This window comes from Pongo pygmaeus, chromosome 16, assembly GCF_028885625.2.
Source record: "Pongo pygmaeus isolate AG05252 chromosome 16, NHGRI_mPonPyg2-v2.0_pri, whole genome shotgun sequence".
NCBI classification, from domain to species: Eukaryota; Metazoa; Chordata; class Mammalia; order Primates; family Hominidae; genus Pongo; species Pongo pygmaeus.
This window is the reverse complement of record NC_072389.2, coordinates 50,217,367-50,278,314: the sequence shown is the minus strand read 5'-3', so window position 1 is coordinate 50,278,314 and position 60,948 is coordinate 50,217,367. Positions and strand designations below refer to the sequence as shown.

The following is a 60,948-nucleotide window of genomic DNA, read 5'->3' as shown; positions in this document are numbered from 1 at the left end:
TTTTACTAATAAGGAAACTGGGGCCTGGAAAATGGCAATCTGTCCAAGTTTATGGGTCTAGGCCCCTGCTTTCCCAAGGGTGGCCTGAAGCCAGAGAGCCAATGGCTTCATGGCCTCATCCTCAGCAGCCCCTGTGAGCTACCTAAGACCCCAGAGTCCTCCCACATCACACAAGGCCTGGGGCAACCCCAGAGATTTCCTTAGACAGTCTGAATGTCAATACTGTGTTTTCTTGTCTAACCAGGTCACCTTAAAAATGTGTGTACCCTTAACCCCAGCTATTTTCATTCTAAAATATAATTTCAAGAAATAACATATTAATAACTTCAGGAAATAATGAGTCAGGAGCACAAAAGTATGCAACAAGGGTAGTCTTTGCAATTTTATTATTAGAACAAAACTCTGTAAATTATCCAAACACTCAAAATACTGCAATTTGCTTTATAAATGATAGTCTATCCATACAATGGGATGTGGTGATTTAAAATAATGATGTGTATAATTACTGACATAGAAAGAAATTTAGCCATTTATTAAATGAAAACAAGTATGTTTGTAAAACAGTATCCAGAAGACAAAGGACCCAGTTTCTTCAACATGACAGTGGCATGTAAACCAAAATGTAGGGGGAACTATAATAAAGAGGCTTAAGAATGAAGAAAAAATAAAAAATAAAACAGGCTTAATATATCAACCACATGCAATATGTTTAGGTCCTGATTCCAGTAAAGCAAGTGTAAAAAAGTAAAGTTTTGGCTGGGCATGGTGGCTCATGCCTGTAATCTCAGTGTTTTGGGAAACTGAGGCAGGAAGATTGCTTGAGGCCAGGAATTCAAGAACACCCTGGGCCACATAGTGAGACCTTTTTAAATTTTTTTCTCTACAAACAGTAGCCAGGCATGGTGGTGCATGCCTATAATCCCAGCTACTCCAGAGGCTGAGACAGGAGGATCACTTGAACCCAGGAGTTTGATATTGCAGTGAGCTCTGATCAAGACCCTGTCTTTGGGGAGAAAAAAAAGTAATTTTTTTCTGTTTTTTAGATGAGGGAAAATATGGCATGGATTGACTGGGTATTAGCTATTATGAAATTATTATTAGTTTTGTCAGGTATAGTAATGGGAATTATTTAATAATTGTGATTTTTTTAAAGTCCTCATCTGTTAACGAGTAAAATGAAAAAAGTAAAGTACACTCCCATTAATGTTTACAAATGCATGCACATGTTTGATATGTATAGATTCATGGAAAGGGGCTGCAGGAAGCCCAGGATTTCATTCCTACCACCACAACCAAGTGCTCAATCAATATTGATTGACTCAGTGAATCAGTCCCGGAACCAAGAATGTGAATTCCCCACAAGCTCCCCGACCTTGGGAGGCCCAGCAGCCTCTGTGTGCTCTGTCACCAGCGCCTGGCACTTGATTCATGCTTTCAGTCAACACTGAGGACCCCACCCAGTCAGCACCACGAGTGCTAGGGAGTGAAGAGGTGTCAGGGCGGAGAGCTGGGAAGGACCCTACAGGCAACCTGGAAGGCAGAAAGCAGTGGACTGCTCCACGGACACTAAAGGAGAAAGAGGACATGTTGGCTCCTCTAATTCCCTCTTGCAGCCCACCTCTGGCTATAGCAGATGCTGGTGTGAAGTCACCTCTGCACTCAGTCACTGGTTCTCTGACATCTTCCCCACCCAGTCTCCCTTGTGCAGCACGGTGCTGCCTCCTCCCTCCTGCCTGCTATTGTGTGTGCGGGAGGCCTGGTGGGGAGTTGGTGGAGCCAGAGGTTAGAAGGGAGGCAAATAGGATTTATGGGATATTTGCCTTTCCTAAGAACTGTCCTCTACTCATGATGTCAACCTAGGTTCAAGGTACGGAGGCCAAATAACAGGGAAGCAATGCTCGAAAACTAGCAGCCAGCTGGGACAGAGGCTGGGTCTGGCTACAGGCGGTGGGGCCTGGTCAGGGTCATCTCCTCCACACACAGTGGTGGCCTCCTCCACACACTGACTTCTACCTAGGGCTCAAGGAGGAGGACGATGAAGGGGCAGCAGTGAAATGGCTTCGCAAGGAGTGCGTAGGCTGCAGGAAGTGCCTCCAAAACACCAGCAGACATTCTCTGGTAGAGCCTCTGCCCCTCACTCCCAGCTTCCTTCTCCTCTTAAAGCCCTGGCTGAAGCAGACACTGAGCTCCTTCTCTGGGCACCTGAAAGTGGGCACAGGGCGTGAGGATGATGTTTCCACCAAGACTGCTTAGTGCATCTTCTCATCAGTAGGAGCTGCTTGGTGGGGGTGGTGGCATGGGGAGCATTATTTGTCCTCTAGGACTGGACCCCTCAGTCCTATGAGAGGCAGCATGTTGTAAAGGACTTGATGCCAAGATTCCTGGGTTCTGTCTAATCCTGGGCCATTGACTAACCCACTGTGTGATTTGCCAAGTCACTTCCCCAATCTGTGCCTCAATTTCGTCTCTTGTTAACTGAAGGGTTGTGTTAAGACAATCTTAAGGTCTCCTCTGGCATTTATATCTTCTTCATCTATAAAATGATTTTGTATGTGGCTTGTTGTGAGGATTAGAGATAATTCATGTCAATGAAATTATATTTGGTAAAGAAAATATGTCACCTTCAAAAATCCTGGGATCCTTTCCTCTGGGAAATGGGTAACCTAAGTCCATTCCCTGCTAAACATGACCATAAATAGCAGCATGAGTCAGATACCACCAACAATATTTATTACCCAAAGCAATCTGAAAGATTCGGGCACAAGGTCATGGCTTTCCCAAGTTACAAGAAAATCAGAACCTCTTCAAACTCACCCTCCACCCATAGCCAAAGTAAGGGATTAAAGGCTATAGCTCAAGCTATGTCATGGCTACAATATCCTCATTCTTGATGAATAATCTCAAAGTCACAAGTGGGCATGATGCGATTTGGATCCAAATCTTACCAGAAAAAAAACCCACCATTAAAATAAGACAAGTTCATAGAAATCATTCCAACAGAAAGATACCAAGAGCCTTTACTGGTAATGAGAAGAGGAAAGATTTTCTGTTTATAATAACCAGAAAGAAATGGAATTGTCTAATAACCATCAATTGAGTATGAGCCTAGTTGAGTTGAGTATGAGCCTAGTACGGGATGCGAATCTTCTGGGGTGGGGAAGTCTTGTGAGCTAACCAAACCCTCCTGGTCTCTGGTGAGGTCCACAGGTGGCAGTTTCCCGGTGGCCTAGTGACAAGGGACCATGCTTAGGGGTGGGGTGGGGCATGTTGGGGAGGGGGTCCTTCACTTGGCAAGTGAAATAACACAATTCTCAGGAGCTGAAGAAGAGGCAATCTTCAAACAGTGCTGAGAAGTCCTCTTACTTTTTCCACATTAGGGGAATGCAAGCTGGTTTAACCTCACATGACATTTCCTTTTTTGTTTGTTTGTTTTTTTCATTTGATTGGTTTTAAAATTATCCTGGATCCAGGAAAGTGATACCTTTTCTTATTCTCCTTTTATCATCAAACCAAACAGCCAATATGTCTCTAGAAACATTGAGTTCTAAACTGAAAGTGCTGACAAGCCTTCATCCCAGACCCTGAGTGGCAGATTTTCATGAAAATCAGCTTCTGGGCCAGTTAAGTCTTCATGAAGTTATCTTTTCATAACTCAGCCATCATTCCCCTCCAGGTCAGTAGCAGTGGAACCAGGAAACCCAAGGGCCAGATTTCCTTCCTCAATGAAGGCACTCCAGGAAGAAGGGGAGTTCCTGGCACCTGCCTGCCAGACTCTGCTCTACTTGCTGAACTTTGCTTAGCATGAACAGACCATTCTGGCTACAAGTTCCCCCAGACTATCCCAGATTATATCTTTAAGGCACACCAGTTCCTCTGCTTAAGGACTTCTGTTCACAATAAATTATATTAATTATTCTTAACATTCAAAAGAGAAAGTTCTGCACCCCTGTCCAGCCATTGTGCCCTGAGATCCCGAGACTGTGGGGATGAGGGCAGAGCCAATTAACATCAGGGATTCTGGTCATTGGGGTCACACTTGAGCATGATTTTCAACCCCAATCCCTTTTTAAATGTTTCAAAGGCCTCCAGAGCTTTCTCCAGAGGAAACCTATGTGTGATGAGAGGTTTTACGTTCACAGACTTGGATGCAAGCATCGAAATCGCCACTGGCCACCTGTAAAAGAACAGGAGCATTATATTCAACCTTCAAGAGGAAAGAGCCAGGTGCCCCAAACTACCAAGCACTAGATCAGCTTGGCCGTATTTATTGATAGCACTGTGGTTCTGCAAAGCCAATTTTACAGGCCAACAACCCAGGAAAGGACCTTATGGCTTATGCTTCAGGGGTACAGAGCCTATTTCCAATTGCCCCCACCCCTCACCCACCCGCTCACTCTGCCATGTCTGCATGGAGCCTAGAATTCCTGTGGCATGAAGGTACAAGGCACATGGTGGAGGCCACTGGGAAAAGGCAGAGAAGCCGTGGGGAGGCAGCCCAGGACAAACCAGTCACATCCACTAACAGCTCAGCTTACTGGAAAACTGGCGCCCTCATGAGGGCATGGAGTTACAGCCTCTAAAGCCAGGAGTAAGGGACACTGCTGGAGAGGGGGGTCCCAGCCAGAGGGCCGAAGCAGGGGAGAGGGTAGAGCTGCAGAACATGGGTGGAGCAAACTCAGACCCTTTCGCTCCCCAGCGTGGGCCCTAGGGCTCAGGAACGGAAGCCACAGGACTTGATTTCTTCCTTTTGTCCTCCTTTCTCTCCTTCTTCCCTTTAAAGGGAGAAAATGGAGATCTGGTAACTTAAGAAAATGGGGGGACAAAAGGGGCCTGGGGGGGATAAGCAGCAGGCACTCAGTAAGAGTATGCTTTAAAATCCCCTCCTTCCTTCCCTCCATCCATCCTTCTGTCCCTCCCATTCTTTAACTGGGAGTGAGTGTTCTCTCTTTGGATCCCTGTTATATCACACAGCTATCAGTGTGGCCAGGGAGTGCCCCCCATGAACAAACAGGCAGAGACTCATGGGCCCAGAGGCTGAGTGGGGCCTGCCCTGGTCTTGCTGGAGGCTGGGCATCCCAGCTTACCCACAGCGTACTCACGTGTTGCAGTATCGAAACACGCCCTTGATATCCACCTCCCGGATGGCTGCATGCAGTAGGGGTATGGTGGTCATCTCAGAGCCCAGACCCACAAGCACCAGGGTCCCTCCAGAGTGAGTGGCCTATAAAGGAGGTAAAAACAAGAAAGCTCAGAAGATAAGAAATACTGACTTCCCACTTACAGTAACATATTGTCATCACACAAGTATCTTTTGGTTGCATCAGCTGAGCATCCAAAAATTCCAGATAATGAGATTCTTGTACACTGCTAAACTGCTCAACCTGCCAACCAAACTTAAGTGGCAGAGTAAACACTGTTTTCTTTAAAGCTTCTGAAAAAATACACTTAACCCATGGAGAACCAGGCACAGTGGGAACATCTTCCAAAGCTTTACAGATTCGGGACCCAACACTGGCTTCAGCCACCTCCACAGTCTAAGCACCTGTTCCTCCCACAGAGCGCCCCTCCACAGGCAGCACTTTCATCAGAGCTGGAAGGAACCACTTGCCCTCTAAGCTCACCGGTGGTGAGAAAACTATAAACATGAGACAGATGGGCCACTTGTATTATGTGGTTTAAAAAAGGCTTTATCCGTGCGTGCAGGCTGGCAGTTAGAAATCTTTTTGTTCTGGAGATGTTTACCTCAACAGTATGAGCCATAATGGGTTTTGTCTTCCTTGAATGTTTATCTGCCTTATCAGTTCCCCACTTGGAGTGGGTCACAGGCAGCAGTGAAATTTCTCGTGAAAATTTCCCCAGAACTCCCTGTGAGTGCTATGCTTGTTCCAGAGCTTTCTGGGGATCACTGTGCTCAGTGTGGTGAGAGACAGATCAATGGACAATTCAATCATGCTGGGTGTTCATTATAGTCAGCAGCAAGCATTTATTGGGACCATTCTAGGTGCTAAACAGTGGAACTAGAGAAAGGCACACATCACAGCCTCCACTTCTGAGATGAGGGATACACCATGATCACAGCCTCTACTTCTGAGATGAAGGATACACCATGGAGAAAGGCCTGCAGTGCTGTGAGCAAGAGGTGAACTCAGGGTTTGAGTGGTGTGGGAGTGACTCCCAGTGCTGCTGCTTCAGAGCTGTGGTACCCTGGACGTGCCCTCTCAGCCCATTTTCTAGGGAAACTACTTTCTCCCAGTACTTCCTCTCTACCTGGTGATGAGGAGGAACACCAACTGACCATCCCAAGCTGCCAAGATGCCAGCAGTTTGCTGACCCCAGGTCAAGGAATGCTGGAACCACCTGGACACCATCCTGTAGGTATGGCAACTGCACCAAGGATATGACATCAATTCTACCCCAAGGCATCTGCCACGTCTCATCACAAACACTATCCAGTCATAACTTGGCAGGACAGTGATGCTCAGATTTGTCCATATTTGGTCCAGCCACCTAGCCTGCTCATTGGCGGGGTGGTCTATAGCATTCTACAGCACCTGCCATGTGTGACGTCAGGAGAGACACTGCTTCAGGCCTGGTGAGGCCCATGGGTCACATTCACCTCCATGCCTGCCTCAGGTAGTCTGGCAACCAGGCCCCCACCATCAACAGCTGGAAATGCCAACTGTTCCAAATGCTCTAAGGGCAGGGCACAAGAGGGAGGAGAGCCATGTCCTTTAAGTCCCCCAGCTTATACTGCCTCTCTGTGGGGTGGAGGTCACTGACCTGCCGACAACTTGAAGACAGTAGATGCGACTTACTCATGTCTTAGCCCTCAAAGTGCCCAGCACAAAGCCTGGCACACAGTAGGTACCCAAGACATACCATGGGTAGATCAATCACACACACACACACAGACCCATTGTTCCTCTCTGAGCTTCAGCTTCTTTTTGCCCCTTCCCACATGGCGACCACTGCCTATGACAGTGAAGCAGAGGGCTGGCCAACTCCAGCTGAAACTCAGGACAGTGCCAAGGTGGCACCTGGTCCTCCCTCTCCCCCACTGCTTCCTCAGCTCCCAAGGCCACTGGGCAACTTAGTAGGAGGAGGTCTAGGCAGCTCTGCTACTCAGCTTGGTGGGTCAGCCTTCCCTAGAATGTCTCATGTGATGCAAAGTACCCTCCTGCTGTGACTCTCAGAAGGAAGGAGGAAGCCCACGCTACCGTGGGGAAGCTGTCTGGGAGGCAGGGACGGGAGTCCCCTGTGGTGGCAGCTGCCTGCTACCCTCTCCAGCCCTGGCCCTGTCCCCTTACCCTAGCAGGGTTGTTCGTGCCCTCCTTCCCTTCTTCTCCTAAGCAGCGGGGCAACTCAGGCACTGGGGCCTGGCAGGGCTGGGCCTGGGCCTGACTTGGCTTGCCTCAAACAAACCACAAATCCCTCAGCATAAAACGGTAACTGATTTTCAGGGCTATTGTGCAGATTAGGCCTCATGTTTATAAAGTACAGCAGAGAACCTGGCATACAGTAGGGCTTGGAACCTGGAAGTTATTCTTTTCCCTTCGTTTCCTCATACTTTGATCTGTCAATGCCACTCCCTCCCACCACCTCCAACTTCCTGCCAACTTCCCATAAGTGGCTGGTGGGTCACTGAGGGGCGAGTCAGGCATTGGCAGCTTATCTGTTCCTAGGTCTGGAAGACAAAACAAGCAGTAGTCAGCTGTGACCCTGGAAAATCACCTCACCTTCATGACTAACTGAATGACTGTCACTTTATATCAATGACTAAAAGACTGCAGTTTTCCTCAATAAAATAAGACAGAGATTTCCCACATACAATTAAGGCATGGTTCCCTGTTTTTCTTCTTGATCTTTTTACCAAAACTACTGCACTTTTAACATCACAGATATGATCATGAAGCCAACCCCATCCCCAAAGTGTGTGTCCTTAACATTTTTCAAGGCCCATGTATAGCTGTTATCTTGTGTGAACCTCAGATGGCCCAATAAGGATATAAGGCAAGTTCAAGTACAGTCTCCGCACTAAAGATAAGAAAATAGAGATAGCGCCTGTAATCGAGCACTTTGAGAGGACGAGGAGGGTGGATCATGAGGTCAGGAGATGGCGACCACCCTAGCTAACACGGTGAAATCCCGTCTCTACTAAAAAAAATACAAAATTTATCCAGGCATGGTGGCGGGCACCTGTAGTCCCAGCTACTCGGGAGGCTGAGGCAGGAGAATGGCGTGTACCCAGGAGGCGGAGCTTGCAGTGAGCCAAGATCGAGCCACGGCACTCCAGCCTGGGCGACTGAGTGAGACTCTGTCTCAAAAAAAAAAAAAAAAAAAAAGAAAACAGAGATAGCAAAAGACAAATAAGTTTGGCTTGGGGCTCACACAGCAAGCTAGTAAAGAAGTTTGACTCCCTACCTCTGCCTCCTTCACTCCCCTACGCTGATTCCCCAAAGCTGCCCTCAGCCCACTCACGTAGATGCCCGCCTGGATGGAGGCCTCTGCCCCCGTGCACTCGATGGTGACTTCCGGCTTGCACCCCAGCAGACCTTCTACTTTCCTGGCGATTTCCTGAGGGCTCTCCTTGGAGATCTGGAGGACTAAATCAGCCCCAATCTCCTTGGCTTTGGACAATCGGGTAGCAGACAGATCTGAAGGTTAAAAAAAAAAAAAAAAAAATTCTTTCCAACAGAGAAATCTGATGACTCATTAGGAAGAAAAGAAAATGGAGGTGTAAGATCTGATGGCAACAAAGCTCTCGTGCAATGGGTGGTGGTGTTGAGCCCAACACACATACTCTTCACACCAAGCTTGTCCAACCTGCAGCCCACATGCAGCCCAGGATGGCTTTGAATATGGCCCAACACAAATCCATAAACTCTCTACAAATATTATGAGATTAAAAAAAATTTTTTTTTCGCTCATCAGCTATCATTAGTGTTAGTGTATTTTATGTGGGGCCCAAGACAATTCTTCCAATGTGGCCCAAGGAAGCCAAAAAATTGGACACCCCTGCTCTACACCCTCATACACCCCCATATCCACCACACAGCTACACACACACATTCTCTCTCACACAAACTCTCTCTCTCTCTCTGATAGCTTCTCCTAACACAAAACACACACTCACACTCTTCTATATCTCCACAATCCATATGACACTACACACTCACCCCCTCCACACTGTCACAGATAACCTCTCCTCACACATACACATACAGTAGGCCCAGCTGTTTCCCAGTCAAGGAGATTGAAAAAGAACAAAGTCTTACCAGTCACCACTACTTGAGCTGCTCCCATTGCCTTGGCCACGAGCAAAGTGACCATCCCAATTGGCCCTAAACAAAGCAGAAGATGGAAGATGTTTGTGAAATATTAAACATCTGCTCTCCCACTTGTCCAGGCCATGGACAGGAACCATATCTTTTGTGTGTCTCTAGCATCTATCCCAGTGCCTGGCATGATAAGACCTTAGCGGCTGTTTGTTGAATGCAGAAGTGAATGAATCCATGAAGAATTATTCTCTACATAAAATACGCTCCTAGTGCTGGGTTCTATTTAATCCTCTCAAACCTCAGAGCTAAAATTTTCCCACTTACTCCTGGACACTAATGGAGATAATCTCAAACCACAGGATTCAAGGAAACACAAACTTATGCAGAAAATAAGAAATCTCAGAAGGTCTGGACTTGTTTTCCTGTTCTTTCTTTGCTCCTACCTTCGTGAGAACCCATCACACCTCCCCCAGAGAGAGACATATTCCTTTTAGGTGCCCTCTGAGGACCACCTGGAGAGGGTTCTTAAGTGAGTTGGCTCCTTGGGTTGGCCCAGGTGCCCAGATAGCCCCAGGATACTCAGGTATCCAACGATTTGCCTGAGACACCTGCTTCCCCATAGTATCTGCATGCTATGTGACACTATGGTTTTAATATAAAAATTAGGCCCACAGAATGAAAGCAATGCAGAACATCTTTGGGGATTTACCTTTTGTACACACCCCCGAGAACAATTTTGTGAGCTCCCTCAGAAAACAAAACACTGAAAAATAATACCTGAAATGTCCAACAAAGCATGATTAAAAAACTACACGGCTATTAAAAATTACTCCATAACTCTTTATCTATTGACATGGAAAAATGTTCACAGTATTTTTTTGAGACAGAGTCTTTCTCTGTCACCCAGGCTGGAGTGCAGTGGTGCAATCAGCTCACTGCAACCTCCGCCTCCCGGGTTCAAGCAATTCTCTCACCTCAGCCTCCTAACCACGCCTGGCTAATTTTTGTATTTTTAGTAGAGACAGGATTTCACCATGTTGGCCAGGGTGGTCTCAAACTCCTGACTTCAGGTGATCCGACTGCCTCAGCCTCCCAAAGTGCTAGGATTATAGGCACGAGCCACCATGCCCAGCCTGATTTTTAAAAAAGAGTAGGTAAAGGAAGCGTATTTAGCATGGTCTCAGAAAAAAACTAACTAAAAGATTCTATACCCAAATATTAGTAGTGGTTCTCTTGGGCTAATCGGTGATGGGATTGCAGGTGAATTTCTGTGTGTGTGTGTTGGGGGCAAGGCATGCCTGTGTGTGGTGTGTGTGATTTATTTTCCTTTTCTACGGTAAAAAGGTACTGGATCCATGCAGATTTTTATAAGAATCTGTCACCTGAGTCCCACAGTCTGCTAGCCCATTGCGGCAAGTCTATTCTACATCCATCAGCCCTCTTAGGAAGCCCTGTGATCACTTATTTGGCCAGCCAAAGAAAATCACAAACAAGTATGAGGAACACCAGATCACACCCACAAGGAGTGTGAGCGTACTGTCTGGGTCACCAGAATGATTTGGTCTGAGGCTGCTAAGGCCTGTTCCAGATGGCTTGAAACAGGGGATGAGAGAAGGCAGCTAGCTACAACCCTACTGCAGGCAGACTGCTGGCTCACAGTGGTGTGGGAGCGGACCACTGCTCACTCCTCCCACTAGCCGGGAGCAGGGTCTACCCTATTCATAGATGGGACTAGGCCATCACTTTGCTGGTACAATTTGAAAGTTCCAAGGGTAGCCCTTCCCTTTACTATCAAAAATATTCCTCTAAGGTGGAGGTTGTAGTGAGCCAAGATCACGCTGCTGTACTCCAGCCTGGGCAACAGAGTAAGACTCTGTCTCAAAAGAAAAAAAAAAATTTCCCTAGTTTCCCATCAAGGGTTCAAAAATAATCACCAGATTAATTCCTTTTTTTTTTTTTGAGACAGAATCTCGCTCTGTCGCCTAGGCTGGAGTGCAGTGGCATGATCTTGGCTCACTGCAACCTCTGCTTCCCAGGTTCAAGTGATTCTCTTGTCTCAGCCTCCCAAGTAGCTGGGACTACAGGGGGCGCATCACCACGCCCAGCTAATTTTTGTATTTTTAGTAAAGATGAGGTTTCATCATGTTGGCCAGGCTGGTCTTGAACTTTTGGCCTCAAGTGATCCACCCGTCTCAGCCTTCCAAAGTGCTGGGATTATAGGCATGAGCCACCCCGCCTGGCCCAGATTCATTCTTTTTGTTTGTTTGTTTGTTTGTTTTGAGATGGGGTCTTGTTTTTTTTGAGACAGGGTCTTGTTCTGTCACCCAGACTGGAGTTCAGTGGCACAATCATGCCTCACTGCACCCTTGACCTCCCAGGCTCAAGTGATCCTCCCACCTCAGCCTTCTGAGTAGCTGAAACTACAGACACACACTACCATACCTGCTAATTCTTGTATTTTTTTGTAGAGAGGGGGTTTCACCATGTTGCCCAGACTGGTCTTGAGCTCCTGGGCTCAAGTGATCCACTGGCTTTGGTCTCCCAAAGTGCTGGGATTATAGGCAGGAGCCACCGTGCCCAGCCAATTCATTCTTTAAATGAACAAAAGGGCTATGTTGCCTAGGACATATAACCCTAGTTAATATCATGTCTGCAGATACTCATTTGTTTAGCAAAGTGCTAGTCACTGAGGGAATGCGACACTGCAATCCTCCCTTACCCAGAAGGATTCTAGAACAAATCTCAAGCCTTGGAGGGGGAATGAGATGGGCAGAGAGGTCCCCACATTCCCAGTCAATGAACCCGCAACAGGGTAGCTTCTGTTTCTTACCAGCTCCACACACAAGGACCTTGTGTCCCAGGGTAACTCCGCCTCTCCTGCAGGCATGGATCCCCACAGAAAGTGGCTCAATCATGGCGCCTTCCTCAAAGGTGACATTGTCAGGAAGCCTGAGGAGTCAATTGACACAGAGATCCTCTGAGTTAACTACAATGCTAACAATAGTATTATATATGCCCAACATCACTGTGATAACAACCATAGCTAACATTTATCGAGCATTTATTTATGTACAGAGCAATGTGCTAAGCAATTTATATACATTAACTCATGTAAATCCCTGGAATAGTTCTGTGGTAGGTACTATCATGCCCGTCTTACAGATGAGGAAACAGGCGTGGTGGGTTAAATGACTCGCCCCAACGGTCCAAAGCTAGTGAGGGGCCCAAAGCGTTCAAATTAGAAGCCAGATATGTTCTCATCACAGAACCCATGCCACAATGTCCCCATCTGAAGAAGGCAACATGGTTTTCATTGGAGAAATCAATTCAGTGAAATGAACACATTATGTTTTCTTTAACGTGCTATCCAAGCTACGGTATGTGGTTATCATTAATAAATGAAAAGTTTATTTAACAAGGAGTTAACATGGCCACGATCCAGCATCTCCTCTGCTTCTCAAACTTACAGCCTTTTTAGTTTCACTTTAGCAAACAATCCTGACTATCACCAGTTTTGCAGAATAGTGATTTAGCAATGGGCATCACTCTGATAGTCGCCTCCCATATTATACATTCCAGAAGAACCACATCTGAGGACAGCGGCTGCCCTGCTGACCCAGGACCAGTCAAGAAGGAAAAAGGACCTGTTCCACAAAGCTGATTAAATGCTGTGTCACCTTCACTCTGGGTTCTAGGTTTTCACTTCCACTGGCATCTTGACCCTATCAATAATACAGCTGATGACGACAGCAAATATTTGCATAAAGCTTTACAGATTAGGAAGCACGCTCATCCATTATCTCATTTAATCCTCATGATAACCATGTTAGGCAGGTAGGGCAGGCTTTTTTTAGAAAACCTTTAGTTTACAGAAGAGGAAACTGAAACTCACTGACATTGAGAGAATTGCCAAGGTTATGAAGCTAGGGAATGAAGGCCAGACTTAACCAAGGTGTCCTGATTCCACATCCTCTGCCTGTCCCATATCAGCTGCTTCCTGCTATGAGCAGCTGTGTAGCTAATATTAATATCCAATTTCTGCTAGTTCCTCACTGCCCAGGATTTACCCAGCACCCCAAATCTCCACACATAGGAACAGGAAAACCCTCAAGTTCCAAAAAGAAATAAATGTGGCAGCCAAACCATGTGCTCATCCCCATGATCCTTTCAACACTGTCTCCGATCTTCAACAGAATAACTCAGAGCCCTCCTGTCACTGTCCCTGATCCTTGACAGAACTACTCACCGGGCCAATGGAGGCCCAGCTGCCACCCACCACCCCCTTATCCCTTCCCCTCGGCTTCTTTCCCATCACTTCCCCTACTCCAATCCACTGTCCTGCTCTGACTGAGATCACACTCCTTCTACTCCCCCTAGAAGTATCCCTTCTATATAACAGGAAAAAGTTTAAAATGAAATAGTGAAGATTCCTAAACTCTCTCAGGGACTCCACAGGCTCCTAGACACGCCTGCCCTTCCACATCTGGGCCTCCTGAGGAACTCATAAGGGCTCTATGCAGAGGGTGGCCTGCGTGGAAACTACATGGAGGAGAGATGGGATTGGGGAAGGTGATGAGGGAAGATTGTTATCAGGAAGAATACTCTACAGATTAAGCAGATTCTGCCTCATCCGCCTGCACCCAACACAGCCAACCATGTTGGAAAGCCACCTGGTGTGGAGGCAGAAGCGTGCACAAGCAGTCCTGGAGGCCAGCCCCGCTGGCACTGACCTTGGGAAAACCACTGACTCCACCCTCCCCAATCTTGTCCAGTGGGGGTTGATGGAGAACAAGGATGAGAAGACTCCAAGTTTCTTCCCAGCCCCAAACTTTCATGACTTTATAAACACCAGAGAGTGATGAGGCAACTTGGTAGTTTTTACAATGGGGTTCAGGGAACAGTCCAAATTGGGTAACGGATGATCAAGAAGCCAAGGAGGAAGCAGGAAAATAGAAAGAAAATAGATACAAAAATAAAGAGGCTGTGGTAGTATGGGAAACCTAAAAAGACATCAGAGAGGAGGGCTTGGGTCTAGGGAAGAACTGGGGACACAGGCAGAAAGCCCCCTGGGAGGAGAAGAAAGGCAGGGGCTGTAGGACTCCCCAGAGACCTTCCTCAGCACCCCCACTGCCACTGCCACTGCCACTGCCAACCAGAGCCCCATCATTCCCTATAAACCACCAGCACAAGGCTCTCTTTCAGGCCCACTCCTGCACCTCCATCCCCAGACCACTAGGCCATGACTATGGCATAGCTTGGTACCATTTACTGAGCACTTACTATGTGCCAGACCTCATGCTGGAGACTTGATATGCTTTTCTCATTGGATCTCATCAGTAATTCTGTGAGGGAGGTACCATTACTATCTCTATTTTACAGGCAAGGATATTGAGGTTACAAAATTTAAGTGACTTGCCCAAGGTCACACAGTTGTAATTGGCAGAGACCAGTGGGCTTCACCACTATGCTCTTCTGCCTTCCATGAAACTTTTGTTTGGTGTCTTGACTTGGAAAGGGCCCCAGAAAGATGGGCTCATTCAGGAACCACTTGCTGAAAGGTGTACTCTGCACATGTAACCTGCTTACTTCTAGAGCAGGTTCAGGTGTTGACTTAAACCCATCACAAGGTCTCTGGCCTGTGACTCCTCTCAAGGCTCCCAGTGGGCCCTAGAAAAACTCAGATCTGTCATACTGCTCCTGTGACTGGCACCTGGCCTCCATCAGACAAGCCCCAGCCTGGGGCCAGGCTGTGGTGGGAGAAGAATGCATCTGGGTTGGGTCACGGGGAAAGCAGCACTTCAGCACCCTAGAGCTCCATGGCTGGGGCCATGAGGGGTCATGCAGAAAGGGAAGCACTTTGCTTCCTCCAGACTCAACTTCACAATTTCAGGGGTGAGAATTGGAGTAGGGTAAGGGAGTGGGCACAGGGCAGGAGCTTGAGACTCAGAGACCCCAGTTTGACTCTTGGTTGTGCTCTGTGGCCAAGTCAATGAGCTTCCTTCTGCCTTGGTTAACCCAATAACGGTGCCCACCTCACCATTATTCTTGTGGAGATTAAATAAATTAAAGCATGCAAACCACTTATTAGCACAAGGGCAGGCACATAGTAATAATAATTATGACTCTCCATGCATCACCTTATTTAATATTTTGGCGATTAAATGAAACTGAATCAGAGAAAAGTGAAATCATTTCTCCAAAATCACTTGCCAGGAGGGAGTAGATCCAGGATCCCAGAGCTCAAGCCCTGGCAGCACACCATGGCACCTCAGGAAATGTCAGCTGTTGCTGTCATGGTGTGGTGTTGTTATTATCGAGGTCATTGTTGTTGTTTTTCTTTTTGAGATGGAGTCTCGGTCTGTTGCCCAGGCTGGAGTGCAGTGGCGTGATCTCGGCTCACTGCAACCTCCACCTCCCAGGTTCAAGCCATTCTCCTGCCTCAGCCTCCCAAGTAGCTGGGACTACAGGTGCCCGCCACTAGGCCTGGCTAATTTTTTGTATTTTTTTAGTAGAGATGGGGTTTCACCGTGTTAGCCAGGAAGGTCTCAATCTCCTGATCTCATGATCCACCCGCCTCGGCCTCCTAAAGTGCTGGGATTACAGGCGTGAGCCACCACACCTGGCCGAGGTCATTGTTGTTATGACCTTTCTGGTGGTTGCAGTGGAAACTAATAACAGAGGATGAACCACAGGAATTCCCTCCAGGATGTCTGCAGAGGGTGAGTGATTTCAGCAATAATTTTCTATTGTTGCTCTAAGTAAGGGAAACAAACTGAAAGACTAAAACCAACCACTGTGAGTCAGTCTTATTCCTAGGGAGGCTACCCTCTCTCAATGCCACCAAGAAGAGTAGCCTGCCCAGGTGATGCCTCATGTTTGGAATTATGAGCTGAAAAGAATAAAGAAATAACTACAGGAAACAGCACCAAGCTAATGAAGGGAAAGAGGTCCCAGGAGACCCAGTGGGACTGTGGACACTAACTTGTAACAAAAGGCTGCATTGTGCTTATAGAACCGGCAGAGGTTCCCGTCATCGGGGGGTGTGGCACAGAAGAAGATGGAAGGCGACAGATTGTATCGGCCAATCTTGCAGAATTCATCATTTTCTCGGGGAGCACCAGGCTCGATGGCAACACGATCACCTGGAGAGGAAAACAAAGATGGCACCATGTCCGAGGGTGGGAGCAGAGTCTGCCCCCTCTTTGGTCTGGTTCTTTGTTTTCCAACCTTTGAAAACAGCAGAAGCAGAGATGTTATGAAGGCTTGCATGCTCACGGGCAGATGCCAGATGAGAGAATCTAGCTTAACGAGCCACCCTCCTCCCTGGGGACCCAGGGTGTCCTAGGCAAGTGAGGAAACTCGGGATGAAGCACAGACTCACTCTGGGGGAAAAGGACCAGCCCCCTCCTCCACAGCCCAGTGTGGCCTGCCCTTTTACCAACTCCTGCAACAAGCCAAGCTACCCCTCTATCTCCACAGCCACTTCCCAGCTAAGGCAAGCCAAGTATAGTTCCCATCTCACACTGCTGGAGAAGGTGTAGCTAATACATGGAGTTTGCAGGCATTTTTTCTTCATCTGTTTGGAAGATAGGGAGCAAAGCCTTTACAAAGACAAGAGCTATAATTACAACATGTTTTATGTCCAGTCTGGTCGTTTTTAGACAATTATTAGGAGTCAACTGATTCCTGGTAGTAGAACTGCAAAGGCCAATGACCTGCAGAGGCCTCGTACAGTGGAGAGTAATACTTGAGGCTTCTGAACAGCCAGCTCTATGATATTTCTACTCTGTGCCTCACAACACCTGCTTGGAAACCCAGCCTGAGAACTGCTCTCTAATTGCTTTTTTTTCCTATCTTTTTATTATGAAGAATTTCAAACACACAGCAAAATTCAAAGAACTGTATAGCGAACACCTGGACACCCTCCTCCTACATTCTTCGAGGAACATCTAGCTATATTCACTTTATCACATATCTATCCATCTACCCCTCCATCTCATCTCTGTCTCCTTCCATCAATCTATCTTCTTTTCCGATGCATTTCAAAGCAGGCTGCAGACATCAGTATACTTCACCCTTAAATGCTTCAGCCTGCATATCATTAACTAGAGTTCAGTATTTGTTTATGGTTCTTTTTTAAAGGTATCACCTAGGAATGCAAACAACTTTTAAGATACAGAACACTACCACTACCTCAGAAATCTTATTCCTCTGTATCTGTTCCCAGTCAATCCCAAGCCCCATCCCCAGAGGACACCAATGTTTTGACTGTTTTTTGTACCACAGATTAGTACTGCCTGTTCTAGCACATCACAAAAATGGGATCATACAGTAGATACTCTTTTGAATCTTGCTTCTTTCAGTTAGCATAATGTTTTTGAGACTGATCTATGTTGTTGTGGTATTAATTGTCCGGCCAGGTGTGGTGGCTCATGCCTATAATCTCATAATCCCAGCACTTTGGGAGGTCAAGGCAGGAGGATCACTTGAACCCAGGAGTTTGAGACCAACCTGGGCAACATAGGAAGACCTCATCTTTACAAAAAAATTTTTTTTAATTAGCTGAGCATCGTGGTGTGTGCCTGTGGTCCCAGCTACTTGGGAGGCTGAGGCAGGAGAATCACTTGAGCCCAAGAGGTTGAGGCTGCAGAGAGACAGGATCACACCACTGCATTCCCACCTGGGTGACAGAGCAAAACTGTCTCAAAAACAAATGACAGTTTGTTCCTTTTCATGGCTGAATAGTGTTCCAATGTAAGAGTATACCACAGTCAGTATCACCATTCTCTTATTGATGGAAAAAACCTGGTTGTTTCCAGTTTTCTCATTGTTGGTTTTTTGGGGTTTTTTTGTGTGCATGTTTCTTTGGTTTTTTTGTTTGTTTTTTGAGACAGGATCTCACTCCGTCACCCAGGCTGGAGTACAGTGATGCAATCACAGCTCACTGTAGCCTCGACCTCCCCAAGTTCAGGTGATCCTCCTGCCTCAGCCTCCCAAGTGAGGAAAGAGAAAGAAAAAAAGCAGGCAGACAGTTAGGGCAGGTCCTTGGTGAAATTCTTTCAAACAAAAGAGCAGTCTGGAAAAAATCAAGCTGCAGGCACATAAAGAGCAGCTTGGAAAAATCAAGCTACAGGCACAGATAAGGGAGTGAGGCCCAACATAAAAACGCCTTGGTTCTCTGTGTAATCAGTGCACTCCCAGGAAAAAGTTTCCTCCCCTTTTTGGGCATGTACACAGTGGGCTCCATGAGAACTTGCATGGGGTGGGGTGGGGGCTTGCCTAAAACATGCCCGTAGTTGCTCAGGCAAGAGAAGCTGCACTCTGTGCTTGCCTAATACATGCTCGCAGCTGCACAAATAAGGGAAGCTACACAGGTAGCTACAGAGAAAAGGTAAGTTACACAGCACCTAGACAGATAAGGGAAGTTTCTTATAAAAACCTTCGTATTTAACTGTAAAACAACAACCCTCTTTCAGGTCCCCTGCTCTGCTGCTGAGAGCTTTCCTCTTTGACTTATTAAACTTTCACTCCAACCTCACCCTTGGTGTCCATGCTCCTTAATTTTCTTGGTCATGAGACAAAGAACTCTGGATAACACCTCAGACAAAGAGACTGCTACACTGACCCTAGACTGCTTCACCTGTAGGGGGTCATCTGGGATATGTCAGAAGGGTGAGTAGGAGCAGCCCCCCAATACTTTACTTTCTGCAGTTTCTTATCCATAGTTTTTTTTTTTTTTTTCTCTCAAAATCAAACAAATACCAGGCCTCTGTTGGTCAGTTAAGAGTGGTTAGTGCAGCCACCAGATCTGTAAGACTCAGAGGACAGGCTTGCTGGAGGGGACTTTGTCAATCCCCCATCGCCCTTGGGTATTGGGAATGTCAGCTGTGTTCCAATCCAGTTTCCATTCATGGAAGATCTAGCCATCACATGGGGTTGGAAGGAGGTCCTGGGACAACTGAAGGTTTCTGGCTGAGGCTACACCTCAGTGTTATCTGAAGGCCCCTGAACTAACTCCAGTTCCTGACAGCCCATCATGGTGTCGGCACCAGGACTTCCAGTCTTTCCTATCACATTTTCTTCCATTCTCTCCTTTGTGACTATCATGTCTCCTATCCCTTCTTTGTATGCTATGCTGAAGGTGTTTTTACAACCTGGGAATATAATTTTGTTGGATAGAATCAGCCAGTGCCTTAGTAACCAGGAAAGTAACTCAAATAATTGCTGTTTTTGTGATTTCCTAGAAACAGGGAGAATTCAAGATTTCAGTCTAAATTTTCACCTCGTAAGGACCTTTTTGTCCCCCAATGATAGGCATTCATGGCACTGTATGGGAGGATATTTCACCCTCAGTGAATACCCTCCTCTCCATTTGGGTTTTGTGCCCAGCACTGCCCAGTGAATCTTTTTTCTTTCTTTCTTTCTTTTTGTTTTTTTGAGATGGAGTCTCGCTCTGTTGCCCAGGCTGGAGTACAGTGGCGCAATCTGGGCTCACTGCAAGCTCTGCCTCCCAGGTTCATGCCATTCTCCTGCCTCAGCCTCCCAAGTAGCTGGGACTACAGGCGCCTGCCACCACACCTGGCTAATTTTTGTATTTTTAGAAAAGACAGGGTTTCACCGTGTTAGCCAGGATGGTCTCCATCTCCTAACCTCATGATCTGCCCACCTCGGCCTCCCAAAGTGCTGGGATTACAGGCGTGAGCCACCACACCCAGCCAAATGTTTTTTTCTATTCATAAAACTTTTATTCTACTTAGATGAATTTAATACACATGTTCTTAACAATTATGCTTGGATTGTTCATGAAAATTTCATAAGACGTTAAACAAACCTAGCCTGTTGTTTCCCTGTTAACTATTTTACAGCACATGCATGTTAGTCAAGTATCAAAAAAAATTACAAAAGCAAAAAACCTAAAAATCACAAAAGCAAAAAACCTGAAAAAACGTTAAATACATGGGTTTTTGTTTTACTGCTGTGCTTGATATACATAAGTAATGAATATCAGCCAATTCGGTTTTACTGCATCTTTACTTTCACATTTGTTCCTCAGTTGTCTAAAACATTTAAATACAAATAAAATGAGTGTAGCAAAAATAATGAAAGCTAACAGCAGGTAACTTTACAAATAATGGAATGTGAACTGTTTCTGCCCTTATCCAGAGTAAAATGGGTTACGACTGTCTAAAGGAACACTTCTGCAGCTGTAGTCAAAGGTGTGCGCATTGAGATTGAGTGTTCCACAGATATACATGGTTTAACACGTGGGATCCATGGGATAACTGTTTCTACCACAGACTTGTAAGTGCTCCAAACCTTAAAGTACCCACAATTACTATACCTGTGACTGGAACCAATGATCCCTTTTACTCCCCACCAGGACAAACCAATATGTAGGTAGTTTTCTTTGCTTAAATACGGAAGTTTCTTTGCTTAGATATGGAACACTGGCCCTTGTGAAGCCACAATGTACCAAAAGTACTATGCCAAACATTTATAACTTGTATAAAAATTCCACATCCCCATATTGGCCACTTAAAATGAAAACAGGTAACTCCCTAAATGTTAACTGGCTCTACTCCCCTACTATTAAACATAAAAACCACATGGGAAATATAGAAATTCAAATAGAAGTAACACAAACCTGTCATAAATTGTAAACAAAAACTATTTGTGGGACAGCATGAATGACAAATGGTCTACTGTGTAAATTTTAGAATAAGGCAGAAAAAAGTGGGAAGGCTGGTTAATTTTCCCCTCCTTCTCCTGCTTCAGCTTTGTCTCCTCGGGTATCTGATGTCCACAATGTCAAGCTGTCTCTCAGTAATTGCATTATTCGCGTGCTGTCTTTGTATGACTCTTCACTTAATGTATCAAGTTCAGCAATGGCTCCATCAAAAGCTGTCTTTGCAAGACAGCAGGCTTTCTCTGGGTTCAGAATCTCACAAGAGAACACAGAGAAGTTAAGGGCCAGACCCAGTCTGATAGGATGTGTTGGATGTATTTCCTTTTTGCTGGTTTCAAAGGCTTCTTGGTATGCTTGTTGTGACTGATCGACAATCCCTTACTTGTCATCATCAGCGGCAACCTCAACCAAGTAACGGTAGTAATATCCTTTCATTTTCAAATAGAAGACTTTGCTCTCTGCTTGTGAAGCACTGGGGATCAAGAACTTTTCCAAAAGAGACAGTATCTCTTAGCTCTGTCTCAATTTTCTCTCTGTATTCTTGAGCCATCTGCTGTTCTTTCTCAGCACCTTCTGTCTTTTGTTCAATACTTGAGATGACCCCCCAAGATGACCTACGGGCTCCTACAACATTTTTATAAGCAACTGAGAGAAGATTCCTCTCCTCATTGGATAATTCAGCTCCTTGCTCAGTTACAGACTTCATGCAGGCTGCCACGTCATCATATCGCTCAGCCTGCTCAGCCAGTTTGGCCTTCTGAACCAGCTCATTTTTATTCATGACTGGATGTTCAGTGTCTGAAGTGGGTGGTGGCGGTGGATAGACAGGGGCTCAGCAGTCTCTGGGTGGTGGGGGCAGCAGTGGCAAGGCTGAGACTGTGTCTGCCCATTGAATTTGAACAGTTCCTCTATGCGACAATTTTCTTTTGCTAAGAGGCATACTGTGGGGGTAGACTATCAAACCCCAAACCTCTTTCTAACCTCTGCCTGGAAAAAATTTAGAGTCAGAGTTTTTACCTAACGTTTCAGTCCCTACCATGCCACCTAGTGAAATGGGATTTTTCTCTGTGGGGGGCACTATTGGCCCTTTGTCCAAGGCCTCTAGTTCCCCAATTTATCTCCCTCCTACATCCCTCTATTAGGGACGAGGCTCCATGCCCCATCTGTAAACAGCAAAATTCCACATTCAATAGTCAAGAGGAAGCCACCCTTGAGAGACAACTTTTAGCCTCAGTACTGTCCCCATCACAGGGAGAACAGCCATTCAATCCTTATGTTTGAGGCACCTGTTCTGCATCCAGCTACATTGGAGTCTCTGGCTAACAGACAATTGCTTCTTCACATATCAGGCTTTGCTGCTGGAAGGATCTACAGTCCACTTAAAAACCTGTCCCTGCCTAAACCCAGCCACTTTCCTCCCAGAGGAAATTAGAGACTACTGAAAATAGATTTACATGCAAGGTGTGTAAGGAAAGTAAAATGTGTTTTGGTAAAAGATTATAAGAAAGCATGGAAATGTAAATTTTGCCTAGAAATAAAGGATTGTTTAGAATTAGGTTAAGATAAAGCTGAAGGTTTGAGCAAGTTGTGGAAGGATTATAAAAATTAACCTTGCAAAGGAAATTCTGTGTCTGAATATATTGACTAAATTCAAAAGGGTATTCTATGTTTTTTACGTAAATTGAGCATTGAAATAAAAGCACAACAAGGCTTTCTTAAGGCACTGATCTGCTCCTTAACAAAAATGTGTAGAGAGTTATAAAAGGTTTACAAAAATCTCACCTCATGATCAAACTGGGTAAGATTTGATAGAATTATCTCTAAGGTTTCATTTAAAAAGTTGGGGTTGACATTAATAGTAGACTAACGAAAGGGTGAAATTTGACTTTCTCCTCTTGAACAGGATTTTCATGTAACATTAAAGACAGATTGTTTGGAAGCTAAGTCCTCCCTCTTAATGAGTGAAGGTTTTTGCCTTGTTTTAAAATGTTTGAGTCATGACTTTGGCTAAAATAAATAGTTTATAGTAATCTGTAATTGTACTTCATAATATCAAGTGCTTTGAACCGCTAACATATTTAACAGGCTCCCCCAAATCAAACTTCAGTTTCAAGGTTGTCTTTTCTAATCCCTAGCTTTTGGGTACTATAGTAGGCCCCTGGAGCATCCAAAAGAGAGGTAAACAATAGTATTTGACATGTTGAGTTACGTGGGATTGCCAAAGTCATGTTTAATCTTCTTTAGGTTATATTTTAGTGAATAATATTATGTTCCAAAATTGTATAGAATATCTAAAATTCTAATGTCTGAGTATTTGCTATCAATCATAATTAAGGTTATTGTGTAAATTATTGTAAACCACAGAGATAATCAAATTTCTTTGTCGATTGTGTTTTTAACTGTAGCTACCCTGGATATTTTGTCATTCACAGACAATTGCTGTCTTGTTTTAATCATCTTCAAAAGATAGTTTATAATCAGCTATAGGACTTTGATAGGTGCTCTCAAATGCAGGTTTCTGATAACCTTGGAGATTGTGACATTGGAATAGAGGAAAAATGTATAGGACTCATGAAGAACTGAAATGTTCACGAATACCAAGCAGAGCAAGTATTAATGGAATGGACTGAACTAATAGAAAACTGAAGTAATCCTTTTTAACTTTCTGCTTAAAACATTGCTAATCCTTGTTTTTCAGAGTCAAGGGAATTTTTCTTTTGAGCTATCTACAGCTTTTAACAATTCAGTAATGTATACTCCTGTGAATAAAATTTGGAGTATGTTTGTTTCTTTCGGCCAGTTTCTCTAGACTTTGGAAACTATTTGTGAGTATTCTTGATTTATGGCAATATAGTTGTTTCCATCAGTGCAATAAGAATCCATCTTCTTTTACAACAGGACACAAATGGAGAAACTAGTTGTTTTACCAAGGCTTTGACTGGAACGGTGTGCTTCCCTTTAAAAAATCAAGCTGGAGTTGCAGAGCCAATAAATGCCCCTTGGGAAAACTGGCTTCATATCTTGTCTACACAGTCCCAGTACAGGATTCCTAAGCTGCGGTGAGTAAAGAATGTCGCTTTCTAACAGGCTCCATGTTCTTTTGACCTCAAGACGAGAGGAATTTGCCCAACTCATAGGTATTTGAGTATACAAATCCATGGCTGGGCTCAGCTTTGAAAAGTAGGGCCGGGCGCAGTGGCTCACACCTGTAATCCCAGCACTTTGGGAGGCCGAGGCAGGTGGATCACAAGGTCAGGAGATCGAGACCATCCTGGCTAACACAGTGAAACCCCATCTCTACTAAAAATACAAAAAATTAGCAGGCCTGGTGGTGGGTGCCTGTAGTCCCAGATACTCAAGGAGGCTGAGGCAGGAGAATGGCATGAACCCGGGAGGCAGAGGTTGCAGTGAGCCAAGATGGCCCTACTACACTCCAGCCTGAACAACAGAATGAGACTTCATCTCAAAAAAATAAAATGTCTATATTTGTCTCTTCCTTCTATCTCCTCTGACTCCCTCTGCTTTCTCTCCTGTCCGGTGAACTTTCTGCAAATTATGCCTATGCCATTAACGATGAATCTTCCACCTAGCCTTCAAGATCCTCCATAATCAGGTGGAGTTTTCATATTATTCAGTTTTATCTTCTAATTATAATTATATTATGATAACATGACATTTCACAGTTTTACAGTGCTTTTTAAATTTTATTTTATTTTATTTTTTTGAGATAGAGTCTTGCTTTGTCACCCAAGCTGGAGTGCAGTGGTGCAATCATGGCTCACTGCAACCTCAACCTCCTGGGCTTAAGTGATCCTTCTGTCTCAGCCTCCTGAGTAGCTGGAACTGCAGGTGCACACCACCACACCCAGCTAATTTTATTTTTTGTAGAGACAGGGTCTCCCTCTGTTGCTCATGCTGGTCTCAAACTCCTGAGCTCAAGCAATTCTTCTGCCTCGGCCTCCCAAAGTGCTGAGATTACAGGTGTAAGCCACCATGCCCAGCCAAGTGCTTTTTAAAGAGGGACTTTTATAAAGATTATGCATGTTTATCATCTCCAATAACTCCCCAACACAAAACTTCTGCTCTGAGCAGCACAGACTTATCTGCACCCAGATGTGTTACTCTCACATCTATAATTTTATTGTTCGCTTCCTCTTTTTTTTTTTTTTTTTTGAGATGGAGTCTCGCTCTGCCTCTCACCAAGGCTGGAAAGCTGGCATGCAGTGGCACAATCTCAGCTCACTGCAACCTCTGCCTCCTGGGTTCAGGCAATTCTCCTGCCTCAGCCTCCCAAGTAGCTGGGATTACAGGTGCGTGCCACCATGTCTGGCTAATTTTTCTATTTTTAGACAGAGTTTCACCATATTGGCCAGGCTGGTCTCAAACCCCTGACCTCAAGTGATCTGCCCACTGTAGCTTCCCAAAGTGCTGGGATTACAGGCATGGGCAACCACACCCAGCCTGTTCACTTCCTCTTAACTAGAATATTAGCTCTGACCTCTTCAATAACTCAAATATAAAACCTTTCTCAAGTATGAAGATGCTGGGTAAGCCCAGTGGTTCTGAGCACTTGCTCTAGAGTCCAGAAGACCAGGGTGGGTATCCCAGTTCTGAGACCAACTAGTGAGTGAGCCTGGGCAATAACCAGCCTTCAATTTCTTCTTCAATTAATGAAGATAATAACGCCTACCTCATAGAGTTGTTACAAGAATGAAATAAATAGCCCAGGTGCAGTGGCTCAGGCCCATAATTACAGCACTTTGGGAGGCCAAGGTGGGCAGATCACTTGAGGTCAGGAGTTCAAGACCAGCCTGGCCAATATGGTGAAACCCAGCCTCTACCAAAAATACAAAAATTAGCTAGGCATGGTGGTGCATATCTGTAATCCCAGCTACTCGGGAGGCTGAGGCATGGGAATCACTTGAACCAGGAGGTGGAGGTTGCAGCAAGGCGAGATCGCACCACTGCACTCCAGCCTGGGTGACAGAGCAAGACTCCATCCAAAAAAAAAGAAAAAAGAAAGAAAGAAAGAATTGTACATCTAAGTGTTTAACATGGAGACTAATGTAGCAAATCAATAAATATTAGCCACCCTTTTATTAATACTACTGTTAGATGTCTAGCTCAAAGACCTATCTCCTCCATGAACTCTTTAACCACCTCTGCCCACAACAAATGCCCTTTGAACTCCTAAAGCCTATTCTTTTCCACACCTAATTGTACCCTATGGCCTTGCTGTCTAATTGCTGGTATTTATGAAGGGCCTGACATCTAGTGTTTCCATATAGATCTAAGCATCCAGGGATCATATCTGCTCATTTTTCTGTATCCCTCAAGGCTCATGGCATAAGACTGAGTTCATTGTAGACAACTGACTAAACCCTTGTTATAATTTACATTTAGAGAACCCCACTCTTTGTTATAATTTATAGTCAGAGACTTTGTCCCACAGGTGAGAACCAATCATCAGTGGCTGTTGGAAGCTATAAACATTCCACTATGAAATAACCTCATAACACCACAGGAGCCTTCTTGACTTCCGCTAATGATGAATGACTTAAAATCCCTAAATAAGACACATGCCTGACTGCTTCACAGCTAGTCAATCCCTCTCCATGTGGTTGGGCTCAGAGAACTTTATAACTAACACAGGATGGGGCCTCCTGTCAACCTCCACCTTCCCCCAAATAATGTGACCTTATTTCCAGGCTGCACAGCAGCCTCACCGGTAAAGGAAGGTTAAAGCCAACAGCTAACTATGCCAAGACAACTTGGATTTAATTCATGGTATCAGGGAACAACACAGCCTGCCACAGCTGAGAATTCCTCCCTCTGGAAAAATGAATTAAGTAAATCTAGGAAAAATAATGGTGGTTTCCCAGCCATCTAATAAAAATCAAACACTATATCCAAGGCCGTGGTTCACAGCATGTAAAGGTAGTTTGGGTTCCTGTGCCTCAAATGTTTTCTCCAGCCCTTTACCTGGCTTATTTCTTACTTGGCTCCGGATGTTGGATTAATTGTCCCTTCCTCAAATGAACCAAGGGTCTGGGTAAAATACACTAATCACACCCTGTATTCTCCTCTACTGCCCTAAACACATGGTGACTAAGTAACTATCTGTCTGCTCCAGGTCCCTCTTTTCTTGTGTAAGGTAAGATCCATGTGAGTATGGACCAAGATTGTCTTGTTCCCTGCTGTACCCAGAGCTTAACAGAGGGCCTGGCCCAAAGAAAGCATGCACACATATTTATGTTGAATGAACACATAAGTCGAAGGACCTTGCTGACCTGGTTTTAGGTGCTTTACCAATGATCCCACTTTTTCGACTGTTCCTGAAGCTTCATGTCCCAGCACCATGGGCTTTTTCACAATAAAATTCCCAATTCGACCATCCTCCCAGTAGTGGACATCTGAGCCACAGATTCCAACAGAATGCATCCTCAGCAACACCTCTGATAAAAGAAAGGAAGAAAAAAACAGTGAGAGAGGGAAGAACCCCTATCACTCTGAGGTGACCTAGTGATTTCCCTTTGCCCAGGGGACAGGGCTGGGTTACCAGGCCAGGTACACGATTTAGGCCACAGAGGAAAACAAGCTCCATAGCAACCCTGATTAAGTCTCGCAAGGCAAACAAACTTCCACATGTGATGGCTAATTTTATGTGTCCACTTGGCTAGGCTATAGTGCCTGGTTGTTTGAAAATACGTGTTGGGCATGGTTAACTTTTAAACCAATAGACTTTGAGTAAAGTAGATTACCCTCCATAATGTGAGTGAGCCTCATCCAATCAGTTTGAAGGTCTTAAAAGCAAAGACTGAGGTTTTCTGAAGGAGAAGGAATTATCCTCAAGACTGCAACATCAACTCTTACCTGAATTTCCAGCCTGCCCTTTGTGCACACACACATACATACATACACATATATCTTAGTGGTTTTGTTTCTCTGGACAACACTGACAAATACACTGGGTAAACAATATATCATTAGTAGGATGAAATGTACCAAACACTTAAGAGAACAAACTGTTTTCCAAAAGATAACTTTCCAGACAATTAATATGCTATGCGTGATTCGTAGATGTGTATCTATTTATGAGAAAAGGTCTGGTAGAATCTCAGCTTGGCAACATTTTGTGAACTATCAAGTTGAGTTCTTCATGCCTATTGTTTTCTTTCCTTTTTTTATTTTTATTTTTATTTTTTATTTTTAGACAGAGTCTCCCTCTGTCGCCCAGACTGGAGTGCAATGGCAGGATCTTGGCTCACCGCAATCTCCGCCTCCCTGGTTCAAGCAATTCTCCTGCCTCAGCCTCCTAAGTAGCTGGGATTACAGGTATGCGCCACCACGCCCGGCTAATTTTTGTATTTTTAGTAGAGACGGGGTTTCGCCATGTTGGCCAGGCTGGTCTTGAACTCATGACCTCAGGTGATCCGCCCACCTCAGCCTCCCAAAGTGCTGGGATTACAGGCCTGAGCCACCGCGCCTGGCCAGTTTTCTAAGTTTAAAATAATGATGGTAATGAGCCCCTTTGGTGAAATAAGTACCAATAAGTACCATCATCTCTGACTGAGATGATGGTTATGAATACCTCCCTGAAAAAAACACTCTGCCTTAGAAAGACAAAGAGACCCAAATCCCTGCTATGCACTGCACTTGCCACAGACTGCCAGGGGTGGCTCTTCAGAACTTTCTTCCTCCTTAGTTTTAGCGAAGAGTAAGAAATGGCAGGGTGAATTCTCAGGTCAAATGCAGGGAAAAGTCATTTGAGTTAGGAAAATCATCTCAGAATTTCCTCTCTTGAAGTAGCAATTGGTAGCGAGAGATTAGATTTGACTTGCTAGAACACTCGCTGAAATGCACTCTTTTCCCTTCCAATGCAAGTGTAGCAAGAGAAGAGAGTGCGAGCAGAATGCTGCTTCAGGGAGAAAAGCTGTACCAGGAGCCAAGCTTGTACTCTGGGTCCAAGACAGCCCTCGTTTGGCCACTTCTGGAATCAACAGTCAACTTTTCAGGACACAGTGAGGTAACTCTTTCACTTCTCTGAACATGGTATCTTGGTGAAAATCCTTGAACCCTAACTATACAATACTTACTCAGCACCCATAGAATGGCTATATTCTATCTAGTCTGTATTTTTACCACTTACAAGTCGATAACCCAACTGACCTTTCAGTAGCAAAGCTCTGGATCTACCAGAAAAGCTGCCTTCGATCTGATGTTCACCGAGAAGCTGTGGTTCTGGTGTGAGGTAGGACAAAGTGGGAAAGGACACCCCCAACTCCTCAAGGGCAGAAAGGGGACCTGACTGTCTAGGTGTGAGAAGGGGAGGGTGAGTATCTACAGACACTCTGCCCATTGCCCCCAGCCTCACTTCAGGGTCCTGCACGATTATGACAAAGTGGAATTCCAGGGATGGGAGGGATTAGAAAGCTGTCAGCAGGGATCTGCCCGAGCCAACAGACAAAAAGAGATGGAAATGTTCACAGCACCTGCCATGTGCAGACAGTGGGCTGGACTTTATCCTCACCATAGCACTCAGTTTGTACATGAGAAACCCAAAGCTGGGAAGTTGCAGATGCCACCTTGGGTGTCAGCATGTTAGCTAAGCCCCACAGGCTTAGCAAGTGAGAGGCCTGGAAGGAGTGGAGTAAGGGTGTTGGAAACCCTGCCCCAGTGTGCTCACTCACTTTCTGTGCTTGGTTGATTAGGGCAGGGGACAGGGCCCCATGCAGCCCCTCCCACCCCCACTGGAGGGTAGGTCCTTGGGCTGCCCCACACTTCAGTGACTGGCCTTCCTGGGGAGTGGGGAAAGTTGGCATGATGCTCCCTTTGCTAAAGATTAAGTTCTGTAGACTCACTCCTTTTCAAAGTTTGGGTTAGGGTTAGGACACTTGGCCACTCCAACAACAGCTTCTGGTAGATAGGGTATACTGTCATTAGGTCAAAAGAGGAAGAATTCTGTCATTGGTCCATATACTTCACATCAAAAACTCTTTGGGACAATTCAGCAGTCTGGTACGGTAATTTTTCTGATTCTATCACTGTTCTTTTTATTTCATGTAGCAGCCAAGATAAACTTCCCACCAGGTCATGCTGTGGACAGTACACTCTGTTCTCAGCCTAACAAAAGCATAGGTTTTTAATGGACACAAAAGTAATAAACAATAGGAAAAGAGAGGTAAGGGAACAATATACATGTGACTTCAAAGGAAACAACAGGAAATAATAAAATATAAGTCGTGTTTCCCAAGACCTTACCATTTGGGCCTGGTTCGGGGATAGGATAGTTCTCCTAAAAGAAACAAAATTGAAAAAATCATTTAGCATGCATAATAACTTTACCTTATGAATATTTTCTGTTAAAAACAATTAGAGTTTCATCATTAGTTTATTTCTTCTTAGAATTAACACAAGCTCAGACCACACTGCTCCTGGGTGCATGCCTGAGGGGATACACTAAATGGCACGCTGCACACACCTGCCTAGCCCTTCGTCACTTTTCTGCATAACACAGTGACTGACTCAATAGCGGCATGCCCAGCATACTCACAGAGCATACAGAGGACCACACTTGTTGTCACTAGTGACATGTCACAGGGTGAGATGAAGTTCTGACGCTGGGTTCCCTCCCTGGGAAACAGCCTACAAGCCAAAGGCACAATCCTAACCGAGGAAGAGCTGCCTCTAATTGCTGACTTCATCCCACCCACTGGTGCAACTTCGTGAGGACTAAGGAAAAAGCACAGTCCATGTAACTCTAGGCAGAAGGGATCTTTGGGTCTCTAGATCTGCCATCCATATCAGATCCTGCCTTCCTGGAAAAACATGTTCTTAGATACAGATTTGTTTGGTCTGACAAACTCCTCCAGGGAAAGGATGCAGGTATTTCTGACAGTTGCACATGAGGATGTTTCCCTCTAGACAGGTAGGAGAAAGTGTCTGTGCTGCCAACCTCTTTCCTTTACATCAGCACAAAGACTGATACCTGGTCCTCTTTTCCTAAACTTCCCATGTGGCATTTTAGGGGCCCCTTGGGAACACGTAAGAACTGCCTTTTGGCCCCTCTCACAGGTTCAAAAGCAATCTGAGCTATTCTGGTGTTCACAGCTAGTAGTAGTAGCAGTAGCAGCAGTAGTTGTAGTAGTGTTGGTTTACTAAGCCTTCTTTCCTCATTGTCAACAGTCTAGGAAAGTCCTAGTGACAATCCAAGTGTTCATTTTATTCTTTGAAGGTAATCAAGAAAAGAGATGTACCCAAGCGCAGTGGCTCATGCCTGTAATCCCAGCACTTTGGGAGGCTGATGTGGGCGGATCACTTGAGGTCAGGAGTTTGAGACCAGCCTGGCCAACATGGTGACACCCATCTCTACCAAAAATACAAAAATTAGCCGGGCGTGGTGGCACTTGCCTGTAGTCTCAGCTACTCAGGAGGCTGAGGCAGGAGAATTGCTTGAACCCGGGAGATGGAGGTAGCAGTGAGCCAAGATTGTGCCACTGCACTTCAGCCTGGGTGACAGGGTGAGATTCCGTCTCAAAAAAAAAAAAAAAGAAGAGAGAGAGATGGAAATGTTCACAGCACCTGCCATGTGCCAGACAGTGGACTGGACTCTATCCTCACCATAGCACTTAGTTTGGAAATGAGAAACTCGAAGCTGGGAAGTTAAATAACTTGGTCAAGATCATGCTACCAGAGTGGATAAAGCCTGCTTCCACTGTACCCTACTGTAGCCCCAAGGTGGAATATGTCTTTTGTCCTTCAGGGGTGGTGCAAAGAGCTGCCAAACAAGTGATGAGAATGTCAGAGCTGGGCCCCATGAAGAAAGCTCTGGGAGGAGGCACTGTTCAAAGCTTACCTCCTTCCAAAAGGGCCTATCTAGCTACTTTTATAGGCAGCCCCACCACACTAAACAACACCAAAGAGCACTAGACAAATGCTGCTCGGTACTATCACTGTGCTTAGTGATCAGTGGCTTTTTATTTTTCCTAACAAGATAATAAACACCTTGAAGCCAAAGACCACGCCTTCCATCTCTTTAGCATCAGGTACACTGCTTGTCCCCAAACTCAAGTGTTTGTACTTGTTAAATAACCGCTATCCAAAATAGTGTTCCCAAGGAAGGTCAGAGGTTTTCACTCATCTCAAGTTACCAGCCCTTTCTGTTGAAGAGGCTCAGTGCTAATTTGAACCTCTTCTCCAGTGAAACAAAGCTCAAAGCTTTAATGCTATTGCTGCCTAGCTGACATTGCTGAATGGCTTATTTGTGTCAGGTACTGTGTGCTTTATAGGCATTACCTCATTTAATACTCAGAAAAACCCTAAATGGTACATCCTACTATTGTCCCTTTTTCATATGATGAGACTGAGGAACCCACCCATGGTAACACTAAGGCGGTAAATGGAGGAGCTGCATCCAAAGCAGGCTTATGGGGGCAAAACGGCTTAAGGGAGTTTTTTTTATCTTTTAATACTTTAGACTGGCTACATCAGAAGGAAGGAAGGAAGGAAGGAAGGGAGGGAGGGAGGGAGGGAGGGTGGGAGGGAGGGAAGTAATCAGTCTAGAAATAGCCACCTCAAGATAGCTGATTGTCACCAAAACCTTCCTCAAAGTTGTTGCTGGTCCCACATCAAACATCAGGGACCGCTGTGTAAAGTGATGCTTCTGTTATACCACGTGGATTTTTTTTTTTTACTTTAAGTTCTGGGATACATGTGCAGAACCTGAGGTTTGTTACATAAGTATACATGTACCATGCTGGTTCGCTGCACCTATCAACCCGTCACCTAGGTTTGAAGCCCCACATGCATTAGGTATTTGTCCTAATGCCTTCCCTCCCCTTGCCCCCCAACTCCCCGATAGGCCCTGGTGTGTGATGGTCCCCTCCCTGTGTCCATGTGTTCTCATTGTTCAACTCCCACTTATGAGTGAGAACATGTGGTATTTGCTTTTCTTTTCTTGTGTTAGTTTGCTGAGAATAATGGCTTCCAGCTTCATTCATGTCCCTGCAAAAGACATGATCTCATTCTTTTTTATGGCTGCATTATACTGCGTGAAATGTTAAACTGCAAGTTAAATTGAAACTAAAGACTAAGACCTTTATTTCAAACATGGGAGAGTACCCCACCCTCCCTGCTAAATTTGCTAGTAGGCAAATTCACAGACACTGAAAGACAGTTCCACAGCATACAATTCATAGCCTTGCCTCCAGCCAGGCCAGGCCTGAACGCCCCATTTGGAGGTGGAGACGTGGTAAGACTAAAGCTTAGAACAACAGTCAGGCACACCAAGTAGGCCCTGGGTCACTAGAGGTAACACTACTGTAAATATTTATTCAAGTTAACAGAGCTGAACAACTGTGCTCGTACCACACAGCAAAGCTGCAGTGACTCTCCCAGACACTAGAGGGTGCAGTGCCCACAGCCTGTGCTGTGCCTGTAGCAGAACACACTTGACAGAGAAGTTAAATTCCTCTCCCTGCACACCAACTTTCTTTTTCCATTCTTTTTTTCTGGCTGATTCTAATTACCCTTACAACTCAGGCTTGTCTCCTGCCTCCTGTCTCTGTAGGAGACATCCTACCTGAGCACAAAACCATTTTAACATCAGCCGGTAGGTTTGTAAATATTGCCCTAAGCACACTGTGGAGACTACAATGTTTTAGAAAGTTATTACAGCATGGTTACTCAAAACCTTGCTTTTCATGTTTCCTTGCCATGATGTTGGCCACAATCCTCTGCTTGCTTAATCTCTTTTTCTGTCTCAGATACTCTTCCATTTACCCTATTTCTCATCTATCAAAGTTTCTTAGCTTCTCTGTGATCCTGAACTTTCACTTTTATCTCCACAGCTTTTTTTTCTCATTCCCAAAGGTTTTGTCATCTTAATCATATTCAAGGTTTCCTAAACAGAATTTCCTTTTTTTTTTTTTTTTTTTGTAACTCATCAGCAGTCCCTGATGTTCAGATGTGTTCGGAGTTTTTTCCTTCTGGTGGGTTCGTGGTCTTGCTGGCTCAGGAGTGAAGCTGCAGACCTTCACGGTGAGTGTTATAGCTCATAAAGGCAGTGTGGACCCAAAGAGTGAGCAGTAGCAAGATTTATTGCAAAGAGCGAAAGAACAAGGCTTCCACAGTGTGGAAGGGGACCTGAGCGGGTTGCCACTGCTGGCTCCGGCAGCCTGCTTTTATTCTCTTATCTGGCCCCACCCACATCCTGCTGATTGGTAGAGCCCAGTGGTCTGTTTTGACAGGGTGCTGATTGGTGCGTTTATAATCCCTGAGCTAGACACAAAGGTTCTCCACGTCCCTACCACATTAGCTAGATACAGTGTCCATTGGTGGATTCACAAACCCTGAGCTAGACACAGGGTGCTGATTGGTGTGTTTACAAACCTTGAGCTAAATACAGAGTGCCGTTTGGTGTATTTACAATCCCTGAGCTAGACATAAAGGTTCTCCAAGTTCCCACTAGACTCAGGAGCCCAGCTGGCTTCACCCAGTGGATCTCCCACTAGGGCTGCAGGTGGAGCTGCCTGCCAGTCCCGCACCGTTTGCCCACACTCCTCAGCCCTTGGGTGGTAGATGGGACTGGGCGCTGTGGAGCAGGGGTCAGCACTCGTCGGGGAGGCTCAGGCTGCACAGGAGCCCACGGAGGTGGGGGGAGGCTCAGGCTGCACAGGAGCCCACGGAGGTGGGGGGAGGCTCAGGCTGCACAGGAGCCCACGGAGGTGGGGGGAGGCTCAGGCATGGCGGGCTGCAGGTCCCGAGCCCTGCCCCGCGGGAAGGCAGCTAAGGCCGGGCGAGAAATCGAGTGCAGCGCCGGTGGGCCGGCACTGCTGGGGGACCCAGCACACCCTCCGCAGCCGCTGGCCCGGGTGCTAAGCCCCTCATTGCCCGGGGCCGGCAGGGCCGGCCGGCTGCTCCGAGTGCGGGGCCCGCCAAGCCCACGCCCACCCGGAACTCCAGCTGGCCCGCAAGCGCCGCGCGCAGCCCCGGTTCCGCTCGCGCCTCTCCCTCCACACCTCCCTGCAGGCTGAGGGAGCCGGCTCCGGTCTTGGCCAGCCCAGAAAGGGGCTCCCACAGTTCAGCGGTGGGCTGAAGGGCTCCTCAAGTGCCGCCAAAGTGGGAGCCCAGGCAGAGGAGGTGCCCAGAGCGAACGAGGGCTGTGAGGACTGCCAGCACGCTGTCACCTCTCACCTATCCCCTTCAGCTCCTCCCGCTGCCCTACCAGCCCACTCCTGAAGTAACTCATGGAAATACTTCAGGAAGTACTCTCTGTGGGGACATGGAATCATCTCAGGTACCTCTCACATACTAAATGTTATCTTGCTTTTCCTAAATATATTTTTTACATTAGCCTAAACATATATTTCCTAGCTATGTCGTCATTGGTCCCTTTTCCTCTACTTCCACCTGCATAACTGAGTTGATTCCCTCAACATGTCTTGCTTGGGTTGTAGCAACGGCCTCAACACAAGCAGAAATGGAAGGAAGATGCCTTTTCCCTCCTTCAGCCAACCTGAGTGGCACAGTGAACTCAGACTCTGGAACTGCCTGTCTACATGCCACCCAGGCTTCCCCCACCAGCTGTGTGACCTCAGGGTAGTTATGTAACCCCTGTGTGCCCCAGTTTCCTCCTTCATATAATGATAATCATGAAAGGGAATGCCGACTCAGTAAATACGTTCACTCTTATTACAAAAGAAGTAAAATCAAAGTTCTTTTTCCATAATTAGCTCACACTATGGTTGAACGAACCCTGGACAATCTTGTCCTTTTGATAAGAGTAAAGCATGTTAAATAGAAATTACAGGAGGCCACTGTTTTGCTCCTGCACAGGGCGCCAAGAGAACAGAATTAAAAACCCAAAATGGAGCCACTCATACTAAAGCTCCACATCATCAAAGCAAAACTAGTTGTTATATGACCTTCAGAGAAATCAGGAGAGATAATAGCCAAATATCCCAAACAGGCCAGTTTCAGTCAGCATGATAATAAAGTTCCCTCCACTTTAATCCTTACCAAAAAATAAAAAATAATGACCTGAAGAAATCTGATCTTAACCAATCAGTTATTTTTCTATTGTTCTATTTCCCTGTTCCCACCTTACAAGGAAAATAACTGAAATGACCAATCTGCTTTTTCTTGTGTTTCTGCTTTCTTTAGCTCTTTTCTGTTTGTAAAACCAACCTCCTCTGTTTACCTCACTGGAACACGTGCTGTTTTATGGAATGAAGTGTTGCCCAATTCTAGAATTGCAAAGAAAGCCAAAGAAAATCTTTTAAATTAAATTGCAGTCATTTTATCTTTTGACAAGTATTTTAAATTATTTTGTGGAAAAGTTGTATTCTGCATCCTGGATTCAACCAAACCTCAGGTCAAAAATATTCAAAAAATAAAAAATAGCAATACAACAATAAAAAATAATGCAAATGAAAAATATTGTATAACAATTATTTACAGAGGATTTACATTGTGTTAGATATTAGAGGTAATCTAGGGGGATTTAAAGTAGATGGGAGGATGCATGTAGGTTATATGCAAATAATACACCATTTTATTACATACAAGGGACTTGAGAAACCTTGGATTTTGGCATCCACAAAGGGTTCCTGGTGCCAATCCTTCCCCTACTCTAGGATACCAAGGACAACTGTATTCTCATGGTTTTCATATCAACATTAAGAAAATCTGACCACTCTTTACAAGGCTGGAATTTGGAAGAAAGTGAAGGGATTCTCGCAGTTTTTAGGCTTGACTCTGCCAGTTGTGGAAAGAGTGCAATGTGCTCCCACTGTCTTAGGGTGGGGGATGGCTAGCAGTGTGTGGGGAAGGTGCTGATTCATCCCAGATGCACAGCAGTCACCTGCTCCCTGCTGCCAAGCCTGCTGTGGGCCTGTGGAGGGCTGCCCTGCACACCTGCAGAGCGCAAGAGACCTTGTTTTTCTTCCTTTCCCCTTCCATTTTCCTTTTCCCTTGAGTGCCTGAAGGGTGTTTTGAAGGTGGGAGGAAAATTCAAAGGTTTCCCAATTGGCTATTTGAGAGGCTTTGTTGTAGCCGCGTTGGTCCTGGCAAACTTGAGGTCAAAGTAGGAGGCAGAATGTCCTCCCAAGGTCCAATGAGCTGGTCTCCAGCCTAAGCTCTCCTGGCTCCATTCAACTTTGTTCTGCTGATAACAATCTTGCTGAAATGCAAATCTGTATCAAGTCGCCAGTGACCCTGGAGACTCCTAAACCCCTCACCTGTTGGCCACCACGCCCCTATCTTACCTCCAACCACACCACACTCACCCTTTCCCATTGCCTAATCCCTCTCCTTCTTTCAGATCCCGCAGGAGGTGGGAAGTGAGGCATCTGGGATGACTTCTAAATTCCTATGAGAATTACGAGACACTTAGGTTTGGACATGCTGGGACTGAGGTGTCTTGGGACATCCAGGTAGGGTTATTGATATATCATAATGTTTTGTGATTCTAAATGTCTCAAAATGGAGTCTTTTTTTTCTTCCAGTTATTGTTTTATAAAAATATATTGTGGTAAAATACATAATATAAAATTTACCATCTTAAATCTTTTTAAGTGTATAATTCAATATTGTTGTCTATATTCACATTGTTATACAACAGATCTCTAGAATTTCACATCTTGTAAACCTGAAACTGAATACCTGTTAAGTAACAACTGCCCATTTTACCCCCTCAGCAGCCCTTAACAAACACAATTCTACTTTTTGTGAGTTTGGCTACTTATTTCATATAAGTGGAATCATACACTATCTGTCACTTTGTCACTGGCTTGTTTTTATTAACATAATATTCTCAAGGTTTATTTTTAACACAGCATGTGACAAAACTTTTTTTCAGGGCTGAATAATATTCCATTATATATCTATATCCCACATTTAAAAAATGTTCATTACTTGAATAACATCTGGGTTGTTTCCACCAACAAAATGGAGTCACAATGATAAGTGACTCAGCTCACAGTGAAACTGCTGACTGCTCAAAGTGATAAGCATATGTATGTGGGACTGAGATGACAACACCTGCTGTGGCCAGGCAACCCCAAAACTTGACAAGAAAGTGAAGCCAAGGCCAGGCGGGATGGCTCACACCGGTAATCCCAGCACTTTGGGAGGCCGAGGCAGGTGGATTGCTTAAACTCAGAAGTTCCAGACCAGCCTGGGCAACATGGTGAAACACTGTCTCCAAAATTAATTTTAAAAAATAAAATAAGAAAGTGAAGCCAAAAGATGGCTAAGTTATGACAATGCATTCCTGTGCAGGGTATAAAAACAGCAAAGAAAGTGACCATGGCCGAGAGCCTGTAGAAGCTCTGCCGTGAGAACTCTGAGGCCTTCTCCTCACAAACAGAGGCTGCCATAAGTTCTGCTGGGAGAAGAACAGCAACAACACTCTTCCCACTTTGTTGTTTCAAGGGAAATTCAAATCGGTTCATCAGTCAGCGTGCTGGTCTCTGGAGCTACTTGCCGTGGTTCATTCCCTCGTTTTTTTTTTGTTTTTAGTTTTTTGTTTTTTTTTAAGACATGGGTTCTCATTCTGTAGCCCAGGCTGGCACATTAGTAGCTCACCACAATCTCGAACTCCTGGGCTCAAACGATCCTCCCACTTCAGCCTGCTGAGTAGCTGTGACTACAGGAGTATGCTATCACACCTGGCTACTTTTTACATTTTTTGTAGAGATGAGGTCTTCCCCCGGCTGATCTCAAACTCCTGGCCTCAAGTGATCCTCCCACCTCACCTTCCCAAAGTGCTGAGATTACAGGTGTGAACCACCATGCCCGCCCCGACCTCCCCTATCACTGCCTGTGTGTGTTGAATATATTTGCATGATTGTTGGTATGTGAAAGCCTTGCATTTAATTGGCCATTGAGTTATTGTGAAACCTCTGGGCTCCTGGTCGGAGTCAGCACAAGTAGGCTGGAACCTGACATCACAGCTGTTCAATAGGCAGTTGGTTACTGGGACTGGTGCTCAGGCATCACCTCCTGCAAGAAGCCTCCCCTCTGGAGAGGTGACTCCTTTCTCTCCTTTGCACTTCTCCAGCACCTAGCATTGAATCCACACAGGATAGTTAGGGACTATTTAATTTTCATCAGGGATAAATATATTAAAATTTCCTCCTAATCCAAAGTGTATGAACATAACCATACATGATCTTATTAAATGGTTCTACATGTGGAGCAAAAATTCTAAGTCTCTGAGCTTTGTCGGATGCTCTAGTCCTGTTCGTGATCTTAATAAGTGCTCACTGTGTTCAGGTCTATGTAATTGAATATTTCCGTGTTTTTTAAAATTGTTGAGTTGAATATTACTTTGCAAAATTTGAATATATTTTCCCTGGTAATTAATGTTCTTAGTGTAAACCTGATTTGGGGAAAACTGCCAGCTTTAACAGCCACACTAAAAGACTTCTAAGTTAGATGCTAATATTGTATCTATGTGTACATATTTCTCCTCCTTCTTAATTTCTGTCATGCAGTTTTAAAGAGAAATTTCCCCTACATCCATAATTCTAGGGTCTCCCCTTAGAATAGGGCTGCTTTTAAGGAATGGTAAAATCCTATTTGTGATATTGCTTGCCTCTTCTCCCGCTTTTGATAGCGAAAGGAGGTGGCCAAATGCCTAGGCAGATAGGGGTGGGTACTCAGTGAAATTCCACCTCCAAGTAGAAGACAGTTTAAAGCCTGAAAGCCAAGCTACAAGTGAAATCCTGGGACTGGATCGAGAACTTGTCTTCCTGTTTGGATGCTTCCCTCTGATTGATCCCCACCCTTCACCTATTTTACATATACCTAACCTTTCCTAAGTAGTTTTCTACACTGTTTTGCCCACCTTTGAGTGGTGTCTTCACTTTAACCTTTTTTGCATACCCACAAACCCATCAATACACACTTCCTCCTGTGCCTATAAAGATCCCAGACTCAGTTGGTAGAGGGGGAAATGGCCTGACTTCGGGGAGGAGACAACCTGACTTCTGGGAAGACAATCTGCCCTTCCCACCCCTCTCCAGTTCCCTTCTCTGCTGAAAGCCATTTTCATCACTCAGTAAAATTCTCCATCTTCACCATCCTTCAGTCATCTGCGTGACCTCATTCTTCTTGGACACTGGACAAGAGTTCAGGGCCCACGAAGTGCAGGTACCCAGAAAAGGCTGTCACACTGGCCCTTTGCCCCTCACCAGTGGCATGCCCTGTGCAGCGAGGCAAGGGGCCAACTGAGCTGCTAACATGCCACCATCTGCAGACGGTGGAACTAAATGAGCACGGTAACAGCCCCTCTGGGGCTTCAGGGTCATGGACACCCTCACCTGGGTGCTGCCACATTCCCCTCAAGGAGCTTGCTCCTGTGTCAGTGCCTGGAGCAGCTGGCTGGATCCCGCACTCACTCATTCATGTGCTCCCTCCCACAAGGGGTTGAGCAGGGTAGGCCCAGTACTCCATAGGTCCAGCGAAGGGGCCAAGAAAAATCTTGCATCACTTTGAGAGGAAAATGCTACCTTTGTGCCTCATATTCTTTCACAGACAAAGGCATTGCCTTTCCAGAGCTGTTGGTGGAGGTGGGAGTGTTTGCTGGATTTAATTTCCTGTTTTGAATTTGAAATGGTGTGTCCAGTTTGGGTTTTGTTTTGTTGTTAGAACATAATTAAGATAAAAGCAAGAAAGATGCTTCTTTGGGCTACTTACTGCTACCAAATTTCTCTTTTTCTGGAGGAGTTTCACATTCTCTTTTCACTCTCGAGTGTCTCTGACTTCTAAGGGTTAAGTAGCCTGCATCTCATCACTATCAGGGTAATCTGGTTTAATCCAGCTCCTGCTTCATGACTATCAGCCCCTTTAATCTGATCACATAGAAGCAGCTGGCTCAGAGAAACAGACATGATGCCCAGGACCATCTGAGCTGCCCATGTTCATACCCTCTCATTATACAATCCACTTCTCACCCCAAAATCTTAACAGTAAAGTATAGACGGCACGGAGGGGACATTTTGAATGTGCTATATTACAGATATAGATTTATCTTATTTTTAAAAATAAATAAGAGTATTTAAAAATGCTTAGGTCAAGACAATTCTTTTGACCTAAGGTATGATACGTTGCCTCAATGGACAAAAACTCAAGCAATATCTTCATGGACCTCCAAGTAATGTTTAAACTTGATGTCAATGTATTATTTTTTTTCTGCCCTTTATAATTAAACAAGATTAACCCATCATTCTGAAATTATTATTTTTTCCTTTAATTTATTGTCTCCTCATATAGCTGATCATAACAAAAATCTGACTACATTCCCTCCACGGTGTTGTTTCCTGGAAGTGGAGCCTGTTTTGTTCCTATACTTCTCCCTGTTCAGATGCTCCTGCCTGAAGTCTGGAAGGGCCAGCTTTCAGGAAGAAGGGAGATAAAGTGCACTCAGAGGGTGATTGATGAACTGATTTGTAATACAATGTACAGAAATTGAGAGGAGCATTTAGAAATGTTTATAGAATTTTTTTGTTTGTTTTTGTTTTGAGATAGAGTCTTGTTCTGTCACCCAGGCTGGTGTGCAGTGGCGTGATCTCAGCTCACTGCAACCTCTGCCTCCCCGTTCAAGTGATTCTCGTGCCTCAGCCTCCTGAGTAGCTGGGATTACAGGAGTGCACCACCACACACAGTTAATTTTTGTATTTTTAGTAGAGACAGGATTTTGCCATGTTGGCCAGGCTGCTCTCAAACTCCTGGCCTCAAGTGATCTACCCACCTTGGTCTCCCAAAGTGCTGGGGTTACAGGCGTGAGCCACCGTGCCTGGCTGTTTATAGCATTTTGACGTGACACAGCATTCAAATATATTGATGCAAACATATCAGTCCACGGCCGACTGGAAAAGGTAAAATTGGTCCTTCATTGTGGACAGTTTGTAAAGCCCTGTATTAAAGTACCCAGCACATGCCTGGAATGCAGTAGGCAGTCAACATATTAATTCCCCTCATTTCCTTACCATTCGAGTGAACCCTACATTATAAAAACAAGCTGCCCACCACCCCCACCACCAAACATAGCTTCTGTGGGGGAAAAACTAATTTGACTGTTTTATATTCTAACTTCATAAACCAGTAATTCATTTCCTAATTAAAAGCTTCTAGGTCTCTATAGACTGATCAAAGGGGCATACAGTAATTAAACTGGTAGATACAGTGGAAAGAAAGATTATTGCCTGGGCCCACATTATAATAATTTGGTTAGGAAAACTGCTCGTGTGTTTGAAGGCCCTGGTCTCCATCCACCTCTTTTTAAGCTGATATGGTTTAAGTGTCCATCCTCAGGGGCTCTGGCTTCCTGCTCATCTCCACAGTTAGCACGTACCATTAACAGTGTGCTGGATGCTGTGCTAGGCCTTTCATACACACAATTGGTCCCACTGAATCCTCATACAACCAAAGATGAATACTACCATAATCCCCATTTCACTGGGAAGTTGAAGTGGAAAATAATTTGTTGAGTCATACAACTAGCAGCAGGAGAATGGGGACTAAACCCCACTCTGGCTCCCCAGCCTGGTTTGGGAACTTCGTACTATTTCCATTTAGAGAGAACTCCAGCAAGCTGACACTGTTTGCTTCTTCATACATCAATTTTGTCAACAGTCCCTTTTCCTCCCACCAACTCTCAAACTTTTTCTATTTAAAATGAAGGGAAAAGCGAAAATCCTTAAGTCTCAGATTGTTGTTTCATTTTGTTCTCCGAATTATAAAAGAAAACCACCGGTCTTAGTGTGTGTCTGACTTACCACCCAATTTATAAATACTTGTCTTTGCTGTGGTCAAGGTGATCATTAACTAATTAGTAGGCGAGGAGTTTATTTTTTTGTTCCCTGCAGCCATACATCAAGAAAGAAGAGAATGGTGCAGTCTCCTTAGGCAGTAGGGAGGCTGTGCGGTAGGTTTCCTTCCTGCCAGTTAAGGGACAAGTAAAGTGGACCAGGTCGTATTCCCCTACAGAACCACTGCCCTGGATGCTGGCTAGTTCCTGGCCTTCCCTCAAGTAGGATGGCAGCACTGGGAAAGGTTGAGATATTGCTTCCTGCTTCAGAACGCTTTGGAATCCTGCTTCAGATTTTAGGAATGATGTATACACTTTTTGGAAAGCAAATAATGATGTAATTTAAATGATACACTTTTCCCTTGAAAATTTATACATTTGTTGAAAAGATTTTAGGAATGAGAGTTTCCCCAAACAACTCCCTTCATAGGAGTTCCTGAGGCACTGAACCATTTTATCAGCAGACCCTGCCCCCGGTATACCTAAACCGGCCACAGTTTGCTGGGCTTCAGTTCCCCAGCCAGCCAGAAATGGAAGAGTTTTTAATCTGCGGCTGGTGGTCTTACATCAAAAGAAGAAAACAGTCAAATTCTCCCCACGTCCCCTTATCTTTTTTGTAGTTCATATCCAACCAAGGCTTTTCTTCCCCCCAAAATGCATCCACTGACAATTTATTAAGCCCAGGAAATCCTGAGTTTCATTTTGGTCCTCTTGCAGAGAGGAAAATGGGTGGTTCCCCTCAAAGCTTCCCCAGGATTGTTCCTCCTAGTTGCTATCTCTGGTTCACTACTGACCCCAAACCCAAGCCACTGAGCCTATTTGTCTTAAGGAAAAGGTGGAGGAGCAGTGATACCACACTGGGGGTCCGGGTTGGGCACTGTGGAGGTGCTGGTGGAAGACCATACTTGAGAAGGAGTGGCGAGGGCCCAGAAGGTCTGTGTTGAGCTGCAGGTGCACCTGAGGCAGCACAGTGGGTCTCCTCTGCTGACAACTCTTTCTGCCCTTTCCCCTCCAGTGTTGGGGCTCTCTCCAGGGTAATGTCCTCCTCCTCTTTCCTTCTCACTCTACATGGTTCACTCAGCCCAGGCAAGCTCAGCCATCCACAATTCCCCATAGGGCACTATTTGGGACAGGACAACTCTTTGTTGTGCAGGATAGCGCTATGAACTGAATAAAGTCCGCAGTAGTGCTCCTCAGTCATTGTGACAACCAAGCCTCCCTGACACATTTCCAAATGCCTCCTGGGGGTGGGGGGGCAGTGCAGTACTGCTCAGTAGAGGAGCAAAGGACTCCTGAGTTTACATTTCCACCCCAGATAGTATCCCTGCACTCCAGACCCCTGCACCCAAGGAAATTTCTCAAAGGCACCTTGTGTCCTGTCCCAGAGACATCTTTTTTTTTTTTTGACAGAGTTTTGCTGTCATCCAGGCTGGAGTGCAGTGGTGCGATCTCAGTTCATTGCAATCTCTGACTCCCAGACTCAAGTGATTCTCAGCTTCCCAAGTAGCTGGGATTACAGGCATGCCGCACCACACCCAGCTAATTTTTGTATTTATAGTAGAGACAGTTTCACCGTGTTGGCTAGGTTGGTCTCAAACTCCAGACCTCAAGTGATCTGCCTACCTTGGCCTTTCAAAGTGCTGGGATTACAGGCATGAACCACCACACCTGGCCTCCAGAGACATCTTAAACTCAACTTTTCAAACCTAATCTCATCATTTTAATGTACTCTGACTAGTAAATGACCCTACCACTTCCCATTCTCAAACTGAGCCTAGGTGTTTTCCCAAATCCTCCTCTGAACTCTTTTACCCAGCTAGTGTTCCAGCACACAACCACAGGTGAAATTCTCTAGCCCATCATATTTTCTAGACACTTCAGGTTACAGCCACCCCAACCTAGCCCCTAATCCAGTCAGAGAGTGGGTTCTAATGCAAAGCTGATGAGATCAAGGTTAGTTCGCTGCTGCTCTAATCTTCAAAGCTTTGTCTACAGAACCATAGTAGAGGTAGTCTGCCTGAGCAGTGGAAGACCATGAGTTTGAGGTAAGATGAAGGATAACTTAACTGTGTTTCTGCACCTTAGGTGCATGACTTTTAAGCAGGCTCTGAGCAGATAGAGGGCCAAGGGCCCCTCCCTGTGGGGTCTTTTCTCTCTGAGGCCTCCATCAAAGCCCTCGGGCTCTGTCATAATTGTTGACTTTATCTGTCTGCATCCCTCAGTAAACTTGGGAGCAGGCGCTGTGTTCTCCTCTCTGGGCCCTCAGCCCAGTGCCTGGCACATGGCAGGTACCCTTTCATGAGTGAATGTTTGTGGAATGAAGTACTGAGTTGGAAATCACTCTGCAAGCTGTGTAGAGCTGGACCACTTTCCCTTATAATACCATCTGGCATTTGCAACAATAAACACTAACAGCCTCACTTTAATGCAGGACCTTGGGTGGAGGCTCCAAAGAGTGGAATGAGCACTAGAATGGGGAGTCTGAACATCTGAGTCCTTGTCGTGACTCTGTTAACTAACAAAACCTATCACCTTGGGCATGGCACTTTCTTCAACTGAGGAGATGGAGAGTCAGCTGGGACAAGGGTTCTATAGAGGGGCTTAGAGCGGCTTAAAGGGAGTCCTTGAACAATCTGAAATTGTTGCCAAACTCAGTCTGTTTGCATTCTGTGGAGGGGACACCACAGATTCTTAAATAGTCAAGAACTGCTAATCTGGATAAGCTTCTGAATTACTGCAGTTTACACACTGACGCATGTACTTAGAGGGAAAGGAGGTACAGGGGAGCAGCAGAGATGGCTAGCACTCGTCCCACATACCCACTGCCATCTCAGCCCATCTGAGAGGGACTTTGTCAAGGGAGCCTTGGCATGACTAGCGTGCTGACTCAGCCACTTCCTAAACTTTGATGCCACAAGCCAGGGAGCAAAAGGCAGGGTCTAAGGCAGAGGACACACATACAGAATGCTCCTAAAGGGACAGAGGCACGGGATTAGAAAGAAAAACTGCTGGAAAGTGAACCAGACAGGGTCTTAGGGAGAGAAGGAGCCTTACAGACAAGGGAGCTATCAAGATCCACAAGTCTGGCACAGGCAAGGGGAACAGCAGGGGTTCTGGAGATGGAGGCCTAGACTGGAAGGAAAGGAGAAGGAGCTGGCACTTCCTGAGCACGTACTAAGTGCTGAGTACTCTTGTGATCATCATAATCCTGCAAGGGAGGTTTATCAGTCCCAAGCAAGGGAGTTAAATACAAGTTCTGCTCTTTCTAAGTGTCCTCTGGCCCCCCTTTCTCTGCTCTGCACTGTCTGCCCTGATAATTCAGACAGCCTTAGCATTTTCTTTGAAAAGGTCAATGACAAGAGGCTGGACTACGAATCTGCAGCTGGCAAAGGAGAGAAAAAGCCTCATTCAAACAATTTGCAACCGTCCTGGGCACCGGCCACGTGCCAGCCACGGGGCGAGGTTCCGGGAGGCACACGACTAGATCCCTGCCTTTCGCAACAGCCACTACCCGCTGCCCCCACACCCCGAGGGGAACCAGCTGGGATCTGGGCAGCCAGGGCGCTTAAGGTGCGGGGCCGGCGCCAGGCTGGAAGCGGGAAGCCAGGACTGCGGCTGGGCTCAGAGGAGAGTGAGGTAGGATCGGTATGCTTCCCACCCTCCTTCCCAGCTTACCAGGCGCAAGTCCCCCGGTCCGTGCACCACCAGGGAAAGGTTGCTGGGCTTGGCCGCCGCCGCCATGCAGCTCTTTTGGCTCTCGAGTGCGGCCTGGAAGGCGCGGGACGTTTGGTCGCTCTGGTGGCGCTGCCCAGCCGAGGGTCCAGGGCACTGGATGGAAGGCGGGGCCTGGGAGAAGCGCCGCACGCAGGGGCGGGACTAGGCTTCCTCCTTTGTGACAGCCCGGGCGGCGCTAGCGTGGAGGGGCGGGTCTTCCCGGCCTCCTACCGACCCGGAGGCGGGGCGGGGCTTCGGGAGAGGGCTGGAGGCGAGAAGCCCTGGCGCTGGCTCCGTCTGCAGCGCGCCGGTTGGTTTGTTTGTTTGTTTGTTTGTTTGTCGCCGACGCTGGAGTGCAGTGGTGCGATCTCGGCTCACTCCAAGCTCTGCCTCCCGGGTTCAAGCCATTCTCCTGCCTCAGCCTCCCGAGTAGCTGGGACTACAGGCGCCCGCACCACGTATTTTTGTTTAGTAGAGACGGGGTTTCACCGTGTTAGCCAGGATGGTCTCGATCTCCTGACCTCGTGATCAACCCGCCTCCGCCTCCCAAAGTGCTGGGATTGCAGGCGTGAGTCACCGCGCCGGCCCTGCAGCGCGCTGTTTTTGCCGCCTCACATCCAAGCACACACGGCTGCCCTGAAAACCGCCTGCGGAGGCAGTAGACACCAGACCAGCGCTCTCAAACGTTAGCTGCAGAAGAATGGGGGTGGGGAATGTGAGGAGCTGTTGAGAATGCACATTCTCAGGACCAGCACCGAGATTCTGATACAGTAGGTCTAGGTCTGAGGTGCTGCCCGAGGGTCCATATTCCTAGCAACGAGAATGCTGAGGCTGTGGGTGGAGCACGGTGTGCACTTTGCGAGACAGGTGGTACCATGACGCAGCGTCCACGTCGGCCCTGTGTCTGCAGCCCCCAGCAAAGGGCCTGGCACAAGTAGGAGTGAATGAATTCGTGCATCATTACATGGGCCTGGTGCTTAAGTATAAAAAAGACATGAGGCCGGGCGCAGTGGCTCTTGCCTGTAATCCCAGCACTTTGGGAAGCCGAGGCAGGTGGATCACCTGAGGTCAGGAGTTCGAGACCAGCCTGACCAATATGATGAAACCCCGTCTCTACTAAAAATACAAAAATTAGCGGAGCGTGGTGGCATGGGCCTTAATCTTAGCTACTCGGGAGGCTGAGACAGGAGAATAGCTTGAACCTGGGAAGCAGAGGTTGCAGTGAGCTGAGATGGCACAGTTGAACACCAGCCTGGGCAACAAGAGTGAAAATCTGTCTTAAAAAAAAAAAAAGCCATGCAATGGAATTTGTGAACCTCTTTCTCTCAACTGGATCTACTGCTTCTATTCAAAGCAGAGTTTCTGCCCAAACTCTTCCTTCAAGCCTCTCAGCCCTCAGAAACAGTGAGGTTTTACTCTCTGAGGAGAGAGGCGCTTCTAGATAGGCCTAAGTCTATAAGGCCCCTCCCTCCTTTGAGGACAATGCTCAGGATTTCATTCCCTTACATTCCCACCTCCCCAGTGGATTCACCTTGCCTGCTGCCTAGACAAAACTAATTTATCAAGACAGGGGAACTGCAATAGGGAAAGAGTTCATGCAGAACCAGCTATGCAGGAGACTGGAATTTCCTTATTGCTCAAATCTGGCTCCCCAAGCTTTCGAGCATACGGGGACTCAGAGTTTTTAAGGATAGTTTGATGGGTGGGGAAAGGCCAGTGAGTCAGGAGTGCTGATTGTTTGGGTCAGAGATGAAATCATAGGGGATCTAAGCTGTCCACTTGGACTGAGTCAGTTTCTGGGTGAGGGCCACAAGATCAGATAAGTGAGTTTATCAATCTGGTTGGTGCTACTCCTTGAGGGACCGGTGCCAGTATAGGCTGTATTTGTTCCTTGCTGAGGGTCCTTGTTCCTCTGGCTAAGATTAGGCCTAGATATTTAACTTGTTGTAGGCAGAGCTGGGCTTTCAGTTTAGACGCCTTGCCCACTTGATTACCTAGAAAGTTGAAGAGATCTAGAGTAGCCTGCTGGCATGAGGCTTCCAAATTGGTAGCCAAAAGTAAATCATCCACATTCCATTCCAAGATGGCCAAATAGGAACAGCTCCGGTCTGCAGCTCCCAGCATGATCAATGCAGAAGACGGTAATTTCTGCATTTCCAACTGAGGTACCTGGTTCATCTCATTGGGACTAGTTGGACAGTGGCTGCAGCCCATGGAGGGTGAGCCGAAGCAGGGCGGGGCATTGCCTCACCCGGGAAGCGCAAGCAGTCAGGGGATTTCCCTTTCCTAGCCAAGGAAAGCTGTGACAGACTGCACCTGGAAAATCAGGACACTCTCACCCAAATACTGCACTTTTCCAACGGTCTTAGCAAATGGCACACCAGGAGATTAAATTCTATCCTGGCTCAGTGGGTCCCACACCCACAGAGCCTTGCTCACTATTAGCACAGCAGTCTGAGGCAGCAGCCTGGCAGGGGAGGGGCGTCTGCCATTGCTGAGGCTTGAGTAGGAAAACAAAGCAGCCGGAAGGTTGAACTGGGCAGAGCCCACCGCAGCTCTGCAAGGTCTGCTGGCTCTGTAGACCTCACCTCTGGGGGCAGGGCATAGCTGAACAAAAGACAGCAGAAACTTCTGCAGACTTAAACGTCCCTGTCTGACAGCTCTGAAGAGAGCAGTGGCTCTCCCAGTACGGTGTTTCAGCTCTGAGAATGGACAGACTGCCTCCTCAAGTGGGTCCCTGGCCCCCGTGTAGCCTAACTGGGAGACACTTCCTAGTAGGGGTCAACTGACACCTCATACAGGCAGGTGCCCCTCTGGGACAAAGCTTCCAGAGGAAGGATCAGGCAGCAATATTTGCTCTTCTGCAATATTTGCTGTTCTGCAGCCTCCACTGGTAATACTCAGGTAAACAGGGTCTGGAGTTGACCTCCAGCAAACTCCAACAGACCTGCAGCTGAGGGACCTGACTCTTAGCAGGAAAACTAACAAATAGAAAGGAATAGCATCAACATCAACAAAAAGGACATCCACACCAAAACCCCATCTGTAGGTCACCAGCATCAAAGGCCAAAGGTAGATAAAACCACGAAGATGGGGAGAAACCAGAGCAGAAAAGCAGAAAATTCTAAAATCCAGAATGCCTCTTCTCCTCCAAAAGATCACAGCTCCTCATCAGCAATGGACCAAAGGTGGACGGAGAATGACTTTGATGAGCTGAGAGAAGTAGGCTTCAGAAGGTTGGTAATAACATACTTCTCCCAGCTAAAGGAGGATGTTCAAACCCATCGCAAAGAAGCTAAAAACCTTGAAAAAGGATTAGACGAATGGCTAACTAGAATAAATAGTGTAGAGAAGACCTTAAATGACCTGATGGAGCTGAAAACCATGGCACAAGAACTATGTGATGCATGCACAAGCTTCAACAGCCAATTCGTTCAAATGGAAGAAAGAATATCAGTGATTGAAGATCAAATTAATGAAATAAAGTGAGAGGAGAAGTTTAGAGAAAAAAGAGTAAAAAGAAATGAACAAAGCCTCCAAGAAATATGGGATTATGTGAAAAGACCAAATCTACATTTGATTGGTTTACCTGAAAGTGACAGGGAGAATGGAAAAAAGTTGGAAAACACTCTTCAGGATATTATCCAGGAGAACTTCCACAACCTAGCAAGGCAGGCCAACATTCAAATCCAGGAAATACAGAGAACACCACAAAGATACTCCTTGAGAAGAGCAACCACAAGACACACAATTGCCAGATTCACCAAGGTTGAAATGAGGAAAAAATGTTAAGCGCAGCCAGAGAGAAAGGTCGGATTACCCACAAAGGGAAGCCCCTCAGAGTAGCACCGGATCTCTCAGCAGAAACTCTACAAGCCAGAAGAGAGTGGGGGCCAATATTCAACATTCTTCAAGAAAAGAATTTTCAACCCAGAATTTCATATCCAGCCAAACTAAGCATCATAAGTGAAGGAGAAATAAAATCCTTTACAGACAAGCAAATGCTGAGAGGTTTTGTCACCACCAGGCCTCCCTTACAAGAGCTCCTGAAGGGAATACTAAACATGGAAAGCAACAACCAGTACCAGCCACTGCAAAAACATGCCAAATTTTAAAGACCGTCAATGCTAGGAAGAAACTGCATCAAATAACAGGCAAAATAACCAGCTAACATCAAAATGATAGGATCAAATTCACACATAACAATGCATGATGGGTTCAAACATCCTTCTTTAGCTGGGAGAAGTATGTTATTACCAACCTTCTGAAGCCTACTATATTAACCTTAAATATAAATGGGCTAAATGCCCCAATTAAAAGACACGGACTGGCAAATTGGGTAAAGATTCAAGACCCATCAGTGTGCTGTATTCAGGAGACCCATCTCACCTGCAGAGACGCACATCGGCTCAAAATAAAGGGATGGAGGAAGATCTACCAAGCAAATGGAAAGCAAAAAAAAAAAAAAAAAAAAAAAAAAGCAGGGGTTGCAATCCTAGTCTCTGATAAAATAGACTTTGAACCAACAAAGATCAAGAGACAGAGAAGGCCATTACATAGTGGTAAAGGGATTAATTCAAAAAGAAGAGCTAACTATCCTAAATATTTATGCACCCAATACAGGAGCACCCAGATTCATAAAACAAGTCCTTAGAGACTTACAAAGAGACTTAGACTCCCACACCATGATAATGGGAGACTTTAACGTCCAACTGTTAATATTAGACAGATCAACAAGACAGAAGGTTAACAAGGATATCCAGGACTTGAACTCAGCTCTGCACCAGGCAGACCTAGTAGACATCTACAGAACTCTCCACCCCAAATCAATAGAATATACATTCTTCTAAGCACCACATAGCACTTATTCCAAAATTGACCACATAGTTGGAAGTAAAGCACTCCTCAGCAAATGTAAAAGAACAGAAATCACAACACACTACCTCTTAGACCACAGTGCAATCAAATTAGAACTCAGGATTAAGAAACTCACTCAAAACCACAAAACTACATGAAAACTGAACTGTTCCTGAATGACTACTGGGTAAATAATGAAATGAAGGCAGAAATAAAGATGTTCCTTGAAACCAATGAGAACAAAGACACAAAGTACCAGAATCTCTGGGACACATTGAAAGCAGTGTGTAGAGGGAAATTTATAGCACTAAATGCCCAGAAGACAAAGCAGGAAAGATCAAAAATCAACACCCTAACATCACAATTAAAAGAACTAGAGAAGCAAGAGCAAACAAATTCAAAAGCTAACAGAAGGCAAGAAATAACTAAGATCAGAGCAGAACTGAAGGAGATAGAGACACAAAAAACCCTTCAAAAAAACCAATGAATTCAGGAGCTGGTTTTTTGAAAAGATCAACAAAATCGACCGACTGTTGCAAGACTAATAAAGAAGAAACGAGAGAAGAATCAAATAGATGGAATAAAAAATGATAAAGGGGATATCACCACCAATCCCACAGAAATACAAACTACCATCAGAGAATACTATAAACACCTCTATGGAAATAAACTAGAAAATCTAGAAGAAATGGATAAATTCCTTGACACATACACCCTCCCAAGACAAAGCAGGAAGAAGTTGAATCTCTGAATAAACCAATAACAGGTTCTGAAATTGAGGCAATAATTAATAGACTATCAACCAAAAAAAGTCCAGGGCAAGACAGATTCACAGCCGAATTCTACCAGAGGTACAAAGAGGAACTGGTACTATTCCTTCTGAAACTATTCCAAACAATAGAAAAAGAGGGACTCCTCCCTAACTGATTTTATGAGGTCAGCATCATCCTGATACCAAAGCCTGGCAGAGACACAACTAAAAAAGAGAATGTTAGACCAATAACCCTGATGAACATCGATGCAAAAATCCTCAATAAAATACTGGCAAACCAAATCCAGCAGTACATCAAAAAGCTTATCCACCACGATCAAGTCGGCTTCATCCCTGGGATGCAAGCCTTGTTCAACATATGCAAATCAATAAACATAATCCATCACATAAACAGAACCAATGACAAAAACCACATGATTATCTCAATAGATGCATAAAAGGCCTTCAACAAAATTCAACAGCCCTTCATGCTAAAAACTCTGATAAACTAAGTATTGATGGAATGTATCTCAAAATAATAAGAGCTAGTTATGACAAACCCACAGCCAATATCATACTAAATGGGCAAAAACTGGAAGCATTCCCTTTGAAAAGTGGTACAAGACAAGGATGCCCTCTCTCACCACTCCTATTCAACATAGTGTTGGAAGTTCTGGCCAGGGCAATCAGGCAAGAGAAAGAAATAAAGGGTATTCAGTTAGGAAAAGAGGAAGTCAAATTGTCCCTGTTTGCAGATGACATGATTGTATATTTAAAAAAACCCCATTGTCTCAGCCCAAAATCTCCTTAAGCTGATAAGCTACTTCAGCAAAGTCTCAGAATACAAAATCAATGCGCAAAAATCACAAGCATTCCTGTATGCCAATAGCAGACAAGCAGAGAGCCAAATCATGAGTGAACTCCCATACCCAATTGCTACAAAGAGAATAAAATACCTAGGAATCCAACTTACAAGGGATGTGAAGGACCTCTTCAAGGAGAACTACAAACTGCTGCTCAATGAAATAAAAGAGGACACAAACAAATGGAAGAACATTCCATGCTCATGGATAGGAAGAATCAATGTCGTGAAAATGGCCATAATGCCCAAGGTAATTTATAGATTCAATGACATCCCCATCAAGCTACCAATGACTTTCTTCACAGAATTGGAAAAAACTACTTTAAAGTTCATATGGAACCAAAAAAAAGCCTGCATTGCCAAGACAATCCTAAGCAAAAAGAACAAAGCTGGAGGCATCATGCTACCTGACTTCAAACTATACTACAAGACTACAGTAACCAAAACAACATGGTACTGGTACCAAAACAGATATATAGACCAATGGAACAGAACAGAGGCCTCTAAAATAACACCACACATCTACAACCATCTGATCTTTCACAAACCTGATAGAAACAAGCAATGGGGAGGCCAGGCGCCATGGCTCACGCCTGTAATCCCAGCACTTTGGGATGCCAAGGTAGGTGAATCATGAGGTCAGGAAATCGAGACCATCCTGGCTAACATGGTGAAACACCATCTCTATTAAAAATACAAAAAATTAACCGGGCATGGTGGTGGGTGCCTGTAGTCCCAGCTACTTGGGAGGCTGAGGCAGAAGAATGGCGTGAACCCGGGAGGTGGAGCTGGCGGTGAGCCAAGATTGTGCCACTGCACTCTAGCCTGGGCGACAGAGTGAGACTCCGTCTCAAAAAACAAACAAAACAAACAAACAAAAAAACAAGCAATGGGGAAAGGATTACCTATTTAATAAATGGTACTGGGAAAACTGACTAGACATATGTAGAAAGCTAAACCTGGATCCCTTCCTTACAACTTATAGAAAAATTTATTCAAGATGGATTAAAGACTTAAATGTAAGACCTAAAACCATACAAACTGTAGAAGAAAACCTAGGCAAAACCATTCATCACAGAGGCATGGGCAAGGACTTCATGACTAAAACACCAAAAGCAATGGCAACAAAAGCCAAAATAGACAAATGGGACATAATGAAACTAAAGAGCTTCTGCACAGCAAAAGAAATTACCATCAGAGTGAACAGGCAACCTACAGAATGGGAGAAAATTTTTGCAATCTACCCATCTGACAAAGGACTAATATCCAGAATCTACAAAGAACTTAAACAAATTTACAAGAAAAAAACAAACAACCCCATCAAAAATTGGGCAAAGGATATTAACAGTCACTTCTCAAAAGAAGACATTTATGTAGCCAACAGATACATGGAAAAATGCTCATCATCACTGGTGATCAGAGAAATGCAAATCAAAACCACAATGAGATACCATCTCACGCCAGTTAGAATGGCAATCATTAAAAAGTCAGGAAACGAACAGATGCAGGAAAGGATGTGAAGAAATAGAAATGTTTTACACTGTTGATGGGAGTGTAAACTAGTTCATCCATTGTGGAAGGCAGTGTGGCGATTCCTCAAGAATCTAGAACTAGAAATACCATTTGTCCCAGCAATCCCATTACTGGGTATATACCCAAAGGATTATAAGTCATGCTACTATAAAGACACATGCACACGTATATTTATTGTGGCACAATTCACAATAGCAAAAACTTGGAACCAACCCAAATGTCCATCAATGATAGACTGGATTAAGAAAATGTGACACATATACACCATGGAATACTATGTAGCCATAAAAAAAGGATGAGTCCTTGTCCTTTGCAGGGACAAGGATGAAGCTGGAAACCATCATTCTCAGCAAACTATCACAAGGACAGAAAACCAAACACCGCATGTTCTCACTCATAAGTGGGAATTGAACAGTGAGAACACTTGGACACAGGGCGGGGAACATCACACATGGGAGCCTGTTGTGGGATGGGGTCGGGGGAGGGATAGCATTAGGAGAAATACCTAATGTAAACGACGAGTTGATGGTTGTGGCAAACCAACATGGCACATGTATACATATGTAACAAACCTGCACGTTGTGCACATGTACCCTAGAACTTCAAGTATAATAATAATAACAAAAGTAAATCATCCACATGCTGAAGGAGCAGGACCAGAGTGCCTGGACTTGAGAAGTGGCCTAGTTCTTGGGCCAGTGCCTGACCAAACAGATGAAGGCTATCCCTAAACCCTTGAGGCAAGAATGTCCTCGTAAGTAGGGATGTGTCTGTAGAATCCTCAAAGGCAAAGAGAAACTGGGAGTCAGAGGGTAGGGGAATGCAGATGAAGGTACCCTTGAGGTCCAGAACAGTGAACCATTCTGCTTCCTCTGGTATTTGAGAGAGCACGGTATAGGAGTTGCGTACAACTGGATATAGAGAAATTACTGCCTCATTGATTAGTGTGAGATCTTGCACTAGTCTCCACTGACCATTTGGTTTTTGTATTCCTAGAATTGGGGTGTTGCAGGGACTGTTGCATTTTCTTACTAAGCCTTGAGTTTTTAAATGTCTAACAATATCCTGTAACCCTGTATGAGCTTAAGGCCTTAAGGGATATTGCCTTTGATAAGGAAAAGTGGCAGGGTCTTTTAGCCTGATTTGAACTGGGCGGGCATTTTTTGCCCTTCTGAATTGTCCTTCCAATGCCCAGAATTCAGAGTTGATTCCCTCCTCAAGTAGGGGACAACAAGTGAGTAACTTGTCCCCCATATTCATATAGATAATAGCTCCAGCTTTGGCTAATATGTCCCTCCCTAATAAGGGTGTGGACTTTCAGGCATAACAAGAAAGGCATGTGAAAAGAGCAAAGTCTCCCAATTACAGCTGAGGAGGTGGGAGAAATACCTGGTTACAGGCTGTCCCAGGATTCCTTGGATGGTAATGGACTTTGAGGACAGTGGTCCAGGGCAGGAGATTAACACTGAGAAGGCTGTACCAGTGTCCAGGAGGAAATCAATTTCCTGGCCCTCAGTGGTTAAACTTACCCAGGGCTCAGTGAGGGTGATGACATGAGCTGGCACTTGCCTCGGGCACCCTCAGTCCTGTTGTTCGATCATCTTGTTAGGGGCTTCTGGCCCAGAGAATCTTTGTCCTCTGGGACAGTGCGTCTTCCAGTGATTGCCTTGGCATAGTGGACATGGGCGAGGGGGCGGCTTATTTCTCATTGGACAATCTTTTTTAAAGTGTCCTTGCAAACCACACTGATAACAAGCCCTACCAGGTGATTGGCCTGCTTCATTTTCTGTCCTTTCTGAACCAGCAAGGTTTGTTTATGTGAGGGCCCTGACTAAGGCTGTGGCCTTTCTCTGATCTCACCTTTCCTTCTCGGCCTGTTCCTCTTGGTCCCTATTATAGAACACCAAGGTTGCCACCTTTAATAATGCCTCCAGATTTTGTTCAGGGCCCAGGGCTCGCTTTGGAGCTTTCTCGTGATATCTGCAGCTGATTGCATAATAAACTTATCTTTTAAGATCAATTGACTCTTAAGGGAGTCAGACGATAGGGGAGTATATGTTCTTAAGACCTCCCATAGTCACTTGAGGAAGGCAGAAGGATTTTCTTCCTTTCCCTGAGTTATGGTGGACATCATTGAATAATTCATGGGCTTTTTCCTAATTCTCCTTAGTTCTTCTAGAACACAGGTCAAGAGATGTTTGCAACTCCAGTCCCCGTGATCTGAGTCAAGGTCCCAGTGGGGATCCATACTGGGGATGGCTTGCTGACCAGTAGGGAATTTGTCCCTTTCTTCAGTAAATTCTATCATTTACTTGGCTAAGATACCAGGTATCTCCAAATTGTCAGGCTGCATTCTTTTCATTAAAGGCCAGGGTTTGATCTAACAATAAATCCAGTGAGCCAGGCGAGGTGGCTCATGCCTGTAATCCCAGCACTTTGGGAGGCTGAGGCAGGCAGGTCACAAGGTCAGGAGATTGAGACCACCCTGGCTAACACGGTGAATCCCCATCTCTACTAAAAATACAAAAAATTAGCCAGGTGTGGTTGTGGATGACTGTAGTCCCAGCTACTCAGGAGGCTGAGGCAGGAGAATGGTGTGAACTCGGGAGGTGGAGCTTGCAGTGAGCCGAGATTGTGCCACTGCACTCCAGCCTGGGCGACAGAGTGAGACTCCATCTCAAAACAACAACAGCAACAAAACAATAGCATGATATCTCTCCAAGTGAGGTCGAAGGTTTGCCCTAGACCCCATAGGATATCTATATACCTATCAGGATCACATGAAAACTTCCCCAGATCTACCTTGATCTGCTTTAAATCAGAGAGGGAGAAGGGGACATGTACCCAGGTTGGGCCAAATTCCCCTCCCCCTACAGCTTGAAGAGGACATAACCTATAGCCCTGGGGTTTTTTTGTGGTCCCTTGGAGATTTCTTTGCTTGTTTCCTTCTGGGTAGGGGAGATTAGAGGAGGCTCATCATTAATAGAAAGGAAGAGAAGCTGTAGGGAGGCTAGGATATGGGAGTAAGCTGAGCGGTCCTCCTGTGGAATGTAGATTGCAAGCTTTGCATAGTTGTGGATTATCCTTCATTGAAAAGAAAGCTTGGACATAAGGCATTTCACTCCATTTGTTTTCCTTCTTACAGAAAAGGTCAAGCTGCAGGATGCTATTGTAATTTATACTTCCCTCAGGTAGCCATTTTTCCCCATCAGAGAGAGAATATTGGGACCAGGCCATAGTGCAGAAAAAAATAAGCCACTTCTTTTTCAGGGTTTGCAGGTCAAATTTGTCCCAATGGTTTAGGATTCATTTCAAGTGTGAGCCTGTTGATCCCTGAGTGTTTCCCATCTGAAAGAAAAAAACGCCCGTGGTTTTGGTTTGTTTTTTTTTCTCCTGCCCAAGAACCTGCAACGGGTCCTGGACGCTGCTGTTTGGAATAGTTTTGCTCACAGAAGCAGCAGTGGAAACACTAGTTTTCCTCCTAGACCACAAAGAAGACCGAGGAAGGTCGGATTTAGTTGCCCTTACAGACGCATTCTCGAAACCCTGCACCCTTGCCTTTCCTCTTAGACCACAAAGAGGACCGAGAAAAAACGGATTTAGTGGCCCTTACTGATGCATTCTCGAAAACCTGTTAGAGTCCTAAGCATTTTCTTCTGTTGGTATTGGGACCTTACCCTTGTCCTATAAAGATGATATCCACAAAATGGAGTGGAGGGCCATACCTTGAAGGAGGGAAGGGATCTCCAGGGTCGTAAGAGTGATGCCTTTTGTCCTCACTTCTCATCATATGAACAGGAAGGATATCTGCCCCCCAATTTTGGAGTCTATAATTTCTGAGGCTCCCCATATCTTAGCTTTTGGAATAGCCTTTGTTAGGCCTGCTAGTCTGAGGAGGAATCCTAAAATTCCAGATAGTCCCCTCTGCGACGGGGTTTTGGGCAATAATTATGTCTTTCTGATTGGTGAGCTTGGGTGCCTAAAAAAGGGAACAGAGTCCTGAAATTTATACTAGAAACCATTCTTTTCAGAGAAACTAGAAGAGCACCAGGGACAGGGAGTAGCTTTTAGAAGCAGGACTAGCCTTAGGGAAGAGAGGTGGGAGGAAGTTTGTCTGACAGGCATTAGGACCCAGGAGGCAAGGGTCGGGATAGATAGGATAGATGGATGAGTCTCACTTGGGCAACGTAACTTTGAGAGCTCTGTTCATGGCTGCAGGGTCAATTAACTTTTTGTTGGGACCCCAGAGCTGAATGGCTTTCCTCTCTGTCGACCCTCAGCTCAGCCCAGAAGTATAGGAAAAGCAGAAGCTGTTTCCAGGCAAACCAATGCTCCTAACTCTGACGAGTCGGGGGTTGTTAGAGAGCCCTTTCCTAGAAAGCCTGACATCCGTGTCTTCAGCCTGGTGGCCACACTAGTTGTTTCTAACTGGCCAACAGGTGCCTGGTGTTTAGCCCCCGAATTCTACGGAAAAACAGGACAGAATAGCAAGTGAAAGGGGTCCAATGGTACTCACTGCATGGTGCTATACTGGACGAGCTCCCAAGATGTGTATGGAGTTGGTTCGCGGTGGGTTCATGGTCTCACTGACCTCAAGAATGAAGCTGCAGACCTTCACAGTGAGTATTACAGCTCTTAAAGATGGCATGGACCCAAAGAGTGAGTGGTAGCAAGGTTTATTGTGAAGAGCAAAAGAACAAAGCTTCCACAGCATGGTAGGGACCCAAGCGGCTTGTCACTGCTGGCTGGGGGTGACCAGCTTTTATTCCTTTATTTGTCCCCTCCTATGTTCCATTTCTATCCTATCAGAATGGCCTTTTTTCAATCCTCCCTGCAATTGGCTACTTTCAGGATCCTGCTGATTGGTGCATTTTACAGAGCACTGATTGGGACATTTTACAATCCCCTTGCTAGCTACAGAGCACTGATTGGTGAGTTTTTACAGAGCACTGATTGGTGCATTTTACAATCTTCTTGTAAGATAGAAAAGTTCTCCAAGTCTCCACTCAGCCCAGGAAGGCCAGCTGGCTCCACCTCTCACCAGCACTTTGGGAGGCCAAGGCAGGCATATCACCTGAGGTCAGGGGTTTGAGACCAGCCTTGCCAATGTGGCAAAACCCTGTCTCTACTAAAAATACAAAAATTAGCCAGGCATGGTGGCAGGCACCTGTAATCCCAGTTACTTGGGAGGCTGAGGCAGGAGAATCACTTGAACCCAGGAGGCAGAGGTTGCAGTGAGCTGAGATCACGCCACTTAACTCAAGCCTGGGTGACAGTGAGACTCTGCCTCAAAAACAAAAAAACAAAAAAACAAAAAAACTAAGTTCCCCACAAAGTTAGTTCAGACTTTGCCCAGGAATGAACAAGGGCAGCTTGGAGGTTAGAAGCAAGATGGACTTGGTTAGGTTGGATCTCTTTTACTGTCTTAGTTATAATTTTGCAATGGCAGTTTCAATCCCTTCCTTTGGGTTTTATAACACCTTAATCTTAAGGTGTTGGCTAATGAAGAGAGAGAAAGGGCAAAGACCACTCTAACTTCTTCTTGCTGACCAGGAGCGTAGTCGGGGTACGTTTTGACCCCAAGGTGAAAGGACTGGAACCACTTTGCAACTGTCTGAGCATACTCATGCAGGATGGCTGAAAAATGTGTTAGTATTGTCATCTATAATTTTAGTATTGCATTTAAGGGAACAGCGCACTACAAAGGAAACAATGAGTTCTAGCATAAGGAATGCAATTCCTACTTTTAAAAGTAAAGATTTGAAATCATTAATTTGGAGACTTGTAGTCCACAAATAATTTAGGATTTAGTCCAAACTGCAGAAAAAACTCAAGAACAACTAACAATGAGCGTTTCTTTATTTTTGGAGCATAACTTTTCTGTCTCCAGTCCCCATTTTTTAATTAAAAATAAATCACAGTAGATCAACTTTACTTGAAAAATAAGTTTTAATCTTATTATGCTCTGCCTGATTACTTGCATACAGTGCAGCAAGAATAATTATTGTTCACATAGGCATTTTAAAATGGCTTTGATGGAACTCTGTTTCATAAGGAATCTCAGATAAGACTTTTTAAAAGCCAAGCCCAGCCACGGGTTTGTACCCTCAAATAACCATGAGTTGGGTAAATTCCTCTCCTCTTGAGGTCCCAAGATAACTTGGGGCTCTTCGGCCTGTTAGAAAGTGACATTCTTTACTTACCACAGATCAGGAATCCTATACAGGGACTGTGTAGACAAGGTATGAGGCCAGTTTTCCCAAGGGGCTTTGTTTTCTCTGTTTTGTTTTGTTTTTGAGACAGGATCTTGCTCTGTCACCCAGGGTGGAGTGCAGTGATGCAATCTCTGCTCACTGCAACCTCCATCTCCCAGGCTCAAGCAGTTCTCCCACCTCAGCCTCCCAAGTAGCTGGAACTACAGGCATGTGCCATCACACTCAGCTAATTTTTGTA

At 45.4% G+C, this 60,948-nt stretch overlaps 1 protein-coding gene and 1 pseudogene across 1 annotated transcript; both read right to left on the bottom strand.

The window, feature by feature from the left end:
• Positions 1 to 356: 356 nt before the first annotated feature.
• On the bottom strand, positions 357 to 47,356 carry SORD (sorbitol dehydrogenase). Its single transcript, XM_054450917.2, has 9 exons — positions 46,454 to 47,356; positions 30,226 to 30,259; positions 27,255 to 27,419; positions 16,261 to 16,420; positions 12,109 to 12,227; positions 9,276 to 9,341; positions 8,479 to 8,654; positions 5,100 to 5,221; positions 357 to 4,174 (listed from the first exon to the last, which is right to left on the bottom strand). Exons 1-9 carry the CDS (start codon positions 46,517 to 46,519, stop codon positions 4,009 to 4,011), a joined length of 1,074 nt encoding a protein of 357 aa, XP_054306892.1. The 5' UTR covers positions 46,520 to 47,356; the 3' UTR covers positions 357 to 4,008.
• On the bottom strand, positions 16,434 to 24,214 carry LOC129014018 (14-3-3 protein zeta/delta-like; annotated as a pseudogene).
• Positions 47,357 to 60,948: the final 13,592 nt, after the last annotated feature.

Coding starts and splice junctions, on each gene's coding strand:
- SORD (XM_054450917.2), bottom strand. CDS start 46,519: ATGGCGGCGGCGGCCAAGCCCAGCAACCTTTCCCTGGTGGTGCACGGA. Junction 30,260..46,453: donor GACCGGGGGACTTGCGCCTG/GTAAGCTGGGAA, acceptor TGTTTCTTTTAG/GAGAACTATCCTATCCCCGA. Junction 12,228..16,260: donor AATGCAGCCTTTTGTTACAA/GTTAGTGTCCAC, acceptor TTGACTCCTCAG/GCTTCCTGACAATGTCACCT.